Below are 72,089 nucleotides of genomic sequence, written 5' to 3' on the forward strand. Positions count from 1 at the left end.
AATGCACCAACAATCGTATAAGTTGCTGCAACATGGCGAGAGGTATTGCATGATCTCAATGTGGCTGAGACCCTTGCAGAGGTTGAGCATCGCATGGAGGGGTTGACCCATGGCATAACTGAGACCAAGGTAGACGAATTGCCTATGAGACTGCAACGACATATTATTGGTGTGCCTGATCGTATCAGTTAGCTATTGTGCAAAATGGCTCGCGTAGTAGCTTGCTACCATGAGCACTATGATTAGTATACTAGGATGATTATAGCCATATTTTGACTACATGTATATTTTAGGCTGTGTGGCCACATGCGTCTCGGGCACAAATTTTGTAAAACCAAAACTTTGATATATATATATATATATATATATATATATATATATTCAATGTTTATTATGGTTCTATTATTTCTTTCAATGCATGTGATGTGTATTGAATTAATTTACAGGTGTTGCAAATGTCTATCTAAAACATGATTAGTCAATGCATCTGTTAATGTATTGAGATTTCTAGAAATATGTTGATACTGGATGAATGTAGGTTTTAACCCTGTACAGAAATTACCTGCATACAAATTCTGAAACACAGAAAATAAACAATGTGAGAGCATAACACATAAAACACATATACACAGAGATTTCCCCTGGATACCAAAACTAGGACTACCAGCTTCTTCATTATGTTCCTTTCAATGTTACAATACATATTTATACATGCCGAAGCATCCAATGCCATGGACCAAAAACCATTGCATCCAAAACCATGGACCAAAAACCATTGCATCCAAAACCATGGATCGAAAACCATAGCATCCAAAACCATGTGCGAAAAACATGCACAAAACCATAGGTAGGTCCACCCAACCTAATATAGGGTCCAAAAACAAAATTTTCCGGGGCGCTACCCCAGACCCCATAGAGTGGGGTTACCTACACCCCTCAAACCCCTTGTGACCCCCCCGCTACACAATCAGCGCAACGAAGGGGGGGCTCTGCCCCCCCTCTAACCCCCCGATTAACTACGTGGGCTAGTCGTGGAAAGAATATAACACAACCCAACATTATCTCACTTGTTATTTTCTTTCCACAGGGGGCCACAAGGGAGCATAGTCATTTATCTAGCCCTGCAACACCCATTGTTTCTCTATACCAAGAGAACTTCTCAGAGCTCACAGATTTTGTCAATGCATATGCAATATTCTTCAAAGTGTCCACCTTTACTAGCAACACCTTCTTGTCTTCTATCATATCCCTCACAAAGTGATACTGAACATCAATGTGCTTTGTCTTTGAATGATATGCAGGGTTTTTTGCTAAGAAAATTACACTTTGGCTGTCACAGTCTATCGTTATAGCTCCCTGTACTAACCCCATACTTGAACACAATCTCTACAACCAAACTACTTCCTTGCTTGCATGAGTTGCTGCCATGTATTCTGCCTCTGTAGTTGATAGTGCCACTACAGATTGTTTCTTACTCTTCCAACTGACTGCACCTCCAAATAGGTTGAACACGTATACACTTGTAGATATTCTCTGATCCATATCCCTAGCCCAGTCTGCATCAAAAAAGCCACAAATATCCAACACTCTGTCCAATATTGGTCTTCCTTGGTAGCACAAAGCATAATCACTAGTGCCACGCAAATACCTGAAAACGCATTGTTGTCCAGTGCTCCTTCCCTGGTTTTGACATAAACATGCTCAATACTCCCACTACATGTGTAATGTGTGGTCTAGTACAGACCATCGCATACATCAGGTTACTGACTGCACTTGCATAGGGAACACGGGACATGTCCTATTCCTTTTCTTGTGTCTTGTGACACTGTTCAGCAGATAATTCTACACCTACAAGAATAGGAACCTTCACCAGTTTACTATCCTGCATATTAAACCTCTGCAATATTGTCTCGACATTGTTGGACACCTAATCCTAAATGGGTTAGTGTGGAAGCTGAATAGACTAAGTAGTCCAAGAGACCTTGGGATGTGAAACCCAACAGTCACAACAATGTACTATAAATGTATATCAGTTGTTAATAAAAATTGTACTGCATGTTTTATCTTTCATATTCTCTCTTGCTGTCCATGTGTGTTTAACATGGTATCAGAGAAGGCGATTGCTGGCCTTGCTCCAATTTAAGCCACTAATTTTTGTGCTCATTTTCTGTGAGTTTGTTTTGTCCTCTCTATCTACTGCGCAGTCTTCCTGCATAAATTCAGAGAGCGTTGAGAGAGGAATGGTTTCAGCACTGGAATATTGTCTGAAGAAGTTTCGGTGGAATATTGTCATGCTGCGTTGAACAGTTGATTTGTGCGTTGCTCCTGCTTTGTAAGAAATGCAGGTATTCTAAATTTGTACGCTGCTCAGGGATTCTAGTCACCGGTTTGGGATTCGTATCTAATGCCTCCACGCAGGAACGAGGAATGAGGTTGTTCTTAAATAATTTCTTGAACGCTGCTATCAAAGTCTGAAGTATGTTGAACGCTGCTATACTTTGCTAATATATTGCTCTACCAGGTTTACTCATTAAATGTGTTTGAGAATGCCTTCCTATCACTTTATTCATCATTGAACTTTGTTAATTGAGGTTCATCTGCAGCTACAATAAATAAATTGTTGTCTTCAGAGACGATGCTTTGGTTTCTATAATGGGAATTCAATTGACATTCAAGAGAATATACACTCGTGAATGATTTCTCTAGCCTGGGTCGATAGATTTGAAATCAGATGGTTGTCTGTATCCACCATTTGAGGTGATGCTTGGAGAACAAAATCGAAACGCATGAAAAGGCAGATACTGCTAGTAAAAAAAGGACATAAAAAAACGCAGATGCTGCGATTGATGAGAACAACAAACCCGCTGGAGTTATCTGTGATGGAGATGTTTGTCACCGTGCTGATTGAAGTTTACACATTAAAGTGATCTGTTTGAGTTGTTCATCATTATAAATTGCTGGTTGTTATATACTGTGGTTGGAACACCAACCTTTAGGCATTATTAAACTGTTGTAAAACACTACTTGAAAAATCAGAAGTACAGAAAATACCTACAGCCGTATGTATGGGACATGTTTGACAAATTCTTGTTTACTGTAGACATCTAGACCAAGACTGGAGTGGAGACAAGAATTTCTGGACAGCGCTATATCAGACGACCGGGCATGTGAGGGCTTCATAATGCGGTTCCTGACAAGGGCATCTTCTGGAGCAGCTCGAGGCGACTCTTCCTCTTCCACATGGACAGGTATGCCAGCAATCAAAATCTACTATATAGAGGATGGTGGAGAGAGCCGGCGATAATGAAACCATGCTTTTTAGGCTTTAAATTTGAATGACGAGATCCAACATATTATTTCGAAGTTTAAAGAAACGATGAAGGCCCCCACATCTCAATCTGCACCTGAATATACAATGCTACGCTGGTATATAACGCTCTCCGCTGTCCCAGCTGACATCTCATTGAAAACGCTGGCCTGACATCTCATGCAGTTCTAATATGTAACGCTGGTTTTGATTCAGAATGAAATCTCAGAATTCCTATTCTGGCTTGGGCATTTTATCTTCCCAAGGAAACCTAACGCTCCTGCACACTTGAGATCTGCCAATTTTCTGACATTAATGATTGCCACCGCTCTTCTCCATTGAACTGTTTGCAGCTTGTCCCAACTCAATTACCATATCAACGCCATTCTGCCAAAAATTCTGCGCTTGGCATCCACTCAGCGATAATCAACCTTTTCATTAATCTGCTCAATGACTTGGAATCCGCTCGACTGCAATCAATTGTTTCATTAATGTGACTACAGATTATGTTCATTATTTAATTTCAAAGGCGTTGCCCGCATGTTCGTTTTTGGTTATCACTGAGGATTGCAGATTCATCCTCGTTTTGTACTGAAGATGACAACACTGTCAATTTTCATACCATGTTATCGCAGTGGTCACCCAAGATTGGGCCCAGGTCAAGCTAACGATGGTCTTCGAAGGGGTTTTCCAATAGGTTTAAGTGGAGTGAGAGCCATGTGCAAAAGAGAGCGGGACATCACCACTATTAAAGAGCTTGCAGATGGGAGTCGAATGTTTTCTTTTGGAGCATCTCATTCATCAGGAAACAGGAGGAGAGCAACTGATTTTTCCTCATCACATGTGGAACACATGGCATTAAGTAACAGTTCCTTCCCAAGGAGAATGCCCTCTAATTTCAATAGACAGTCCCCAATTCCAATTTCTGCAGTTAAAAAGGAAGGAGGGTGTATTCGGAACAGAAAGCAGGAGAACAATGCTGAAAAGGTGCAAAATAATTTTGATTTAGAGAATGTTACTGGAGAAACTGATAATGTAAACCACAGTAAAAGAGATCATCGCCTTTCTCTGAGATCATCATCTACATATGCGAGGAGATCTCCAATGCCATCTCTTAATGATGGATCCAATCCAGATATGAATAAATCATCTAACTCATCTGTTGAAGGTGACATTTTTGCTCTCTTTAGGCGAATACAGGCTGAGTCTACTGTTTCAAAAGAAAATCCGGGAAATGATAAGAAAAATAGTAACATTTCTTCAAAATCTAAGAAATCCGCAGATTCTGTTTTAAGAGTGTTATGTCAATACCCTGACAAACCTAAGGAGGAAATTGAAGAAGAGCCTAACCAAAACATATTATTATTGGGAGGATATGAAAAAATGACTACAATTACTAAAGTATTAGAGTTCATGAAAACTCTTATACAATCTACTGTTGATGACACATTACAAATAAGCAAAGGCTCTCTCTCTGAAATTCAGACATGTCTACAAAATGCACAGGAAAAGATCGAATTTTTGCAGCTTGAATCTCAGCTACAACAAGGAGAATTAAAACAGAGGAGTCATTCTGAACATGTTTCTGTTCAGAACACTGAGACTGCAACCCATCAGAAGCAAGTCAATAATGTTACAGTTGATTCAGATTTAGTACCCAATAATGTAGCAGCTGTACATGCAGATGCAGAAACTCAATTTGCACTCCCCAAGCCCATCATCAGACCTTGGGAACAGCTTGTCCACAACAAGCACAGAACTGGTCTTGGATATGACAAGGACTTGTCCTTTCATATTCCAGACTACTCAAAGCCCATTCACTTTCAGAGTGCTGGATTAATTCATGACAGTTCACTTGCTCCTCATGACAGTTCAACTTCAGCTGTTCCAGATTTTGCCCCTCTTCCATAGCAGCAGCAACAACAACAACAACAAATTGTAAAATGCCAACACTGTGAACGAGTTGGCCATTTGAAAGATCATTGTTTTGATCTTCATCCATGTACGCACTGTCATAAAACCAACCATTCTTCACACAGATGCTTCAGAAACAAACGTCCTACAATAACAAAGATTCATCTTGGATGGATCGCTTCTTGGCAATGGGCATCAACAGCCAAGAAGATATTCCAAACACATGTCAGAACTTGTTCCAGAGTATTGAACAGTCTTGCAGTTGAGTTTTCTCCATCATCTCACCTTGTATCTGACAGGGGGGGAAATGATGGTCATCTACAAGCTTCAAAGCCACATCAAGTGAGCCTAAGCCACAACCTGCCGCACCAGTTTCAGAGTTGTAGCCAGAGACAAAGATGCCTGTGAACATGCCTTCAGTTAGCAATCTGGGACACTTCCTCTAGCAGAAGACTTCAGCTTCTTGCCAGTTTTGGAAGAATTCCAGGAACACAATTGGGGACACTTCCTCTAGCAGAAGACTCCGGATTCTTGCCAGTTTTGGAAGAGTTCCAGAATTTCATTAAGCATTCCAGAGTTTTTGGTCATCCTTAAACCATCACAGGTTGAGACCTCCCTTTTATGGTTGAAGGTTTCCCTCTTTAAAACAATAGGATCACTTCCTCTAGCAGAAAACTTCAGTTTCTTGCCAGTTTTGGAAGACTTCTGGGAACTGCACTAAGCGTTCCAGTGTTGGTGGTCATCCTTAAACCACTGCCCTTTATACCAACATTTCATAGAGCACATTCAGCCTAGTGCTGCCATGCATATTTGCACATTTTGTATTTCAGCTCTCTTCTTGGACTCATACATAACCCTTAGGATTAAGGGGGGGAATGTTGGACACCTAATCCTAAATGGGTTAGTGTGGAAGATGAATAGACTAAGTAGTCCAAGAGACCTTGGGATGTGAAACCCAATGGTCACAACAATGTACTATAAATGTATATCAGTTGTTAATAAAAATTGTACTGCATGTTTTATCTTTCATATTCTCTCTTGCTGTCCGTGTGTGTTTAACAGACATACTTCCTCTAGTTTAACCAGAGCTTCCTCTTTGTCCGATCTCTTTTAATTTCCATGCCTAAAATATAGTTTGTAGCACCAAGATCTTTCATGTCAAATTTGGAGGACAAATGGGTTTTCAAATCCTAAATATTTCTTTGTCATTTCCAACCAGCAACATATCATCCACATACAAGACCAGATAAATAACACAGTCACTAACTAATTTAAAATACACATAGTGATCTGCTTTGCTTCTGGTGAAGCCAAGTCCTCGTAGAAATGTGTCAAATTTATGATACGACATCCTTGGTGACTGTTTTAACCCATACAAAGACTTCTTTAACTTGCATACCAGTTCTTTCTTACCCTTCACCGCAAATCCTTCAGGTTGCTTCATGTATATTTCCTCTTCCAGATCCTCGTGAAGAAATGTTATCTTCACATCCATCTATTCTACCTCAAAATCAAAGGCAATAGCAACAGATAAAAGTAATCTAATAGAAGTTACCTTGGAAAAAGGAGAAAAAATATCACCAAAATCAATTCCCGACACCTAGGAATAACCTTTTGCTACCAACCGAGCTTTGTATTTATCCACCTTTCCTTTTGCATTTGTCTTCTTCTTGAACACCCATTTTATGCCAATGGGTTTCCTTCCAGCTGACAACTCCACCAGATTCCATGCCTCATTTTTGTGCAAAGATGCCATTTCATCAACCATGGCCTCTTTCCAGAGTTTTCCATCCTCTGAATCTACTACTTCTTTCACAGTTCTGGGATCATCATTAGTAATAGATAAAGCAAAGTTTGAACAAAAAGTAGATGGACTATACCTTTATGGCTGTCTTCTTTCTCGAACTGATCTTCTCACACCCAGGGTTTGTGGCTCTTCATCTTCTGATTCCTCCTTTGCTGTAAAATCTGAATCTCCCTCCTTAAGCTCAAACTTTATCTTCTCAGGTTCCTTTGGTTGGAATTCATGTTTAATAACATATTTTACTTCTCTGAACACCACATCTCGGTTGTACACAACCTTCCTTGTTACTAGGTTCCAAAGCTTATAACCCTTTAAACCATCCTTATACCCAATAAAGATGCACTTTTCAGATTTACTATCCAACTTGGTTCGTTTCTCCTTTGGAACATGTACATATGCATCACATCCAAATATGCTCAGATGTGAAAGAGAGGGTTTCTTACCAGTCCATACCTCTTGTGGAGTCTTATCCTCCAACGCTGATGAAGGTGATCTGTTGACCAAGTAACATGCTGTCTCCACCGCCTCTGCCCAGAATTCCTGTCCTAACCCGACACCACTGAGCATGCTTCTTGCCCTTTCCATCAACATCTTGTTCATTCTTTCTGCAAATCCATTTTTTTCAGGTGTTTACGGAGTAATCTTCTGTCGTGCTATACCACACTTCTTACAAAATTCTTCAAATTTCTTACTGCAAAACTCTCCATCGTTATCTGTCCTCAACACCTTTATCTTCTTCTCTGTCTAGTTTTCCACCAGAGCCTTAAATTCTCTAAACTTGTTAAAGACTTCAGATTTATTCTTAAGGAAATATATCCATGTATTCCTTGAGAAGTCATCTATAAATGATACATAATACACAGACTTACCCAGTGATGGAACCTTCACAGGTCCAAACACATCACCGTGCACAAGTTCTAATATCTGTTTTTCCCTCTTACCACCAGAGGTGAAACTCACCTGATTCTGCTTCCCATATACACAATTTTCACAAAAGTCAAAATCCAGAGAGCTATTACTCATACCTTCTACCATACCTTTACCATGAAGTATTCGAAGGCCCTTCTCTGTTATATGTCCAAGCCTTTGATGCCACAACATGGTCTTTGCTCCAAAGACCACTAGGTTTTCTGCTCCACTTTCAGGAACCACAAAGCTGTTGCACCCATCAACAACAGTGCTACCTTGCAGCTTGTATAGAGTTCCAATCTGAAATCCTTGCGTCAATACCAGTGCTCCCCGAACCATCTTGCAGGTATCCTTCTCGAACACTGTTTTTACACCTGCATCATCTAGCTTGCTTACAGAAATCAGATTTCTGGCAAATGCAGGAATATGCAGAACACTCGGAAGTGTTCTAACCCTTCCACCTTGCAACTTCAACTTTAATTTTCCATGACAAACAATTCTAGCCTTCCTATCATCCCCTAAGAAGAAATCACCACCATTGTATTTCTCATACTCGCAGAACCACTCTCTATGGGGAGTGAAGTGAAAGGATGCACCTGAGTCAATCAACCATGCCTCATGATATAAATGTGTACTTGAAGAAGCCAAGTACACATCCCCACCTTCATCTGAGGTGGTTTTCGCCTCTATAGAAGGAGCATCATTAGATCCCTTTCATTTATCAGGAGCTTTAGATTTACAGTCCCTTTTGTAGTGCCCTTCCTTTCCACATCTCCAGCACACCACCTTTATAGGTTTTCTTGGAGATTTAGATCTCCCACTCGATGACTTATTTTTGTTTCTGTTCTGGGACCATCCTTGTACAGACAAGGAATCACCATTCTGGCTCTCCATATTTTTCCGTTTCATCTCCTTTGTCAGCAAGGATGTGACTATTTCATCAAATTGTAAGGCAGTTGCATTGCTACCTATTGCAATAACCAGACTATCCCATGAATCTGGTAGAGAACACAACAAACTGATGCACTTATCTTCATCTAAAATTTTAATATCAATAGATAATAACTAACTTACCACAGTATTAAATGAATTCAGATGCTTTGTCACCGAGTCTCCATCTTTCATCCTCAGGTTATACAACTTTTTTCTTAGGAACAGTTTATTCACCAGAGACTTAGATTGGTACAAAGTCCCTAACTTGTCCCATAAAGTCTTTGCCGTAGCTTCCCCTGATACATTTAGCAATACTGAATTTGAGACACACAATCGTATTGTGCTCTTAGCCTTCCGATCCAACTTCTTCCATTCTTCATCGGACACTCCCGTTGGTTTAGTACCTGGATCTACCGTGACCCGCTGATCTTTACCCACCAACAGATCCTCCATCTTAAGTTTCCATAACTCAAAACTATGACCGTTAAATTTCTCAATCTCTATCTTTCCACCGCTCGCCATATTTTTTCACCACCAGAATCGATCCCACAGATCTCCCACTGAACAGGGTCCACCACAGGCCCGAGCGAAACCCCTTAGAAACAAAAGCATACCATTGAAGCCAAAATAGCTCTGATACCAAATGTAGGTTTTAACCCTTTATAGAAATTACTTGCATACGAATTCTAAAACATAGAAAATAAACAATGCGAGAGCATAACACATAAAACACATATACACATAGATTTTCCGCTGGATCCCAAAACTAGGACTACTAGCTTGATTTTTCATTATGTTCCTTTCAATGTTACTATACAAATTTATACATGCTGAAGCATCCAATACCATGGACCGAAAACCTTTGTGTCCAAAACCATGGACCGAAAACCATCGCGTCCAAAACCATGTGCGAAAAACATGCACAAAACCATAGGTAGGTCTGCCCAACCTAATATAGGGTCCAATTTTTTTTTTTTCCGGGGCACTGCACCCGGACCCCGTAGAGTGGGGTTACCTGCACCCCTCAAACCCCCAGTGACCCCCCCGCTACACAATCAGCGCAACGAAGGGGGGGCTTCGACCCCCCTCTAACCCCCTAGTTAACTACGTGGGCTAGTCATGGAAAGAATATAACACAACCCAACAATGAAATCAAAATATATTTCTAGAAGGAAAACCCTCATGAACATGCGAAATATAGTTGGACTTCTAACCGAATAGATATTAGTCAATTGTAGTGATACAATCTGCGAGTCGAGTTTGATAACTATTGTTTGGTAATTTAATTGATGTTAAATTACTTCATAAATTATCGACCAGGGCTTGTAAACTGATGAAGTGTATGTGTGCCATTTGTGCTAGGATTCTTTATTATGTGAGTAATTTTCAAATTGAATTAGGATGTTTTCATGCACATGTTTTATCACTCAAAGTAAAAATATTATCACTCTTGCAGGAAAAGAAAGTATCACACTGACATAAATGAAACTAATTTGAATAATGAAAATAAAATCTAAATCTTCTTCACACTTGACAGAAATGAAGCTAATCTTTAAGTGCATAAATAAATATCAAACCAACAAAATCAAAATCTTCTTCACACTAACATAAATAAAACCTTGAATAAATTACAAATTACAAATCAAATCAATCTATCAAAAATTTACATGTGCATAATAAATCCTTTTGATTATTTTCTTCGCCATTCACACAATGAGATTAGATTTATGAAAGGAACTCTATACAACAAATTGTATTCTAAAATCTATAGCAAATTCTATCTTGACTGTCACAAATGCTTCTCTAGAAATCAAGATTATAATCAATGTGATAACTTAATCCTATGAAACATAAAACTTAAATAAGAATGAAACCTTAAATCTCCCAGGGGGCCCTCTCGTAATTGTAGGTATGCAGAGATCATCAAAGATTAACCACGCATTTAGAACTTACAACATAGTGGAATAATGAGCTCGCTTTAATAATTGTAAAGATTATTTTAAACAATAACTAGTTTGTCATCGTCGTGTTGAGAGGCAGGTTTTATAACCTCCTTCATTAAATTGTTTGGAGATTTCTAAGCCTATCCTACTTGACAGAAGCTCTAAAAATAACATAAGATAACATGAAATAGCGATTCTTCATGATTTTCTATCGAAGAAGCAAATCATGAGGAAAAATATCAGCTTCATCCTTATCATCGATCTCCTCGCTGTTGGGTTGTGTTATATTCTTTCCACGTAGTTAACAAGGGGTTTGAAGGGCACCCGTAACCCCACTTTATGGGGTCCAGGGCAGCACCCCGGAAAATTTTGGTTTTGGACCCTATGTTAGGTTGGGCAGACCCACCTATGGTTTTGTGCATGATTTTCGCACATGTTTTTTGGACGCGATGGTTTTCGGTCCATGTTATTGGACGCGATGGTTTTCGGTCCATGGTATTGGACGTGATGGTTTTCGGTCCATGGTATTGGATGCTTCGGAATGTATAAATATGTATTGTAACATTGAAAGGAACATAATGAAAAATCAAGCTGGTAGTCCGGTTTTGGGATCTAGGGGAAAATCTCTGTGTATATGTGTTTTATGTGTTATGATCTCACATTGTTTATTTTCTGTGTTTTGGAATTCGTATGCAGGTAATTTCTATACAGGGTTAAAACCTACATTTGGTATCAGAGCTATTTTGGCTTCAAGGGGATGCCTTTATTGCTGAGGGATTTTGCTCGGGCCTGTGGTAGACCTTGTTCAGTGGGAGATCTGCGAGATCAATTTTGGTGGTGAAAGAAGATGGCGAGTAGTGGAAAGATAGAGATTGAGAAATTTAATGGTCAGAGTTTTGAGTTGTGGAAACTCAAGATGGAGGATCTATTGGTGGATAAAAATCAGTGGATCGCGGTAGATCTGGGTACTAAACCAACAGGAGTGTCCGATGAAGAATGGAAGAAGTTGGATCGGAAGGCAAAGAGCACAATACGATTATGTGTCTCAGATTCAGTATTGCTGAATGTATCAGGGGAAGCTAGAATGAAGGCTTTGTGGGACAAGTTAGGGACTTTGTACCAATATAAGTCTCTGGTGAATAAACTGTTCCTGCGGAAAAAGCTGTATAACCTAAGGATGAAAGATGGAGACTCAGTGATAGAGCATCTGAATGCATTTAATATTGTGGTAAGTCAGTTAGCATCTGTTGATATTAAAATTTCAGATGAAGATAAGTGCATCAGTTTGTTGTGTTCTCTACCAGATTCGTGGGATAGTCTAGTTATTACAATAGGTAGCAACGCAACTGCCTTGCATTTTGATGAAATAGTCTCATCCTTGCTGACGGAGGAGATGAGACATAAAAATATGGAGAGCCAAAATCGTGATGCCTTGTTTGTGCGAGGGCGGACCCAGAACAGAAACAAAAATAAATCATCGAGTGGGAGATCTAAATCTAAAGGGAGATCTAAATCTCTAGGAAAACCTGTAAAGGTGGTGTGCTGGAAATGTGGAAAGGAAGGGCACTACAAAAGGAAATGTAAATCTAAAGCTCTTGACAAAGGAAAGGGATCTGATGAGGCTCCTTCTGCAGAGGTGAAAACCACCTCAGATGAAGGTGGGGATGTGTACTTGGCGTTTTCAAGTACACATGTAGATCACGAGGCATGGTTGATTGACTCAGGTGCATCCTTTCACTTCACTCCCCATAGAGAGTGGTTCTGTGAGCATGAGAAATATGATGGTGGTGATGTCTTCTTGGGGGATGACAAGAAGGCTAGAATCATTGGTCGCAGAAAACTAAAGTTGAAATTGCAAGGTGGAAGGGTTAGAATGCTTCCAGGTGTTCTACATATTCCTACATTAGCCAGAAATCTGATTTCTGTTAGCAAGCTGGATGATGCAGGTGTAAAAACAATGTTCGAGAAGGATACCTGCAAGATGGTTCAGGAAGCACTGGTATTGATGTGGGGAGTTCGGATTGGAACTCTGTACAAGCTGCAAGGTAGCACTGTTATTGATGGGTGTAATCGTTCTCTAGTTCCTGAAAGTGGAGTAGAAAATCTAGTGGTATCTGGAGAGAAGACCATGCTGTGGCATCAAAGGCTTGGACATATTAGAGAGAAGGACCTTCTAATACTTCATGGTAAAGGTATGGTAGAAGGTATGAGTAATATCTCTCTGGATTTTGATTTTTGCGAAAATTGTGTATATGGGAAACATAATCGGGTGAGTTTCCCCTCTGGTAGTAAGAGGGCGAAATATATATTAGAGCTTGTGCACAGTGATGTGTTTGGACCTGTGATGGTTCCATCACTGGGTAAGTCTATGTACTATGTATCATTTATAGATGACTTCTCAAGGAATACATGGATATATTTCCTTAAGAATAAATCTGAAGTCTTTGATAGGTTTAAAGAATTTAAGGATCTCATGGAAAATCAAACAGAGAAGAAGATAACAGTGTTGAGGACAGATAATGGTGGAGAATTTTGCAGCAAGGAATTTGAATAATTCTGTAAGAAGTGTGGTATATTACGACAGAAAACTATTCCATATACACCTCAGCAAAATGGAGTTGCAGAAAGAATGAATAAGATGTTGATGGAAAGGGTAAGAAGCATGCTCAGTGGTGCCGGGTTAGGACAAAAATTCTGGGCAGAGGCAGTGGATACTACATGTTACCTGGTCAACGGGTCACCTTCATCAGCATTGGAGGATAAGACTCCACAAGAGGTATGGACTGGTAAGAAACCCTCTCTTTCACATTTGAGGGTATTTGGATGTGATGCATATGTACATGTTCCAAGGAGAAATGAACCAAGTTGGATAGTAAATCTGAAAAGTGCATCTTTATTGGGTATAAGGATGGTTTAAAGGGTTATAAGCTTTGGAATCTAGTCACACGGAAGGTTGTGTACAGATGAGATGTGGTGTTCAGAGAGGTGAAAGATGTTATTAAACATGAAGTCCAACGAAAGGAACCTAAGAAGATAGAGTTTGAGCTAAAGGAGGAAGAATCAGACTCTACAGCAGAGGAGGAATCAGAAGATGAAGAGCCACAAACTCTGGTTGTGAGAAGATCATTTTGAGAAAGAAGGCAGCTTGAAAGGTATAGTCCATCTACTTTCTGTTCAAATTTTGCTTTATCTATTACTGATGATGATCCCAGGACTGTGAAGGAAGCAATAGATTCATCGGATGGAAAACTCTGGAAAGAGGCCATGGTTGATGAAATGGCATCTTTGCACAAAAATGAGGCTTGGGATCTGGTGGAGTTGTCGGCTGGAAGGAAACCCATTGGCAGCAAATGGGTGTTCAAAAAGAAGACAAATGTAGAAGGAAAAGTGGAGAAATACAAAGCTCGGTTGGTAGCAAAAGTTTATTCCTAGGTGTCGGGAATTGATTTTGGTGATATTTTTTCTTCTGTTGCCAAGGTAACTTCCATTAGATTACTTTTATCTGTTGCCGTTGTTTTTGATTTTGAGGTAGGACAGATGGATGTGAAGACATCATTTCTTCACGGGGATCTAGAAGAGGAAATCTACATGAACCAATCTGAAGGCTTTGCAGCAAAAGGTAAGAAAGAACTGGTATGCAAGTTAAAGAAGTCTCTGTATGGGTTAAAATAGTCACCAAGGATGTGGTATCAGAAATTTGATACGTTTATACGGGGACTTGGCTTCACTAGAAGAAAGTAGATCACTGTGTGTATTTTAAATTAATTGGTGACCGTGTTATTTATTTGGTCTTGTATGTGGATGATATGTTGTTGGTTGGAAATGACAAAGAAATTATCCAGGATTTGAAGACCCATTTGTCCTCCAAATTCGACATGAAAGATCTTGGTGCTGCAAACTGTATTTTGGGCATGGAAATTAAAAGAGATCGGGCAAAGAGGAATCTCTGGTTAAACCAGAGGAAGTATGTCGAGACAATACTGCAGAGGTTTAATATGCAAGATAGTAAACCGGTGAAGGTTCTTATTCTTGTAGGTGTGAGGTTATCTGCTGAACAATGTCCCAAGACACAAGAAGAGGAAGAGGATATGTCCTATGTTCCATATGCAAGTGCAGTTGGTAGCCTGATGTATGCAATGGTCTATACTAGACTAGACATTGCACATGCAGTGGGAGTATTCAGTAGGTTTATGTCAAAACCAGGAAAGGAGCATTGGACAACAGTGAAGCGGGTTTTCAGGTATTTGCGTGGCACTAGTGATTATGGTTTGTGCTACCAAGGAAGACCGGGATTGGACAGAGTGTTGCATATTTGTGGCTTTGTTGATGCAAATTGGGGTGGAGATCTGGATCAGAGAAGATCTACAAGTGGGTATGTGTTTAACCTATTTGGAGGTGCAGTCAGTTGGATGAGTAAGAAACAATCTGTAGTGGCACTATCAACTACAGAGGTAGAATACATGGCAGCCACTCATGCAAGCAAGGAAGCAGTTTGGTTGCAGAGATTGTGTTCAAGTATGGGGTTAGTACAGGGAGCTATAAGGATAGACTGTGACAGCCAAAGTGCAATTTTCTTGGCAAAGAACCCTGCATATCATTCAAAGACAAAGCACATTGATGTTCAATATCACTTTGTGAGGGATATGATTGAATACAAAAAGGTGTTGCTGGTAAAGGTGGACACTTTGAAGAATATTGCAGATGCATTGACAAAATCTGTGAGCTTTGAGAAGTTCTCTTGGTGTAGAGAGACAATGGGCATTTCAGGGCTGGAAAAATGACTAAGCTCTCTTGTGGCCCCCTGTGGAAAGAAAACAACAAGTGGGAGAATGTTGGGTTGTGTTATATTCTTTCCACGTAGTTAACAGGGGGTTTGAAGGGCACCCGTAACCCCACTTTATGGGGTCCGGGGTAGCGCCCCGGAAAATTTTGGTTTTGGACCCTATGTTAGGTTGGGTGGACCCACGTATGGTTTTGTGCATGATTTTCACACATGTTTTTTGGACGCGATGGTTTTTAGTCCATGGTATTGGATGTGATGGTTTTCGGTCCATGGTATTGGATGCTTCAACATGTATAAATATGAATTGTAACATTGAAAGGAACATAATGAAAAATCAAGCTGGTAGTCCCGGTTTTGGGATCCAGGGGAAAATCTCTATGTATATGTGTTTTATGTGTTATGATCTCACATTGTTTATTTTCTGTTTTTTATAATTCAAATGTAGGTAATTTCTGTATAGGGTTAAAACCTACACTCGCTTGCCTGATTCGTCTTTGGCTCCTTATCCGCTGGGTTGACTTCCACATTGACTTGCTCATATGACATCCCTATCATCTTGATGGATCATGGGGATATATGGATATCATTATGATAGTTGTGAGCTACATGTACGTACTTTTCTTCCCTTAACTGATGTTGCAGAACCTACAGATTCTTCAAGTAAGCTGCAAAATCGATCATTAACTGCAAAATTGATGCAATTCAGTAGCTTATGCAAATATTAAATCAAATAATAAGGAAACAATGAAACTATTGATAAAAGATGATTAAATACTTGTTTTTTCCAATAACCTTGCAAGCTGACACTTAATTGGAGTTATTATGGTAAAAAAGGAAGAGAATGGAGTGAAAGGAGTTTAAGGAAGGTGTAAAAAAGGAACAATTTTGGTCTTCAACATTCCCCCACACAGAAGATATTGTATGTCCTCATGCACAAAAAATCAAAATTTTGTGACCCATTCTGTCACCGAGCTACCTCCAAGGCTTGAGAAAGAACATCTAAATTAGTATTCTTTGTTTTTTTGGTTCTGGTTGCCATCCTTGGTTTCTTCATTAAAATCCTGCACTGCAAACTCCTGATTTTACTCTTGAGAAGTTTATTTTTAACCTTTAACTTCTTGTTTTTCTTGTACCAGTGGAAAAGATGTAGGATAATATTATCATTTTGAGTCCTTTGAATATCATTTTTCACCTTCATTGCTTCACGTTCTTGCTTCAGATACTTGTTTAACACTTCTAGTTCATAAATTTCCTAGTTAAGAGCATTTTCAATTCTAGATTCTTCTAGAGGGTTGAAATGAACTTCTTCATTTATAATTTCTTCTTGATTTGAGGATAAATCAACAACTTATCCTTGGGCTTTTTGTTCAAGAGATTCCATATAATCATAGATTTCCTCTTGAACAGAGTCGATTTCTGGGATCTTTCTTGCTGGACTTGCAATTGGTGATGGTATTCTCTTTGCTTCTTCTTCTTCTAAATCAACAAAACTTGGAGACTATTTAATGGCTGATTTCATAAGTCGTGCACTTCTTCTTGATGGTTTTTCAGCAGTGAGAGCACGCTTTTTCTTGCTAATTTTGTCTTTCTCTATTCCTTCTTTTGATGGGCCTTCATTTGTACTGACGGGTTTCTTCTTTCTAAGACTCTTTCAAACATTTGAAAGAGGGGTTTCAGCATCAAAACCTTTTTGTGTATGCTCATCTTGTGGTAATAATTGCGCAGGTAAATCTTCATTTTGAAGCTTAAGGTTTGAGGGAAATTTCCATTGGATTCTTTTTATTTCGGAATTGGGTTCACCTCGCTCAGATTCTTTAAAATGATTTCGAACCAGAAAATCCTCCCAATTATCCCCTTTACTCCTCAAATGGGATTCAATTAAATTTTTTACTAACCCATGAAGATACGAAGCGCTGTCAATAGACTATATTTTCGCTTGGATGTTAACGACCATTTTTCTTAAACTATAGAGTAGGAAATATGGAAAATTGATTTTGTTTCCATCAATAAAATGCGTCATCAACAGAGCATGATAAAATAACATATTTCCAAACCTACCCTCACAAGTTATAAACTTTTGAATGATTAACAAATTTCTCCATTTAATTTTTAAAGTTGTTACTGGAATTCCTTTATTAAAAATGGAGATGTCCATACTTGGGTTTTTAAGGAGGATTTCCCAGTCTTTTTATTTTATTTTATTTTTTGGTTTTTAAACCAACTTTCCCCAATTCTTTATAATCCTGTAGCTTCTTCCACAAACGACTATATCAATACTAACCTAATATCTCCAATTTATGATTATATCCCATCATAGGCTGGAGAAAATGATTTAGGACCTCCTTCTCATGCCCATCGAACTTCTGAAAGTACTGTAACCATCGTGCCTGCTGCAATTGTTGTTTCATCTATGGATAGGCTTCAAGAAACTTGGTTTCATTCGGCTTAGAACGCACAATAACTCCCATGCTGAAGAAGTTTTAGTCCTCAATTTCCCTTTTTGAAAAAACTATGGAGTTAGTAAGGACGAGATTTGGGTAGCAATTGAGATATTTTCGACAAGGAAGGATGGAACAGAGTCAAAGGAAGTGGGATATAATGTGAAGGAAATGGGATAGTGTACAGGAGAAATGGGATGATATACATAGAAAGTGGAGTAAATTCGAACGATGGAAAGGTTTAATAACTCATTTAAAGCTTGTAACAAAATATGATCATTAGAAATTGTAGATTGGATCATAAGAACCAATGTCATTTCCTCACAAGGATAATGATTATGTGAAATTGTGGTGGCAACGGTCATTTACAAATTATCATCTATTTATTTCATAACTCAATGTTTTTCCTTTATTATTTAACTAATATTTACATACATTTCATTTTTCCTTACTAATTTACTATTTTTGTAGGTTTCTCAGGTTGCTTTAGGCTGTGATTTTCATTCAGGCTACTTTGGCCATGATCTTCATTTAGTTGGCTGTAATCTATCAAGTCAGTTGCAAAATTTCATGAGAGTTGCAGATTATTGACAATTCTGTAGCTGTATTATTTTTGCAAAAGAGGAATAAAATAAATAGGACAAGAATATGGAAATTAAAAGAAAATCTAGGCTGCCAAGAATTCTTGGTTTTCAACTTAGATTTTCTATATAAATATGCCAACAATGTTGGTTTTCATGTTTATAAAATTATTATTATTATTTATTATTTTTTTTTTTCTTGAAAACGAAATTAGAAGGCTAAGTTGGAGAGGAAGAAGAATATTCCCTGACCAATTTCAAATCAAGATTATCTTGCAAATTTCTTATGAACTCTTCCTTTGTCAATGGTTTATGATATATTCATAATCTATGACCATTTACAAGGAAAGTTACTTTTTCTTCATCAATGGTTTTAATTCTGACTGATCCATTATCAAAGACAATTTCAATCTGATAAGGATCATAAGGACCAAGCCAATGAGTTTGAAATTTTCCATGAAAATCTTTAAATTTAGAATAAAAAAGTAACGCCTAATCACACGGCTGGAATTTCCTATCTTTGATAAAATTATCTTGCCATCTGGATCTTTGCTATTGAAATATGCTGGTTTTGTGAATAACATCTTGTTGTATCTCATCAAGTTCATTCAATTGCTCCATTCTTTATTTTTGGGCTTTTGATAGATCAAGACCAATTTTACTGTTGTTTTGAAGGTCTTTACTTGGAACTCAATAGGAAACAAGAATTTCTTCCTATAAACAAGTTCATAAGGAGTATGCCCTATTGTGTTTCTCCGTGTGGTATGATATGCCCATAAATCTTCTGGAAGATTTTCTGCCCAATCCCTTCTATGCAGATGTACAGTTTTGGTAAGAATTGCTTCAAGTACTTTATTAGTATCTTCAACTTGTCCATTTGCTTGTGGATGATATGGAGTGTATTTCCGATGTTTGATTTTTTATTCCTCCATTATCTTTTGCACCAACTTGGATGTAAAGTGAGTACCTTGATCTGTCACAGTTTGCCTTAAGACACGAAAACGAGTGAAACTATCCTAAAAAAGAAATGAAACTACAACATTTTTAGCAGCAAAAGGAAGTGCTTTAGCTTCTACCCTTTTGTGACATAATATGTACAAACAAGAATGTACCTTTTTTCCCTTGATGGTGGATTGATTGTACCAACAAAATCCAGAGCCTATTTTTCAAAAGGTTCAATAAGTGCCTGAGGTTGTAGAGGCGTTTCATCTGAAGGAACAAGCTTTCCCATTCTCTGACAACTATCACATCTCTTAGCATATTGTTTGGCATCTTTAAAAAGAGAAGGCCAATAATATCCTAAGATAATGATTTTATAGGCAGTCCTTTTATCAGCAAAGTTTCCTCCACATGGTTCATCGTGACAAGCCTTTAATATTTCTGGTACTTCATCTTCTCTGAAACATCTTTGAATGATTAAATCAGGACCTGTTTTGTACAATTCTCCATTTATCCATGAATAAGATGCACTAGTTTGAATAACTTTCCTTTTCTCCCGAGGAGACAAATATGAAGGTAACTTTCCTGTGGCCAAATAGTTAGAAATATCTGCAAACCAAGGAGATTTAATAGATACTGCAAAAAGATATTCATCAAGAAAATTATTTTTTATAGGAACGTCCTTATTATCATTTTGGATTCTAGATAGAAGATCAACAACTGTATTTTCCTTCCCAGGCCTATCCAAATTAGTAATATTGAATTCTTGTAATAACAATAGATGTCTTGTAACTTTGCCATTAGTAATTGATTTATTCATTAAATATCTAATTGCATAGTGATATGTGTGAACAAAAGTTTCATAGCTAGTGATATAAAGTCAAAACTTATTAATGGCATGTACACCAGCTAAAAACTCCTTTTCTGTTACAGTACAATTGAACTTTGCAGGAGCCAAATTTTTACTTGTGTAATTAATGAGATAAGGAGTCAAATATTTCTGTCCCAATGCAAATCCTAAGGCTGTATCTGAAGCATCAATTGAAATATTAAAAGGAAGACTCCAATTTGGTCCTCTTAAGATGGGTGCTTCAGAAATCTTTTCTTTCAATGTTTCAAAAGCTTTTTGGCAATCAGAATTCCAAATGAATTCACAGTATTTTGTAAGTAATTTGAAAAGTGGAGAGGCTATCTTTGTGAAGTTTTTTATGAATCTTCTGTAATAACCAGTAAAACCAAGAAAAATTCTAACATCTCTTTGACAAGCAGGAACTGATAATTTAGAAATAACTTCTACTTTAGATGCATCCACTTTAATTCCATCTCCTGAAATGTGGTGGACTAAAATAATTCCCTCGGTGAACATCATATAACATTTTTCATGGCTTAATGGGAGATTTATTTCTTTGCATCTAATTAGAACTTTTTCTAAATTTTCAAGAGATTCCTCAAAAGAATTACCATAGACAGTAAAATCATCCATGTAAACTTCCACAAAATCATGAATTAGATCAGAAAAATGCCTAAAACTTCCCTTTGGAATGTTGCCGGTGCATTACATAATCCAAAAAGAAGTACCCGGTAAGCATAAGTTCCCCATGGATAGGTAAGAGTTGTTTTGTCTTGATCTTTCAGAGCTACTTGGATTTTTTTATATCCACTAAAACCATCCAAGAATGAAAAATACTTTTTCCCTACCAATATATCAAGGACTTGATCTATAAAAGGAAACAGAAAATGATCTTTTAAGGTAGCTTTATTCAATTCCCTATAATCGATGCATACTTGCCATTTTCCATTTTTATTTGGAACAATCACTAAGGGTGAGACCCACTAACTATTTGATATTGGGTAAATGAAATTCACATTCAATAGTTTTTGTAACTCCTATTTAACAATTTCCCTTAGATTTGGATTCATCCTCCTTTGGGGTTGTCGAACTGGTATGGCAGTTTCTTCAATATAGATATGATGCATACAAGTATTAGGATCAATTCCTTTCATATCAGTGTATTCCCATGCATAAGCAAATGAATGTTCTTAAAAAACCTTTATCAATTCTTTATTTTGGGATTCTTACAAATTATCATTAATATTCAAAGTTTTTCGTGGAAAGATTTCTATTAAAGAATTACAATTTTTTTTCCATAGAATGTAAAACCATTTGATGAGATGATAAATATTCAACATTACATTGTTCTTGAAATATTTTCTCTTTTTTACAATATGAGGAAGAATCATTATTATTCATCATATTTAAAATTTGATCTTCTTCATCTATTTGTGAAGTAGCAAATATTGGTTGAATATCAAGGTCTTCATTATCATCATCTATCCAAACTTCACTTTCTAATTCTATTGTTGCTTTTATAGGAGGATATAGTGTGAATTTTTTAGTAGAGATTCCACCATAAATAAACATATCACCAGATCTACAACTTATAAAAGCATCAACTGTAGCTAACCATGGTCTACCTATAGTCGATTGGTGTCCTCCTAAATTATTCTTGGGAGTTGAAATCATAAAATCAACAGGATATTCCCAAGAATCTAAGGAGATAGATACATCTTCTAATACACCATAAGGTTTGATAACATATCTATTTGCTAACTGTATTAATGTTAGTGTGTATTGAAGATTAGAAAGTTTTAATTGATCCATAGTTTGTTTACTCATGATATTGATAGCTGCTCCTACATCGATCAATGTGTTTGGAAGATCGACACCATTAATGTGTGTTTTTATAATGGGACTACCTGGATCTAGATATTTTTGAACTTTTGGGTTTCCCATCATAATATCTGAAATTTTTCCAACTAATTGAATTTTTTTAACTTCTTTTTTTTTCTTCCTGTTTTTTTAATGCTTAACTCCCTGATTGTCTTTGCAAATATTCGTATTTCCCTTATAGCTTGTAACAAAGGAATTTTGATGCAAACATTCTTCAGTTCATCTAACATATCATATTCAGGAAACACAAATTTTTTTTCTATCCCTTTTTCAATTTGTAGCTTTTTAGGAAAAGGTGGATTTTGAACAGAAACAAAAGGTTGTTCTGCAATGGGAGTTGAATTTATTGAAGTATCATGTATAGGGGTGATTTCTTTCTGAGGAATTTCTTCTTGATTAAGAGATGTTTCTTTCTCAAGGGGTTCATCCTCTCCAGATTCTTGAATAACAACAAATGGTAACTTCTTTTCCAAAACTCTACCAGATCTAAGTTGGAAATTATTTAGATCTAATGGAGTTATCATGGAAGCTTGGAAATTCTGACCTTCTATATTGTAAACAAGTTGTGAACTTTTATTATTCGGATTTGGAAGTGGCTGAGTAGGTAGTTGATTGGTTTTTTGGTGGTATGATGTGGATGGTTGGTGGGCTCCAATATTGCAACAATGATGCTGCAACTCCTAGGACTCCCTTCTTTACTTTTATCAACTCGGTAGTTCGTAACAAACTTGGAAGCGACGGTGCTATTTGCACAAGTACTAGCTCTTGTCGCAGGCTGTCATTTGATCAGCTGGCACAAGTCTGCTAGGAGCTTAAACCAAATTCTATGAGCTCTTAGAAGAGGCTTTTAACTGTGATGGACGAAATCTAACTCAAAGGAGGCTAGTCTACTTGCAGAAAGAAGCTGAAAGCTGAAAAGAAACGCAAACCCTAGTTTTACCCATTAACCCTACCTTTGCAAGAAAAAGAGAGGAAACTACTGAAATGGATGCCATGGACTGCCGTCAATATGAAATGCATGTACTTAAGCTATTTCTGAAGGAAAATGTGGAAGAAACATCTTTTTGTATTTTTGAGTAATTTTGTAGGATTATTACGCATGTGCTTTAACTATGTTTAACTGTGCAGGGGTTTATTGGCGAAAGGAAATGGAGTGGGCATTGCAGGAGGTTGGGAAGGTGAAAATAGGGCCTAAGGGGTCCCTAGCACCATTCCAGAAAGTTTCACAGTGATCAGATCTCGAGAAACTACTCACGTGATCTTCTATAGGAAGTCTACAGGGGTTCTACAGGATGTTCTACAGGAACAGGCCGAAAGTGATTTTTGAAGGTTTGGAGGAGGAAAAATGGTGGGAAAAAGGAAATGAAGGTTGGATGAGGGCGTTAGAGGGTCTAGGACTCTGTTAATGAAGATCAAACATGAAGGTGATGGCTGGATTGGTTCAAAGGATAAGAAAGCGATTTTGCACAAAAACGTAGAAATTAGGGTTAGTTGGAAAAGTGTGGCAAATGGAGGGAAGAAATCTTAAGTGAGGGGTTGGAACAGGTTGTATGATGGAGGAAAGGTAGGTAGGGATGTGTTATAGGTGTTCTTCACATTACTTTCCAAAAACTGATCCAAACAAAGACAAAAAAAAACAGAGATCTATCTACGTTGACCTAATCTACTCTTAAAAACTAGAAATATGATGAACATCAGTGTATAAACATAAAATAATGCAAGAGAGCTATGGAAACTAAGAAAGAACAGATCTGAACATGAAGACACAACTAATATCAACTTTTCCAATTCAAAATCTAACACTAGCAATTGCGTGGAAAGGCAAAAACAATGTTTTTGTGGCAACAAGTATGCCTTGGTCTCAGCTCATGGTCCCAAGGAGGGAGAGATGAGATCTAGGATTGCTTGATGGCCTTTTCTCAGATATTTTCTGTTACCTAACTGTCAAATCAACATGAAGCATGAAAAGCTATCTTAACTATAAAAAACAACCTAAGTAGCAAAGCAAGATCTTAACCTAAATAACAGAATTTATTCTATGAATGTAGCAAAGACACATAAAAGTATACAAAGGAGGTATTGGCACTTGTGTTGGGCCCAACCCCAAGAGCTACAACATCCTAAGAAAAATCAAAGTTGGTGCAATGCTGGATTCATCTTTATTGATAAAAAAATAATAGTTACATCCCAAAAACTGTCTACAATAAAAAGCTCGAAAATATGTTGATACAGGGCTAACCTACTGACTAAAATCTAATTAACATCTGACTAAAATCTGACTAACATCTGCCTAAAAACTTACTAAAAACTGACTAACTGAACTGAGCCCCTAAGCCTTATTTATAAAAATTGAGGACCCCAATAGCCTTCCTAAACTTTAGGAACTTGGCTGCCAAAACTTGCAGTTAACAACAGTCCTACTTGACTTGCTTGGCTGCCCCTTGTGCTCCAAGTTTTTGATGGAGAATTTGAGGTAAGGGCTCATAAATGGAGGAGACACCTTCCTACAAATCCTCTCCCTTGTTCTTCCATGAATTTGGCTGCCAAGTGCTCATTAAACCTTTGATTTTGTCTCAAAATTGACCAAAAATCTGCATAAATCACACATTAGACTTTTTGGCATAATGACTAACCCAATTCACTCTATTAGTATAAATATAATAAAAAACATGCAATAAACTAATGAGAATGGTGGATTAAGTCGAATTAGGAGGTTAAATGAGCCCATATAATTACCCATTTCTGGGGCTCATCATCACCCCCTACTGAAGGTGTTGCTCATCCTCTGAGCAACTGATCTATCTCTTCATTCTTGATGGCTCTGGTGGCCTCCCTATCATCCCAAGCTTCTGAAGTGGCATGCTCATGTGTGCCATAAAATTTTTCCTTCTTTCCCATTTCCTTCCACTGCTCCTCCTATTCTGCTTGTTTGAATTCTTGTGCTTTTCTTGGCCTTAAAATACATGGAGGTGTGCCTTTTTCCTTTTCCTTTTCATTTTGTAGGTGTGCTTAATGCAGCAAGCACAGTTGCTGCCTCCCTTGCCAATATCTCAGGTGATTTCTCCTCTTGCTATTCTTTTTCCTTGCTTCCTATAGAAATCCCTGTGTCAACTGTTTCTATGTGTGTTGCTGAGATCCCAGGGTGTGTCTTTTCCTTTTGTTTTTGTGTGCCTGCTTTGGCTGTGGCAGCCTTCATTTAGGCTTTTTCGGCCTTCTCTGTCCTACTCTGCATCCTCTTTTCCCTTGGTGTTTTTGCTGTTGTTTATTCCTCTGTTTTAGGCTCATCAATCTGGCCCATTTCCCCTTTTATTTCTATTCTTTCTGTGCTTGAATGTCCTGTGTTCCTTCAGCATTGGTTTTCTCACCTTCTTTAGTGTGTTCTCCCCTTATGAATCCTCCGGGCATGGTGAGAGTGCTCTATTTATGTTTTAATCAGAAAAGGAAATGCTCAGGCAACCAAATAGTCTATTTGAAACAGAGGATAGCCGAATTTGGTTTCCCCTGAACCCAAGAAGGAATTTCTCGTGTGTCCAATATCAATTAGCAACAATTCCCTTGTTTTAAGACTGTTGTCACCCAGAACTCGACTGTTTGCTTATGAAAGGAAGAATTTTGTTTTTACAGGCAGAGCACAAGGATCAGTTTCTCTTCTCAGCACACACAGAGATATGCAAATCCAATTTTTTTTTACACATGCACAGGCTGGCCTCCAGGGCTGCATATATCTTCCCTACAGGAGAATTTAAAACGAAAATGTGGAGGAGATTTTTGATGCAGGAAAACTGGGGAAACTCACTGCAATATGTAGGCAAATGTTTTACTTCCACTACACATGTAGACTTTTCCTATAATTTTCCAATCTGATGCCGTTCAATTCACCACCTTGCACAAACATATCATGCATAGAGGAGTTTTTTAGAGCCTACCTCGTTTTGAGCTTGAAATTCGCAGAAAATCCTGGGTTTTCTTTCTGCATGGATGTTTTCTGCCTTTACTGTAGAAGTCTTCTTGTAGACAGTGTTCCTATAGAATGAAACTGCACTTCCTGTAGAGCCCGATAGGCGGGAGATTTAAATTCACAGGCAGAAATATGGCGGAGGATGATTGGTTAGCTGCTCTGGAAGTGGTAGATGTGCACTACAGTTGAGAACGTCGTGAAGGCACAATGAACAAAGAGTGGTGAATGCGTTAACTGAGTTGTCTTTTAACGTCTAGCGTGATTCGTGGTGAGGAGATGAGGTGGCCGGATGTACGTGGCCACATGCAGACTACAGTGCTATTATGAAACTTCATCTTTTTAACGTATTAATCACTTGACATCATGTGCACTAGAGTTCAGAACATCTGCCACTACCTGTTGTTTTAAATTTCTCGTGAGTTGATTAGACACGTGCGCTAGGTGATCTCCAGATGAGTGCAATCGAACCAGCTGAGGGTGTCGGGTTAACTGGCCAGCTTTCTGGCTTAATCCAACCATTTCATTCGTTCATGAAGTTCTTAAATTACATTCATGCAACAGAGGAACAGGTTTAGTCACGTACCTGGAAGTCGAATGCGTTTGCTGTGAGCTGTTGTGGCCTTTCCTTTTGCTGCATGCCTTTGTTTTTGTGGATGCATGCTGGTTTGGTTACTGATACGTGGCTATTTTTCTTGTGCAGGAATCCTCTGGCTAGATCTACGCTACAGGAGTCTACTTCCACCTTCAGATTTGCACCCTCATGCTGCTGATGCTAGATTTTTGCAAGATAACAACCTGTTTTTCCCATAGCTCCCAAACGATAGATCGGATTGACCTGAAATTTTTTGAGCATGTTTCTATCATCATTATGCACCTACCATGGAAACATTGTGGTCAATGGATGCACAGATTTCAAGAAAAACTGAAAATGGCTGAAGGTGACAGAGGTCAATTTCTCAGAAACCATGCACTAGAATTGGCTGAAATTGCTTGGGCAAGTTACTATCACCTATATGCATCTCTCCGTGAAACAGGTTTTGAAATGGATGCACGGATATGGAGAGAATGCAAAAATGGCCGAAGGTGATGGAAGCTGATTTCTTGGAAACCGTGCACTGGAATTGGCTGAAATGGCTTAGGCATGTTGCCATCATCCCTATACAACTCCCCATAAAACAATTTTTTAAATGGATGCACGGTTTTCAAGTTAGGGAGAAAACAAATTTCTGCTCTATGTATTTTTGTATCAGAGCATTCTGCAGTTTTTGAAAACATTATCTTGGGCTGTAATGCAGACTTGGGTCTCGGCTGATGAGGAATCTAGATGGAGGGTAACAGGTATGGTGAGTGAAAAACTGTTGCTTGATTTGTCATTAAGGAGTTTTTGCTGGCAGTATGAAGAAAACAGGATTTTTGTGTGTGACTATGCAGGAACATAAAAAAAATGAGTGCAATGGAGGTGTACGAAGATGGAAAAAGGTGACATATGGTGATGGATGGAAGCAGGGGTGTTTACAGGCCTCATGGATAGGTTCTCAACCTTCAGGTCCTTTTCTAAGATCGATTTTTGCTTGTTTGCAGGTTCTACAAGAACTTCTTGTAGAAGACACAAAACTTCCTGTAGAAGGTGAAATCTTAGTCCGAATGAGACCAAATCTTGGAAAAGGGTAGTGGTCATGGAGGAATGGATTTTGAGGGATGCTTGCAGCCTGGTGTTGACCTCTGTCTTTGTTTTTTGCGATCCTCCTAACCTACAATGTCCTTCCTGCAACCTGCAATTATTTAACAGAAATTAGGTTTATTTTTCTTTTTCTCTTTTCTTCTTTCTTTTTCTTTTTTTTTTGAAAACAACTAGGGCGTCTCATGGAGGTTTTCACCCTAATTTCCTGCCCTAGGCGCCTCCAAGGGAGGTTTTCACCTAGGGATCTTATTCTCTTTTTCTTTTCTCTTCTTTCCAACCCATTGACCGCCTCATGGAGGTTTTCAATCAATGAGCCAATCTGAGGTGCCTCCGAGGAGGTTTTCACGTTAGATTTTTATTTTCCCCTTATTTTCATTTTTTTCTTTTTTCTTACCCTACCCTACTTGAAAAACAAAATCATTTTCAATTATAAGAATACTTCCAATGGAGCCATGTGCACATCGAGATGATAGATAAAATGATGTGGAGACTTGAAATTCATTCTTTGACAGGTATCCAGATTTCATAGACCAAATGATTTGACTTTGAAAGGATCAAGCATAGCTGAGGAAGAGAGTACTGCTGCAACTTAGTGACCGTCTGGAACCATATCTTAATATAGCTCTAATATCCTTGGTCCTTTTATTGCTCTGGATCATTCTTCATGTCACCTTCTACCATGACCTTCTCATCTTCCTCTTTTCGCTTATTTTTCTCTTGAATACACGGAGGATTTGATGGTAACCATGAGGGAGCTCTCTCGATCTCTGATTCTGATGTCTTCTCTTCATCAAGTGCAGCCCATGGTTCTTTGATCTCCTCTTTTGAATCTTTTTTTGCTGGATGTGGTCCTTCAATGCTGTCAATATAATCTCTTTTTTGCAATACTCTTTCTGAGCTATGGTGAATATCATTGAGCTCAAGAGGAGTTGTTTCGAAATGTTGTGCCTCAACATCATAATTGGGTTGAGCTACTCCAATGTGTAAGTTTGGAAATGGTGGTACGGATAGTTGAGTGGGGGTGTATATTTGAGATAGATGTGGATGGAGTTGTGGTTGGGCAGGTGGTTTCCCACTATATACTTGTTGAGCCTGCTTGTCATTTGGGTTCGGGCTTGGTTGAGCAGGCATTTGGGGTTGCCTTGGTGGAGCAGGAGGCGATGGTTTCGGTTGAGCAGGTGGTGGAGGTAAAGGAGCAGGAGGCGATGGTTGCGGTTGAGAAGGTGGTGGAGGCAAAGGAGCAGGAGGGGAGTTTTACTGGGGCCTCCACCCGTGATGAGGTGTATTCTACTGAGGCTGTGGCTGAGCATAGGGGTGAAATGGATGAGCGCTGGTTGGGCATAATATGGAGATGTGAAGGACCAAGAAGGAGGTGTGGATCAGGAAGAATGAGCAGGGGGACCCCAAGAAGGCATGGAAGTGGCTTGATAGGGGTTGTAATAGGTTTGAGATGTCCCTTGCATTCCCTGCTGGTAAGGTATGGGTCCATGTGGCCTCCTTTGGTTCATGAAATAGAGTGCTTCAGTGGCTCCTTTGGCCCTCTAATATGCAGCTTTGAGTCTGGGTAAGGAAGGGCACTGATCCGTAGGATGGTCTCTTTCACAGACAAAACACACTTCTATAGAGTGCAATGGACATTCGTTCCTAGGATGATTTTTAGTGCACCTGGGACAAAAGATGGCCAAAGCCCTCTCGGCTTCCTCTTTCTTCCTTTGGATCCACAAGGTATCTATTTGCATGGAAATATTCTGTCTGATCTTGCTCTTGACATCTTCCCACATGTTTCCAATTTCACCTTCAATGGATGAGTTGGAAGAAAAGGTACTGCTCCCAACATTTTTGTTTCTAGCCATTTGTTCCAGATGAATGTTTTATTCTTCTTCTCCCCTAAAGGTTCTTCAAATATGTCTTGCTCTCCACCTAGGGGTTCTTCTTAATCACAACCATCGAAGAAGAGAAGGTTGGATGTGTGAAGCAGTGGGGGTGTTGTGTAAACATTTTTCTGACTTATCTCTACTACTATAAGGCATGAAAGGAAATCTTTTTGGTTGATTTTTGTTTTTTTCTTCTTGTACCTGAAAAACTGAAATAGATTGAACTGCAACTAACTAAAATCTATCTTGCTGAAATGAAAATGCAGAATTGAAATGAAAGCAAGAAAATTCTAATCTATTTTGCTGAAATGAAATTACAGGAATGAAATGCTAAGCTACGCTTGCAGAATGGAAATTGCAAAATTGAAATGCTAATCTACGCTTACAGAATTGAAATTGCGGAATTGAAATGCTAATCTATGAAAGCAGGAAATATCTAATCTACGCTTGCTGAAATGAAATGAAAGCAGGAAATGTCTAATCTACTTTTGCAGAAATGAAATTGTAGAATGAAAATGAAATAAACTACTTAGCAGAAGGTTGTAGTAGAAAATAGAAGAATAGCAGCAATCACAAAGTACTCTGACGCTTCCCTGGAAACGGCGCCAAAAAGATGGTGGGCTCTAGTATTGCAGCAATGATGCTGCAACTCCTGGGACTCCCTTCTTTACTTTTATCAGCCCGGTAGTTCATAACAAACTTGGAAGCGACGATGCTATATGCAAAAGTACTAGCTCTTGCTGCAGGCTGTCACTTGATTAGCTGGCACAAGTTCGCTAGGAGCTTAAGCCAAATTCTATGAGCTATTAGAAGAATCTTTTAACTGTGATGGATGAAAGCTAACTCAAAGGAGGCTAGTCTACTTGCAAAAGAAGCTGAAAGTTGAAAAGAAACGCAAACCCTAGCAAACCCTAGTTTTACCCATTAACCCTACCTTTGCAAGAAAAAGAGAGGAAACTACTGAAATGGATGCCATGGACTACTGTCAATATGAAATGCATGTACTTAAGCTATTTCTAAAGGAAAATGTGGAAGAAACATCTTTTTGTATTTTTGAGTAATTTTACAGGATTATTACGCATGTGCTTTAACTATGTTTAACTGCGCAGGGGTTTATTGGCAAAAGGAAATGGAGTGGGCATTGAAGGAGGTTGGGAAGGTGAAAATAGGGCCTAAGGGGTACCTAGAAACCTTCTAGAGAGTTTCACAGTGATCAGATATCGAGAAACTGCTCACATGATCTTCTATAGGAAGTCTACAGGGGTTCTACAGGATGTTCTACAGGAATAGGTCGAAAGTGATTTTTGAAGGTTTGGAGGAGGAAAAATGGTGGGAAAAAGGAAATTAAGGTTGGATGAGGGTGTTAGAGGGTCTAGGAATTTGTTAATGAAGATCAAACATGAAGGTGATGTCTGGATTGGTTCAAAGGATAAGAAAGCGATTTTGCACAAAAACATAGAAATTAGGGTTAGTTGGGAAAGTGTGGCAAATGGAGGGAAGAAATCTTTAGTGAGGGGTTGGAACAGGTTGTATGATGGAGGAAGGGTAGGTAGGGATGTGTTATTGGTGTTCTGCACATTACTTTCCAAAAACTGATCCAAACAAAGACAAAAAAACAGAGATCTATCTACGTTGACCTAATCTACTCGTAAAAACTAGAAATATGATGAACAACAGTGTATAAATAGAAAATAATGCAAGAGAGCTATGGAAACTAAGCAAGAACTGATCTGAACATGAAGACACAACTGATATCAACTTTTCCAATTCAAAATCTAACACTAGCAATTGCGTGGAAAGGCAAAAATAGTGTTTTTGTGGCAGCAAGTATGCCTTGGTCTCAGCTCATGGTCCCAATGGGGGAGAGATGAGATCTGGGACTGCTTGATGGCCTTTTCTCAGATATTTTCTGTTACCTAACTGTCAAATAAATCTGAAGCATGAAAAGCTATCTTAACCATAAAAAACAACCTAAGTAGCAAAGCAAGATCTTAACCTAAATAACATAATTTATTCTATGAATGCAACAAAGACACATAAAAGTATATAAAGGAGGTATTGGAACTTGGGTTGGGCCCAACCCCAAGAGCTACAACATCCTAAGATAGATCAAAGCTGGTGCAACGCTGGATTCATCTTTATTGATAAAATAAATAATAGTTACATCCCAAAAACTGTCTACAAGAAAAAGCTCGAAAATATGTTGATACAGGGCTAACCTACTGACTAAAATCTAACTAACATCTGACTAAAATCTGACTAACATCTACCTAAAAACTAACTAAAAATTGACTAACTGAGCTGAGGCCCTAAGCCTTATTCATACAAATTGAGGACCCCAACAACCTTCCTAAACTTTAGGAACTCGGCTGCCAAAACTTGCAGTTAACAACAGTCCTACTTGACTTGCTTGGCTGCCCCTTGTGCTCCAAGTTTCTGATGGAGAATTCGAGGTAAGGGCTCATATATGGAGGGAACACCTCCCTACAAATCCTCTCCCTTGTTCTTCCATGAATTTGGCTGCCAAGTGCTCATTAAACCTTTGATTTTGTCTCAAAATTGACCAAAAATCTACATAAATCAGACATTAGACTTTTTGGCATAACGACTAACCCAATTCACTCTATTAGCATAAATATAATAAAAAACATGCAATAAACTAATGAGAATGGTGGAATAAGTCAAATTAGGAGGTTGAATGAGCCCATATAATTACCCATTTCTGGGGCTCATCATCACCCCCTACTGAAGGTGTTGCTCATCCTCTGAGCAACTAATCTATCTCTTCATTCTTGATGGCTCTGGTGGCCTCCTTATCATCCCAAGCTTCTGAAGTGGCATGCTCATGTGTGCCATAAAATTCTGCCTTCTTGCCCATGTCCTTACACTGCTCCTCCTATTTTGCTTGTTTGAATTCTTGTGCTTTTCTTGGCCTTAAAATACATGGAGTTGTGCCTTTTTCCTTTTCCTTTTTGTTTTGTAGGTGTGCTTAATGCAACAAGCACAGCTGCTACCTCCCTTGCCAATATCTCAGGTGATTTCTCCTATTGCTATTCTTTTTCCTTGCTTCCTGTAGAAATCCCTGTGTCAACTTTTTCTATGTGTGTTTCTGAGATCTCAGGGTGTGTCTTTTCCTTTTGTTTTTGTGTGCCTGCTTTGGCTATGGCAGCCTTCATTTGGGCTTTTTCGGCCTTCTCTGTCCTACTCTGCATCCTCTTTTCCCTTGGTGTTTTTGCTGTTGTTTCTTCCTCTGTTTTAGGCTCAGCAATCTGGCCCATTTCCCCTTTTCTTTCTGTTCTTTCTGTGCTTGAATGTCCTGTGTTCCTTCACCATTGGTTTTCTCACCTTCTTTAGTGTGTTCTCCCCTTATGAATCCTCCTGGCATTGTGAGAGTGCTCTTTTTATGTTTTAATCAGAAAAGGAAATGCTCAGGCAACCAAACAGTCTATCTGAAACAGAGGATCGCTGAATTTGGTTTCCCTTGAACCCAAGAAGGAATTTCTCGTGTGTCCAATATCAACTAGCAACAATTCCCTTGTTTTAAGACTACTGTCACTCAAAACTCGACTGTTTGCTTATGAAAGGAAGAATTTTGTTTTTACAAGCAGAGCACAAGGATCAGGTTCTCTTCTCAGCACACAGACAGATATGCAAATCCAATTTTTTTTTACACATGCACAGGCTAGCCTCCACGGTTGCATATATCTTCCCAACAGGAGAATTTAAAAAGAAAACGCGGAGCAGATTTTTGATGCAGGAAAACTGGGGAAACTCAATGCAATATGTAGGCAAATGTTTTACTTCCACTACACATGCAAACTTTTCCTCTAATTTTCCAATATGATGTCGTTCAATTCACCACCTTTCACAAACATACCATGCATATAGGATTTTTTTAGAGCCTACATCGTTTTGAGCTTGAAATTCGCTGAAAATCCTAGGTTTTCTTTCTGTAGGGATGTTTTCTGCCTTTCCTGTAGAAGTCTTCCTGTAGACAGTGTTCTTGTAGAATGAAACTGCGCTTCCTGTAGAGCCCGATAGGCGGGAGATTTAAATTCACAGGCAAAAATCTGGCGGAGGATGACTGGTTAGCTTTTCTGGAAGTGGTAGATGCGTACTCCAGTTGAGAATGTCATGAAGGCACCGTGAACAAAGAGTGGTAAATGCTGTTATCACTCAGGTTGTCCTTAAGCTCGAGAAAAGGATATGGCCGAGGTAACCACAGACCAACTTTGGACTGCAGGTTCTAGCCCACCTGCAATCAGAGAGGGCTCTCTCTTTCAGATTTTAGCTTTGTTGAAAAGGATCTTAGGCTAGTTATTGAGTTCAGGGGTTTTTGTTCTGATTTTGGTGGGATAATTGATGTTCTCAGGTAGAGAGGCAGAGCATAGTCTGAAAGTTTCAAACCATTGGGCGTGGAGTCGAAAAGGAGGACTACTGGTGCGTTTTCTTGGTCCCAAGAGAGAAAATGGAGCAAGGTAGCTGCAAATGAAACAATGTTTCAGGTTTAAAGGATGGGATGAATGCTAAGTAATGAGGGGCATTTAAGAATCCCTCAGTCAGCTTAATAGGGGTAGATAACAGAGCTCTACCTAGGGGCAGTAAAGAATCCCTAGATAATCGGCACACATAGGTGAATCGAGGTAAATATGAGCCAAAAGGAATTCATATTCATTACCAATTCATTCAGAGGAAAACATAAAGAAACAACAGAAATTGAGCATAGAGTGTATTTAAACAAATTCTAAGCTAATCTTTCTTTCTGCTATTTAGATAATGGTAAACAGTAAACAGAGGTAAGAAGCACTTATTGAATCATGTTGCAGCACAAGAATTCCATCTTCAGTCTCCAGAAAAACATTAATAACACATCAAATAGTCTCTTCTCAGAACTTTCGACAATCTTTGATTACAGAACCAATTTTAGGTATACAGTGCGAGTCTCTAGTTAAAAATACCAATTTACCAACCCTTGAAACAATGCTGAGGGCGGTATATATAGGGAAAAATCTCTACAATTTGTTCATTACATCTTGACCTAAACAGGTCCTAAAGAATAATTAGTCTGACCTAATCCTATCTGAAATAAATGCATGAAAATATCTTTGGCTGCGCTGAGGGCTGCCGTATCAAACTGAAGTGAATGTGCTTGTCCTCGGTGGCTTGGTGCAGTTGCCTCTGCAATAACTGTGCATGGGTCTCTGCTCCATTGTAGTTTGGTGGCCTTAAATGCTTCAACTGTGATTTGAGAGCTGGGATGGGCTTTCATCGCCTGTTTTGACTTTGTTGGCAGCCATTCAATGTTAACCTGCTTTGGAACTGAAGGTTTCCATTAAACAATTTAACTGGTACACTTTGCTGCTTCTCTTTCCTCTGGTACTCTCTGACAAATGAATTGGGTTGCTTTTCTCCTTTGCTGTGGGTCTAATCACAAGTTAATGGTCGCTGTTCGGCCTCTGTTTCCACTAGAACTGTCTTCTGCTCCTTTCTGCATGCTTACGAAGAAAAATGGGTCATTCGGTGCCTTTCAGGCTTGTTGGGGGCTGCACGATAAAAAGATTCCCCATTTTGGCCTAATTTCAAAAACTGCCTCAAAAACTGATTCTGGGGCTCCAGAGTGCGATTTTCGCCCTTTGCGCCAAAATTGCTGATGATCTCAGCATGACGGACCTCAAACGGCGGATGACATGGCGGGATGATGTCAGCATGTACGGAGGTGACGTGGCAGGTCTGATGATGTGGCAGGACATGTGGCAGGGTGACTCGGCGGTACGGTGGCAGGAGGCCACGCAGGCGGACGACGCGGCAGGTGACGTGTGGCTTACATCACAAGGGGGGGCGGTAAATGGTTTCGGGCGCACCGCCTTTAGGCATGGGTGGTTTTGTCAGAGGGGGCTCCGCCACGCCCAGGAAGGTGACGCGTGGCGGGAGTACGGCGGCAATACCGCCCATCTCCCGGACGCTAACCTTCGGGCGGCTTGGGAGATGGGAACACCCGCCCACCGTTGATCTGCGGGGCGGGTGATCGGACGGTTGGCGGGAGGGACGAGGCGGCGGGGAGTTAACGTACAGGGCGCGCGGAATATCTGGATTTTAATACGGCGCGGGGGGGGGGTAAGAACTATGGTTTATGTGGGTTTTTGGGGTTAAAACGAGTGCGGGTTAATGTATTTACACTCGGGACTTAGGGATAGGGGCGCAATATGGGTTTTTTGAGGGTTTGTGAGCAGGGGTTTAAGGATTTGTGCACAAAACTTTAGGTTAGGGGTTGGAAAGAGGGTTTTGAGGGTTAGGATTAGGAAACAACGGTTATTAGCCTGACCAGGTGTCAGACTAATTCCTGCTATGACACGGATGGGCTAAAAACAGCCCAGATGGACTGCCTTTTCCCTGACTTAGAAGAAATATGGCTATAATGCCAGGGAGGGGATATTTATATAGGAGAGTATTATATACATAGTTTTAGTAGGGGAAGGGGAAAACTGATAGGGAGTTATGTACTAGAGTTAGTAGTTAATATGGAGATGATAAGAAAGCGCTAAGGTAAGGGTCCTTAGGCTAATTTTCGGGAAAAGAACTTGTAAATGAGAAATAAAGAATGCTTGAGTGAAGCAGATCTTCACCAAGATAAATGACATGGAGAATGATGAAACTAAGAGGAATCAAGCAGATCTTCACCTCTTTGGGGAAGTTAGTAAATGACTTGGGAAATGAGAAGAAGGGGAATTTAGTTATGTCTAGCTCGAGCTCCTCCAGATGAAAAACTGCCTGATAACTGTGATCTGAAAAGATATAAGACTTTAAAACACAAGATTGATCATGAATCATCATTCTGCAACCTCACAGCTACCTACCCGACCTACCTTCCTAACATTTTTTCTTCTTTTTGGGTGGGTGCACTTAGACTTGCAGAACCTGATTTACAATTTTTCTTTTGAATGCTTTCCTATCTAAATCTACACTTATTTCTGCCAAGGGCCCAGATTAAGCAGTTGGGTCCCTGTGATTCTCTACCTATCTACAAATCTTCCAAGATTAAACTGTTTGGACAGATACATTCTCTATATTCTAAACAGGAAATTGAAACCTAGGGAGACCAAGATTAGAATATTTGAATCTCCCTCTAAATACTCTTCAAAACTGGAACAACTCATCAAAATTGAAATACAGTAGTGCCATTTGGACTAGCACAGTTTCTTGCATCTTGTGGAAATATGGAACACTGCAGCCTGCAAAGTATGACATATTTGGCATGTAAAAATGTCAATCATGAAAGATGAAACCCTGTTGCAACAGGAGGCTAACAGTGGCTCCACTTGGGGATGGCTTTTCCTTGTGAAAAGCCAAGAACAACAGGTCAGACTGCCTTGATTTTTCTATTTGTTGCTGTAGACTGGAAAACACTTCTTTGTTCTGGCTGCTAAAAATGTGAAACTTTGAAATCTGAAACATTCTCTCCTCAACTGAGTTACTGTGAACTGTATAGCATCGCCTGCTTTCTTCTGCGTGCTTGATAACTATGAACAATGCTGCTGTAACATGCCTTTGACTACAAATATTTCTTTTCTACCATGAATTTCTTGTAATGTGACAGTTTTCCTCTTGCTGTTTTGTTTGAAATTGGTGTAGAGACAGAGCCTTTAAAACTGGAATACTCGCATTGGCTGTGTCTTCATAAAATTTACTACTGTTCCTTAAGCAAACGGCCTGCTTACACAAAATGAAAACAGAATGCTAATATATACAAATATCACTATACAAAGATATATACAAGGCTGCATTATGTCTCTTAAAAAGGGTCATGGTAATGTTTCAACATACGGCCATTAACAGGGCCTTCTTCACCAGTGCTGTCCTCTATAGACCTGAGAAAGTATGTGTTATTTCCCTAAACAACAGAGACAACAAATGGCCCTTTCCATAAAAAATCAAACTTAGCATGTTTGCCCTTGTCTTCTCTTCGTGAGTCCCACCTTAGAACTTTGTCACCAATACTGAAATCCTCAGCTTTAACTCTCTTATCAAACATCTTTTTAAGCTTTTCTTTCAAAATTTGAGCTCTGTCGTAAACTTGTTCTCTCGTTTGCTGAAGATGAATTGTCTGATTGATTCTTCTTTGAATGTCATTTGGTTCAGCCTGAATCTCCTGTAACAGCTTGATAGTAGGAATGCCCAAGGATGAAGGAAATCTGGCCTCCATGCCGTATACCAGCTCATAAGGGCTCATCCCAATTGATCTTTTGCTTGAAAGTCTGTCTGCCCATAGGGCATTTATCAGTTTTTTGTGCCAGTTCTTCTTGTTTTCTTCTAGCATCTTCTTTATGATGTTGATGAGACTTTTGTTTGAAGATTCTGCCAGGCCATTACCTTGAGGGTAATAGGCTGTAGAGTGGCCCAGGGTGATATGAAACTTATGGCAGAAACTGATCATCTTTTTGGACTTAAAGGCAGCAGCATTATCAGTGATGATTTTCTCAGGGCAGCAAAATCTAGAAAGGATATTGCACTCAAGGAATTGGATAATGATAGTGTCATTGGCTTGTCTACATGGAATGGCTTCAACCCACTTAGTGAAATAGTCGGTGGCTGTTAGGATCCATTTGTGTTGGCCTGAGGAAGAGGGATGGATTTCTCTAATGAAGTCAAGACCCCATTTTTGAAAAGGTTTTTCGGTTGAGATGGGTTTCAGAGGCAGGGGTAACAACTTTCTCTTGCCCTCAAAAATTTGGCATTTGTGACATGACATGATGTTGGGCCTTAGTTTTGGTCTTATTTTTGCTCAAATAAACTTACTTATCCATCTATTTTCCATCCATTTTCCCTTCATTTATCCCATTTTGATGTATATTTGATATCCATTCAGGTATTTAATTTTAATTTTTCAATTTCTAAAGTTTTTATGAAAATTTGGTTTTTAGTGCAAAATTGGCAGAGTCAGAAATTCCCGTAATAGCTCTATGGTTGATATGGTTGTAGGACACTTGGGCACGAATGGAATGCATGGATTGACAGCTTGGGAACTAGGACTAAGCCAGCAATGCTTAGTTCGAACAGAACAAGCTTTATTAGGCCCATTTGGTGCTAGTCAACCATGACTAGTAATTTAGGAATCCCATAGAAATAGGGCAGTTTTGAGATTTCATAGGAATGGTCATCTTTCTTGGGATGGGAGTAATGAATTCGACTTAGATAGGTGGATGAGAGTAGATGGGTTTGTTTGAGTGAATATAGATCAGTTTTTTCATGAGACTTCTTATTTAAAGCCAAAACTTTGATGGCTTATGTATTGATTTTGTGATATACTTTTATGCTGTGACATCTTTGGATTGAGGAGTTAATTTGAAGACTTGTGTTATTATTATTTTGTTGTTCAATACTATGGATGTGTGACTGAATTTAAGCTTTTGATATCACCTCTCAAGTGTGCAAGGCAAGGGTGGAGGGCCCCCATTCCAAGCTAAGTACACTTCCTTGTTAACTAGTTTCATTTCCTTGTAATCTGGTTGATTGTAGCACTAGTTTTTCAAAGCTTTATTTCAGTTTGCTTTATGGTTTATGCATAGTGATTGATTTCATTAGTTAATAGCTTATTCATCACTTTATTGAGTTGGAAAAACAGGTGTTCAACTTGAGCATCCCTTCTGCTAAAATGATGAATCAAAACTAGTTTTTTTTTATTGCATGCAAGTAGTTTTTCATTGAGATTTGGATATTGAGATGAATGAATTATGATGGAATATCTTATGTGTCTCTTAAGTTAAGAGCTTCTTTCATTAATAATTTATCCATCTTAATCTTTTGGTTTCAATCTCTGATTCATTAAGTGATAAATGAGGTGAAGGTGGACTTCTTGAGGTCAAGAACCCTTTCAATGTTTTTCTCTTTTTAAGCTGATTGAATTAGAGTTATAGAATGTATTACTTTTAGCTTTTGAATAACTTATCTTTCAAGGTTTGATTACATCTGATCTTCACATATAGTGAACTTGCCTCAAAGCATAAACAACCCGGATTGATAAGAAATAATTGTGTTAATTTAGGTCCACAAATTAGCTCAACATTTTGGCGCCGTTGCCGGGGAGGCAAATATCGGCATAGTCAATAGAAAGATAAATTTCAAAACCACAAAAACATTAGTTACATTCCATTTTAGTTATGTTTCTTTATGCCTAGATATAGAGATCCTCAAGGTAGATTTATCAAAAACCCCCCACAAGTAGAAATAGGATCATCACACACCCCAGTTACTGGTAATCCAATAATTGAGGAGTTGGTAGAAAAACAAAGAACTGGACAAAGATTAACCTTGATTGAAATGCAAACTTTGTTAGCTTGGGAAGCAAAACAAAAAAAATTCTCCACTTCCGGAAAACAAAAATAAATTATTAAAGGAAAACAACTTGTCTTTCCATCCATAAATCCTCCTATCTTCCAACAACTTGAAATTCCACTTGAAATTGAAACAAATCAATCAATGGCAGAAGAGGGACATGGATCCATTATTCTCACTCCTGAACAACAAAGGGTTGAATATGAAAGACAACAAAGAGAATGGAGAAGAAAAAGAGAAGAAGAGGCAAAACAAGAAAATGATAGGAAGCTAGAAAACGACCGGAAAAGACAAGAAGATGGAATTGATCAAGAAACTACTTTTGGTTTTCCAATAGTAGACACAAGTGCAATATTAGGAGAAGAAGTAAAAATGAAAAATATTCCACCTTCTATATTGCCAAACTTTTATGGAATGTCTACAGAAGATCCTGATGCATTTATGTTTGAATTTGATATTCTATGTAGAACATATGGATATACTGATGACGTGCATAAACTTCGTCTTTTCCCTGCAACATTAAAAGCAGCAGCTTTGAAATGGTTTATGGGTTTAGGAGAACAAACAATAGCCTCTTGGGATGATATGCGATCTGTCTTCCTTAAGAAATACCAAGCTTATTGTAGATCTAGAGATTCAAAGGAAGATGTTTTTAGAATGACACAACAAGAAGATGAAAGTTTAGAAGAATATTTGGAAAGATTTGTATATAATCTACAGAAATCTAAACAACACTCTCTAAATCAAGAAACCGTTCGCACGATCTTTCTCAAAGGTGTAAGGGATGAATACCTTGACATTTTGAATGTGATGGGTAAAGGAGACATTTCAAACCTACCATTCGATGAAATTGTTGAGTTATGTCAAAAATATTCTAGAGGAAGATCAAAAACCGGAAGAAGGGAAGTAAGTTCAAAAGTAGCAAAGTCAGCTGCAGGAGGGATAACAAGAGCTGAAATAGGAAGATTATTGGAAAATTTCAAAACAGATCTCTTGAGTACATTAGGGACACAAGTAGATGTGCTAAAGGCAAACAAGAAGAAAGAAGAACAAGAACAAGCTCTAGCAATCTTTTGTTCCAAATGTAAAAATAAACATCCTTTGAGAGAATGTCCTTTGGATAGTATTCAGGTTTGTGGTCTTTGTACAGAAAATCATTCCACAGAGAATTGTGTAAAATTGAAAGAATTACAAATGAACTCAATGGAAGAAGTGCCAGGGATAGAATGTTTCTATTATGTAGCACCACGAAGACCATGGCAACCTAGGATGCCTCAACCAAATCAGCAGCAATTCCCTCAACAAAATTATCCCTATCCACCCCATAATCCTTGGACCCCTCCAATGCCATGGAAAGCTTGGCCTCCACAACAATATTCACAACAACCTGCACAAGGTTGGAGAGGATATGGTTATGGAAACCAGCTACCTCAACAGTATCAACAACAATACCAGCAACAATACCAACAACCATTTGCATATCCACAATATCCACAATCCATACCCTTTCAACAACAACATTCTGCATATCCGCAATCCATCCCATTTCCACAGCAGAATCCACCATCGTTGTTGACCCAACCACAACAGTTACAGCTACCCACAAATCAACCCAGACCAACTCAACTACCAGCCCAACCAATGGCCAATCCAAATAATAAGGTGGACAAATCTGCATACATTGTAGAGGAAGCAACATGTTTTCCTACATATTCGATTCTTCCTCTTAATGATGTCCATCTAAGGTCTGGAAAAGTGCTTAAAAAGGATTCTCCTCCAATCATAGAAGAACCAACTGAACAAGGGGAATCACCTGAAACATCACAAACTGAGATACAAAATCAGAAAGGAACAAATATTACAACACAAACACCACCTTATCCTGAAAGGTTAGTGGAACAACAAAACAAAACAATTCTTCCTGAATTTGATATCTTAGACGAGTTAAAAAATGCTTATGTAAAAATTCCTTTGTTGAAGGCAATTAAAGAAATACCAATATATGCTAAAACAATAAAGGAATTGTGCATTCGGAAATCAGAGAAAAAGAAAAAGGATCCTACTACAATCCAAGTCATTGGTAAACTAGCAAGCCTCATGTCTACACAAACTATAGTAGAGAAATATATTGATCCTGGTATCCCAATGGTTACTATATCAATAAATAATTTCTCAGTACCAAATGCATTAATAGACTTGGGAGCAGCTATAAACGTAATGACAATGGATACAATGAAAACTTTGCATTTAAACAACATTAGATTAACTTCTACAATCTTGGAACTAGCAGATAGATCTAAAGTTGTTCCTGAAGGAATATTAGAAGATATCATAGTCTCTTTGGATTCATGGGAGTATCCTGTTGACTTCCTGATCTTGCAACCAAAGACAAACTTGGGAGGACATCCTCTAATCTTAGGCAGACCATGGTTAGCTACCGCTGATGCCTTCATAAGATGCAGATCTGGAAGCATGATTATTTCACATGGAGATGAAAGGAAACACATAACTCTTTATTCACCTGCACAATCAAATTCTTTAGAATCAGTACTTGAAACTCAAGAAAAACAGCAAACAAAATCAGTTTTAAATATAAATCAATTCTTCGATTTTAGAGAAGAAGAAGGGAATGAAGACTTAATGGATCTTTTCATTTCAGAACCAAGTATTTCAGAGCAGCTTAGGAAAGCTCAATATGAAGCTGCAAGTAACCTTTTGAATCAATGCTTTCAGGAAACTTGTACAATTCAAACTTTGCAGAAATCTTTTATAGACATCTTTCCTATAAACGCAATCTCCAAGCCAACAATCAAAATGATTGAGGTTCATCCTGGAAAACATCTAAACATTGGAAATGAATTGCAATCAACACAAGAGCAAGAGGTAATTGCATTATTACAGAAATATTCAAAAGCTTTTGCCTGGGATTATACTGATATGCAAGGAATCCATCCTAGCACATGTATCCACCACATCTATACAGATGATCAACTTAAACCTGTAAGACAACCTCAAAGACGAATGAATCCCATGATGAAGGAAATAGTGAAAGAAGAACTGCAAAAATTGTTAAAAGTTGGATTCATCTATCCTATTTCAGATAGTCAATGGGTTTCTCCACTGGTTATTGTACCAAAGAAAAATGGAAAGTGGAGGGTATGTGTGGGCTATCGGGAATTAAACAAAGCTACACTAAAAGATCATTTTCCTCTACCATTCATTGATCAAGTGTTAGACTCATTAGCTGGGAAGAAATTTTTCTCCTTCTTAGATGGGTTTAGCAGATACAACCAGATAAGAATAGCAACAGAAGACCAAGACAAGACAACAATTACTTGCCCATGGGGAACCTATGCATATAATGTTTTGCCATTTGGTCTATGCAATGCACCTACAACTTTCCAACGAGCAGTACTTGCAATATTTGCTGATCTAATTCATGAATGTGTAGAGGTCTATATGGATGACTTCACAGTTTACGGAAACACATACAACGATTGCTTAAATAACCTTGAGAAAGTTTTGAAACGATGCATTGAAACAAATTTGTCATTAAGCAATGAGAAATGCTATATGATGTTGACAGAAGGAATAGTTCTGGGCCACCACATTTCTGCTTCAGGAATAAAGGTGGATCCTGCAAAAATCAAAGTCCTAGTAAACTTAATGCCTCCTACAACACAGAAAGAGGTAAGAAGTTTCTTAGGATATGCAGGCTATTATAGACGAATCATTGAAAACTTTAGTAAAATAGCCCAACCTCTGTTCAAACTATTAGCAAAAGATATCGAATTTCAATGGACAAATGATTGTCAAAATGCATTTCAAATTCTGAAAGAGAAATTGTCAGTTGCCCCCATTCTTCATGGGCCCAACTGGTCTTTACCATTTCATATATCAACTGATGCATCCGATACTGCGATAGGTGCCTCTCTTGGACAGAAGGAGAACTTGTTCACTTATGCAATATACTTTATAAGCAAAAATCTAACACCTGCAGAAATGAACTACACAGTCACGGAAAAGGAAATGTTAGCCGTTATACATGCAGTAAATAAATTCCGGCACTATATAACAGGATATCAAGTTTTCATTCATACTGATCATTCAACAATCAAATACTTGATGAATAAACCCATCACCAATGGACGAATAACAAGATGGTTACTGTTGTTGCAAGAATTTAATATCACAATACAAGATCGGCCAGGCAAAGAAAATCAAGTGGCTGACTTTCTGTCCTGCATACACTCACCTCACGATCCAAATCCAGTTGCAGATAACTTTCCAGATGAACATCTGTTTGCCATCACAATCAAAACACCATGGTTTGCAGATATTGCAAACTATTTATCTTTTGGAAGGTTTCCAACTCAATTCACTAAAAAGCAAAAAATACAAAATTGTTAGAGCAAGCTCTAGATATACTTGGGTCAATGGTGATTTATTTTATACTGGTTCAGACTTGATAATTAGAAAATGTATACGGGAAGACGAAATATTAGACATTTTAAGAGCATGTCACGATGAACCATGTGGTGGCCATTTTGCAGATAAACGAACAACATATAAGGTGCTGCAACTGGGCTATTACTGGCCATCCATCTTCAGAGATTCTAAGAAATATGTCAAGCAATGTGACAGCTGCTAGAGAATAGGACGACCAATAACATCGGATGAAATGCCGCTGAAGCCACAGGTTCTCATAGAACCATTTGAGCAGTGGGCACTTGACTTTGTTGGACCTATCAATCCACCATCAAATGGGAAGAGGTACATCTTAGTATGTACAGACTATGTAACCAAATGGGCAGAAGCAAAAGCAGTAAACAGAGCAACAGAAGATACAGTGGTCACCTTTCTTTTTGAAGAAATCTTTGTCAGATATGGAGTACCTAGACAAATTGTAACAGATCAGGGCACACAGTTTACATCAAAGCTGGTACGAGATCTAACGGAGAAATACAAGATCAAACACAGGAAATCTACACCATATCATCCACAAGCAAATGGGCAAGTCGAATCAACAAATAAAGTCCTAGAAAATATTATGACAAAAACAGTACAGATGAACAGAAAAGACTGGTCTGAAAAATTAAAATATGCACTATGGGCCTACAGGATCACATGGAAAACTACAACTGGTTTCAGTCCATACCAGTTAGTATATGGGGAGGAGGCCCTACTGCCTATAGAGTTTCAGATACATACATACAGACTAGCAGCTGAACTAGGACTCGACTTGACAGAAGCACAACAACAGCAGATCATGGAACTGAATCAGTTAGATGAGCATCGTCAGCAAGCTATGGAACATACTACATTGATGCAACAACAAAGAATGAAGTGGCACGACTGATATATCAAAACAAAGACATTTCACAAGGGAGACTGGGCATTGCTTTTCGACTCCAAATTCAAAGACTTCAAAGCGAAGTTCACAACACACTGGTTAGGCCCATATGAAATTGACGAAATCTTTGATAATGGAGCAGTTAGGATCAAGACAATCGACCAGGATTCCACCTCATTTATAGTGAATGGACATAGGCTCAAAGTTTACAATAGGCCTATCAATAAAGAAGCATTTATGAAACAACTGATCGAAGACACAGAATTGGAACTCATGGCACAGGATCAGCCATCTTCTAGTCTAGTAATTGAAAAAAAAAAAAAAAAACATAAAAAATATATATTAAAAAAAAAAAAAACATAAAACAAAAAAAACAAATAAATTGTTTGCAAGTGAAAACCAGGCAACTGGCACTTTGCAAGCACGAATTCATAGGGGAAAACCAGGGCAACTTGGACTCTATGAATTCCTTCTACTTGTTCTATTGTTCTTAGATACATTTAATGCAGACACACCCCACAAACCAATGACTTGAGGACAAGTCATATCTTCAACAAGGGGGAGACTTGCATTCGCTCTTTAAGTGGACAACTGAAGTTGCAAACATCAGCTCTTTAGCTGGAACAAGCTGGAATGTTGAAGTATAGACAGGACTTGTATTGTCAACAGAGGGACCTGACATAACAAATCATTGCCAAGGGACCTAAAAAACCTGCCAATGTCAACACAACATGTGCATATTTTGTAAGCAGTGAAAGGGACCTGAAACAACGAATCATTACAGAGGGACCTGATTATCAATTCAAGAACTAGAACATGAAGAACAAGGAGCAGCAATAAAGTTTACATTTTGATCCATCTACAACATCTGATCAATTGATTTCATCTCACTTGTACAACCATCATCCAGGGGAGTATATGTATAGTCATTTTGTGCTTTAAAAATTCAAATTTTTCTTAGAAATTTTTAGTTTTTGTTAAATTGAAATTAGTACCTGAGGATATTCATTATCATTCATATCCTATAACCCTTATACATCATAACCCTATTCCTTTTCATTTCCATACTTTTATACCTTATAACCCTATTCCCTTTCATTTCCATACATATTCCCTATTACTCCTAAAAGTATTTTCTTTACGAGCTTAGAAAGACCAAACTGGGACAACCTTCAACCTGCACATACAACTCAAAGCATTAGTGATGGTGATAATTTTAAATATGACCCAAATGGTCATTTTAAAATTATAAAGTTATGTTATACAAATCAAATATGCGCTATATGGAGATCAAAATTTATGTCATACAACATATACCATAGTTCAAAACAAAATGTGTGAATGTGCTCAAATTATTTATATTACCCAACGCACATATGATAAGTGTTGCACAACATAACATATGGTATATGATGCAGTTATAAGTGACAGTTCATAACACAATGGTATGATATAAATGGTGGATAGCCGCATATAAAACAACAATTGAAACGTTACGGCGGGGAGGTTGAAATATCATTGCATGCGAATCATTGCAAAACAAGCAATGGTTATATATCATTGCAAGCGCATGACGGTGGGCATAATGGTAAAACAACCGTAATAAATAAAACGTTAACCCCAAACAACCACCGGCCAGCACACAGGTACGAGCTTAACACGGTGGCACGACAACTCATGGTCATTGGACAGTATACTGTGCAGGGGGTCATGCGTATGAAAACAATGATTCGGCCATCCTCATGACACAGTCGGGCGACTGGTCAAACAGGACGGCCATGTAAACCACGCATTGTAAACACCAATAGACACAAAGCGCAGTACAGCCCTGAAACAGTCATGAGCTGACTGAGCTTTGCGCTGTTTAAACCATAATCTTCATTGCCAAATAGCTCAGAGCAATGGTGTTTGAGGCCGCAGCATAGTAAAAAGAAGAGTGAATTGAGTTGGGGCGGATTTAAAGAAAGAAATCATCCCGGGTTTCACGTTCAAAGATAGCAAATTTTCGGGGATTCAATCAGGTAAGGCGTTAGTTGTTTAAAGCTCGACATACAGTGAATCAAGGTTATGAACTATCTGTTATTAATGGTAACGATTGCTCTGCCTTGCCACCAGTCAATTGCATAGTTGAACAAGGATTTGGAGCGCCAGATATTCCTCAAAGCGCTCGTTGATCAAAGGTAAGCCGAAACTATAGCCTCAAATCCGTTGATTCATTGCGTGAATCTTGGTATGAACCCTTAGTGGATCACGCTTCACTTAAATGCGAATGCAGTGCATGGTTAACACGTTAGGATTTGGCATTATTATGAGGAATTGTTATGATGTGCCGTGTTAACAATGAAATCTATGAACAGAGGAGGCACGAAACTTAAATATTATATTGAATGGCGGTGAGTGGGAATCAAAATGTGACTATTATATACTGCGCACTGCGCTTGTCTATTGCCATACATTGTTTTGATTGCGCACCGGTTCAAACATCAAAACAAACCGTTCACTGTTATGAAACGACATGCGTCCATAACCCTTGCTGCGCACTGTTGTTTTGTTTGCACCGAAAACAGGGGATTACTGTGCCTAAGGATTGAATGCATAATGCATGTGAAATTTTGATTTGCCAGAAGAAGATTTGATTGCTGAGCCAAATGCGCCGTGTTTTCTTATTATCATTTGTGTTTGTAAGGCCGAGTGTATGTGTATAGCCCTCAATCTGCCATGCTAAGGCTAAGTTCCTTCTTGCCCATATTTTTGTTACAACCGAGCGTATTTTTGGCAATTGTTTTGGTAATTAAGGCCGTATGCATAATTTCCAAATTTTGTGATCAATCAAAAGCATTTTTTTCAAATCTTTTTGGATAGGCCGAGAGCATCTTGAATGTTTTTTTTGATGAGGCCGAGAGCCATATGCATGCGCACTACACAGTTTTCCTGGTTGAATATACACAGTAAACAATGGTTTGAATTTTGGTAACAAAATAAGGCTAGGAGCATGTATGGATATTGTGTATATATGTATTTTTGTTTAAAAAAAAAAAAAACACAGAGAGCAGCATATTAACAAGGGTATACAGGTGTATTAAACAGGGAACTAAGACAGTGCTGTTATAAAGAACAGAGTCAAGTAGAGATCAAAATTTGGTTGATTGAGAGGAGGAAGGTAAGCTTCTTCGCTTTCAAAATTTCATTTTTAAATCAAACAAATAATTATATCTTTTTTGTGTCAAAATGAAATTAGTAACTGCAGAAGAATTCATTCATTGGTTTACAGAAGCAATGTCAGTCAGAGTAGAGCCAAAATTTCAGATAGAGAGCTGGGGGAAGGAAACTATAGAAAAACTTTACCAGGCAGGGATGATAAGTTTCCTACAAAAATTTGATGGCCACTCTGAACAAATAACCAGGGATTTTATAAACAATTTCAGTCAAGACCAGACATGGGTGGGAGATGTCATTATTCCTGTAACCCAGGAATATCTTTCCCAAGCTTTAGATCTACCCATGATAGGTGAGAAGTATTACAAAGGCCTGCACTTCAAGGACAAAACTTGGAATTTCTTTCTTGAGAAGAACCGGAAAGGGACATTTGATAGAACAAAAGGGATACCCAGGGAATGGTTTAATGAACCAGGGGGTGAGTTGGTTTTGGTTATCCAAAAGTTTTTGACCTGTGATAGAAGATATAGCGTGGCCCACTTGTATCATGTCAGACTTCTGCAACATATAAAAGGGGAGGATAGGATTAACTTGCCTTATTTCCTATATAGGAGCTTTTTGAGAATGATTAAAATAGTCAAACATGAACACAGGCCTAAAGCAGGACAGATTTACCACCAAGGATTAATCAAAATCCTAGTTGAGTATCAGGTGAGATCACAGGGCATAGTGTGGCGAGAATTCATGTTTAAAAATCAATTCATTGAACAGGTTAATGAGGTACAGGATAAAATAGAGCAGGAAAACAGAGGATTGATGAACTCACCCTTGTATCCTAGAACAAGAGCCAAACAACAGAATAGCATGGCCATGCAAGAAAATGAAACATCTGTTATGTCTATTCCTAGAAGATTTAGGAATAAAAGTCCCATTGATTTAGACAAGGAAGTAGAAACATATTCCCCAAGACAACAAGTAGAAAATGATATTGCACAAGAGGTATTTGAGAAGGATTCTTCATATGATGATGCAGCAGCAGCATCACTAATGAAAACAACACAAGATTTTGAGAGAGAAATCAATTTGGGAAGAATCAGGGATTTAACTGACCAATTGGAAATTAGCAAAATCTTGGAGAAACAATTAAAAGAAGAAAACAAGGCAAATAAGAAAGATAATGCTAAATTGGTTAAGGCAAATGAAAAATTAAATGAAGAATTGGGGAGGCTGAAAAGGAAAAATGATCTACTTTCTAAGCAAGCATTTAAATGGCTAAAGGAAAAGAACATGTGGCAGGCAAAGTATGAAAAACAAAAGGTCAAGGCAGCTTTGTTTAGGGAGAGACATGATACAGGTCTGGATTGTTTGGCCAGGGCAGCACAACAGGAAGCATCTACAGGTACATCATATACTACAGAAAGACGAAGGTCAAAGAGGAGCAAGCAAGCATGGGGACATGCTTGATGATAAGCAAGGGAGAGATGTTGGGCCTTATTTTTGGTCTTATTTTTGCTCAAAGAAACTTACTTATCCATCTATTTTCCATCCATTTTCCCTTCATTTATCCCATTTTTATGTATATTTGATATCCATTCAGGTATTTAATTTTAATTTTTCAATTTCTAAAGTTTTTATGAAAATTTGGTTTTTAGTGCAAAATTGGCAGATTCAGAAATTCCCGTAATAGCTCTATGGTTGATATGGTTGCAGGACACTTGGGCACGAATGGATGCATGGATGGAAAGCTTGGGAACTAGGACTAAGCCAACAATGCTCAGTTCGAACAGAACAAGCTTTATTAGGCCCATTTGGTGCTAGTCAACCATGACTAGTCATTCAGGAATCCCATAGAAATAGGGCAGTTTTGAGATTTCATAGGAATGGTCATCTTTCTTGGGATGGGAGTAATGAATTCGAATTAGATAGGTGGATGAGAGTATATGGTTTTGTTTGAGTGAATATAGATCAGTTTTTTCATGAGACTTCTTATTTAAAGCCAAAACTTTGATGGCTTATGTATTGATTTTGTGATATACTTTTATGCTGTGACATCTTTGGATTGAGGAGTTAATTTGAAGACTTGTGTTATTATTATTTTTCTGTTCAATACTATGGATGTGTGACTGAATTTAAGCTTCTGATATCACCTCTCAAGTGTGCAAGGCAAGGGTGGAGGGCCCCCATTCCAAGCTAAGTACACTTCCTTGTTAACTAGTTTCATTTCCTTGTAATCTGGTTGATTGTAGCACTAGTTTTTCAAAGCTTTATTTCAGTTTGCTTTATGGTTTATGCATAGTGATTGATTTCATTAGTTAATAGCTTATTCATCACTTTATTGAGTTGGAAAAACAGGTGTTCAAGTTGAGCATCCCTTCTGCTAAAATGATGAATCAAAACTAGTTTCTTTTGATTGCATGCAAGTAGTTTTTCATTGAGATTTAGATATTGAGATGAATGAATTATGATGGAATATCTTATGTGTCTCTTAAGTTAAGAGCTTCTTTCATTAATAATTTATCCATCTTAAGATTTTGGTTTCAATCTCTGATTCATTAAGTGATAAATGAGGTGAAGGTGGACTTCTTGAGGTCAAGAACCCTTTCAATGTTTTTCTCTTTTTAAGCTGATTGAATTAGAGTTATAGAATGTATTACTTTTAGCTTTTGAATAACTTATCTTTCAAGGTTTGATTACATCTGATCTTCACATATAGTGAACTTGCCTCAAAGCATAAACAACCCGGATTGATAAGAAATAATTGTGTTAATTTAGGTCCACAAATTAGCTCAACACATGGCAAACTTCTTCATATTTGCAAAAAGAGTGGGCCAATAGAAACCAGCCCTTAAAATTTTATCAGCAGTGGACTTCCAATATAGATGTCCTCCACAGTCACCTACATGGAATTCTTTCATGACATTGTTAGTTCTATTCATGGTTAAACAATTAAGCAATATACCTTCATGATTTCTCCAAAATAATGCACCATCTATAACACAAAACTTTAGAGCCTTCATTTTCAAGAATCTTTTCTTGGTCCTGGACAATCCTAGGGGAGCACACAGGTTGAACAATACAATTCATATATCAGCGTACCAGGGGCATTGCAGAAATATTTCACTGATCTGTGGAGTCGCCAGCTCCTGTTCATTGTCCAGCTGATTAATGTCTAAGGCTTGAAAGTTTGTTTCAGACATCAGTTTAGCTAAACCTTGTCCCTTTATCAGCTTGGTTGGTTTTATTTCTATGTCATACTCAAGGATGCTTGCAATCCACTTGCCTCTTTTGCCTTCTAATCCTTCTTGTGTCAATATGTCTTTTACAGTAGCGTGTGGAACATAGGAAATCACGTGTGAATACATTGTGTACACTCTAAAATCCTTGATGGCCTTAACAAATGCGTAGGCCTGCTTTTTCATTATTGGATATTTCAAAGGGGCGTCTCTTAAGGCTCGGCTGAAAAAGGCGATTGGCTTTTCAGCTCCCTGTTCATTCTTTTGCAAAAGGACATCGGTTATTGTGTGATCAGATGCAAACGAAAATATGATAAAATCTCTGTCAAACTGTGGGCTAGTGAGGACAGGGGTTTGGGTTAATGCAATTTTGATACTTTCAAATGCTTGCTTGGTTTCCAGGGACCATCTTACCTTGGCATCCTTCTTTAACATGTTGCTTAACAGTCGTATTAGTTCAACTAGATTTGGAATAAATCTTCTTAGGAAGTTGATTTTCCCAAGGAATGCTTATAGCTCTTTAATGTTTCTTGGAAATGGAATTTGGAGGATGGCTTGGATTCTTTCAGAATCAATTCTAATCCCATCTTTTGATATAATGTGGCCAAGTAACTTGCCTTCTTCTAGGCCAAATAGGGACTTCTTGGGATTCAAGGAAATGCCATATTTCCTACATGTCATGAAAATTTTCCTAAGATGCTTGAGGTGTTCTTCATCAGATTTGGAAAATGGGGTTAAGTCATCCAGGTAGACAACTAGGAAATCATGTATTTCCTTGGCAAAAGCAATATCCATTGCTCTTTGAAATGTGGCACCAACGTTTTTAAGTCCGAATGGCATCTTCACATACTTAAATGTTCCCCACGGTGTGGTAAAGGCAGTTTTGTCTTGGTCGTCCGGGTGAACAAGTATTTGGTTGAAACCTGAAAAGCCATCTAGCAAAGAGATTCTAGATGATCCCACTACTCTTTGTAGGATGTGATCCATTTTGGGCAAAGGATAGTGGTCTTTTAAGGAGACTTGGTTTAAATTTCTGAGATCTACACAAAGTCTGATTTCACCTGTCTTTTTTCTTGTAGGAACAAGATTGGACACCCACTCAGAAAATCTGATGGGTGCTATTATGCCTGCTTCAAACATCCTCTTTACTTCCTTCTCAATCGGGGGAAGAAGCATAGGGTTAATTCTTCTAAGTTTCTGCTTGAAGGGTTTCTGGTTTGGTTTTAAGGGAATTGTGTGTTGGATCACCGAGGTGTCATAGGATTTCAAATCCTCATAACTCCAAGCGAATACATCTTGGAACTCTTTGAATAAATCAATGTACTTGGGCTTTTGATCAAGAGGCAAATTTTTGGACAGTTTGATCATTTTTGGATTTTCTGCTGTCCCAATGTTGTGTTCTTCTATATCAGTGTTTATTGGCTGCAATTTTGGCTTTCTGGGCACATCATTGGCGTCAAACATGTCTTCTAGTGGGGTCAGGCCAGCAGGCAGAAAATTATCTTTTAGCTCAATGATTTCTGCCTCTGTTTTGTCTATTTCTTCCAAGTGCATCTGTTTCAGCTGTTCAATGTTTTCTTTGTCAAAAACCATCGGGTTTAGGATTTGTTTGGCTGTTGTAGCAGTTACAGCCTGCTGATTTTCAGTTGCTTGCTGTTCTGAATCTGTCATAGCATCCATATCTATGTTAATATTTGAAAATTCATGCTCGAGGGTGAGAAAATTATTAATTTGGGCATCATTTTCGAACACTTGCCAATCTTTAATGTTATTTGGGACAGCGGGCCTATGTTTTATTTCCGCTGTGAAGTGGTGGTTTGGGTCAAAGGGAAGCTTACATGTACTTGCAAAAGTGGCTAGGCTGTGAGCGTGAATGTTGTGATTTCTTGAGATCTTGTCAAGCTTGAATTCAGTGAATGCATTGAGTATATTAGTGGCAGCAGTCCTATAGGCTCTCATTCTATTGTCATTTGTAACAAAATTACCTTTCATCTATTGTATGATTAAATCAGAGTCACCTAGGATAGACACTTTTTTAGCTCCTAGAGCTTTGAGGAGTTTAAGGCCTAACAGGAGAGCCTCATACTCTGCCATGTTGTTGGTGCATTTGAAATTTAGTCTGTAGGCATGGCCTTGTGCATGGTTGTTATATGTGTTGTGAATCCAAACACCTGCCCCTGCCCCTAACTTGTTGACAGAGCCGTCAAACTCTAAGTACCATGTGGTTTCTTGCTTATGGTTAGTGCTAAGAGTTTCAGCCATTCTTGCAGCCGGCAGATTTGAGGTTTCTGTTTGAGGAGGTTCTTCTTGTATGCTGGTTGCATTATCTGTTGTGACAGTCTCATGGGTGCGTATAATCAATTCTTGATTAATGTGCGTTTGTTGTTCTAGAGCCAAAGGCTCATCCTCAGTTGGAGAATTTGTGTCATCATTAAACAAAATAAAGGAATCCATGTCAGAATGTATTGAGTAAATGGGAAATTTTTTAGGCTTGCTCTCACTACTCACCACATATTTCATCAGCGTTTCTCTGTACAGTCTCTTTGGTTGCCCAAAGACAGAAATGGTGGCATAGGAGAGGTCGAGTTGAAGGGATCCTTGCAGCTTTGCTCCCCATGATCTTGATAGGAGCATACCATACTTTGGTGGGATGTCAGCCACCACCACATCCACGAGGATGGTCTTGTTGGGATATTGGACTAAGGAGACACACAAGTCTTTGATGAGGCCTAAACATTTCACTTGACTTGAGTCAAATGAGTATAAATCTTTGTAAGGTCTTGTGATATCGAGGTTCAGTTTATCCATGACTGCCTTGGGCATAAGGTTGTGTGAGGCTCCTGAGTCAAACATAGTGTTGTGCAAAACTTTGTCATGTATATGCAAACTGACATAAAAGGGTGGAATAGGTCCATGTGTTGATTTTCCATTGACTTCTGGACCGAATATCAGTTCAGGAGAATCATCCAAAACATTTACATCGTCTTTGTTTTCTGGAATCTGAAGCGACCTTTGAATTTGTTGCCTATATACATCGTGTTTGGCAAGTTCTGAAAGAGGAACAGGTATTTTCAATTTACCTATTTCTGCCTCTAAATTAAATGGTTTTTCCAATGGAGTCTTGGTGTTGATAATGGCAGTTTTTTCTTTTTCATTTGAATTATCAGCGATTCGCTCTTGTTTATCAGCGTTGTGGGGATTGACTACTTGCGGTTTTACAGTTTCAGGAGGGCTTTTTGGAACGCTGTTCGAATTTTATTTTGAGGAAGGAGGTGATAGAGGCTGCTCAACAGAAGGCTGTGTGTCTGTTATGTCTTCTACAGTCACTTGTTGCGGGTTTGGGACAGTTGTATCAGCTGGTTCTGTCATGACAGCTTTGTTTTTAATCTTGTTGGGCTGTTTGCCTTCCTTTGTTTTACCAGGCTCGGAGATGTCAATGGTCCTAGTTCTCAGCTTATATTGTTTGTGTACTTCATACACAGTAGTATCATATCCTTGTTTAAAGTCAAAAGACTCACCAGACTTAGTCTGAAACTGATTGTAATCAAGTTCATTTTGGTCTTCTTGGCTCAGGAAAGTTTGGTGCTCACCCTTTAGATCCATCAAATTCATGTGAGTGTCTTCTGTGGGTTGACTAGAAGTGGATCCTTCAACATAGTTATCTTGAAAAGGAGGTCTTATGTCATGGTCTTGGCTAGACCTACCAGCATTTGTGTTCTGCGTTTTCCTAAAATTTGGATTCCTTATGGTATTGGACTGTTGTCCTTCCCATGATGCTTTTCTCTCAACGTTTTCTACTCTTTCTCCCAATCTTTGCAGGCCATTGATAATAGCATCAAGCTTCTGGTCAAAGGTTGAGGGTTCTTATTTAAAGGTGGTTCTTATCTCCATCCTAGCTCTGTTCCTTTTGGCAATTAAGTTGGCGTCAACGCTGACAGCAACATTTTGCATGTCCGCAAGGGTTTGAGGAGCTCTTTCTTTTAACTGGTATGCCATATCCGGGTCAAAACCATCCGGAAATTTGTACAAGGCAAGGTCAGGGGGAGGCCTCAGATTCTGTGGTATTGCATTGTAAACATTATTGAATCTTGCACAATACTCCAAAACAATTTCTTGAGGACCTCTTTTAATTGTATCGTATTTAGCTAGTATGCGCAAAGGGTCTTTCTTTTTCTCCCATCTGTTGGTAAAAGATTGGTACAGCTCATCTGGGGTAGTTATGGAATTTGCAGCAAGTGATCTGAACCAAGTTCTTACATCACCTGTTAGACTTTGAACAAAAATTCTCATTCTCATGCTATCATCATCTATTTCATAGTTTTCAAAATAGTCTTGCATCTTTTTGGTATGCTGAATGGCTGTGAAAGGACCAGTGGAATCAAAATACGTGATTTTCGATTGGTAATCTTGAGGTAAAGCCCCAGCATTAGCAGGTAATTGTAGGGGTGCATATCTATTAGCCATATTGGCAGGGATAAGTGGAACAATGGGGACAAATGGAACAACTGGGACGGCAGGGATAACTGGGGTAACAGGAACAACAATAGTGGTAGTTGTAGTAGTTGCAGTGAATGGAGGTGTCGAAGGAGTGCTATGCGATGTGGATAATGAACCAGGGGAAGCAGGAGTTGATAGGAATAAAACTTTGACAGGAGTTGGGACACAGCTTGGGTAAGTTGTTTCAGGAGTTTTATTAGCAAAATCTTCTTGTCTTTCTTGCTTCCTAAGGATCTTCGGGATTAGGTTCGGATTTTCAAAAACAGCTGGGGGATTAGGGTCTGGATTTGACCTTATATATCGTGGATTTTTCTTGGGAGCCAGCTTCCGAATTTGTTTTTGGTATTTTTTTGGGAATGTTTTTAGAAATAGCAAAGAACTAATCAAAATTTGGGACAACTATTTGTAACTTAAAACTAGCATGAAGATTGACTGAAGCAGCATTTATTTACTCCTGTTAATGCAAAGCAAAGAGCAGTTTCAAAGGCTTCCTAGCTAACATTCAGGCTTCATCTGTAGTTTTAAGAGATAAACAGCAATTGGAAAGATTGATTTATGGTCTCAGCGGAGCTTTCTTACCTTCTTTGTGAAACTATTTGTGGAAAGTCCCCAGTGGAGTCGCCATTATGTTATCACTCAGGTTGTCCTTAAGCTCCAGAAAAGGATACGGCCGAGGTAACCACAGACCAACTTTGGACTGCAGGTTCTAGCCCACCTGCAATCAGAGAGGGCTCTCTCTTTCAGATTTTAGCTTTGTTGAAAAGGATCTTAGGCTAGTTATTGAGTTCAGGGGTTGTTGTTCCGATTTTGGTGGGATAATTGATGTTCTCAAGTAGAGAGGGAGAGCATAGTCTGAAAGTTTCAAACCATTGGGCATGGAGTCGAAAAGGAGGACTGCTGGTGCGTTTTCTTGGTCCCAAGAGAGAAAATGGAGCAAGGTAGCTGCAAATGAAACAATGTTTCAGGTTTGAAGGATGGTATGAATGCTAAGTAATGAGGGGCATTTAAGAATCCCTTAGTCAACTTAACAAGGGTAGATAACAGAGCTCTACCTAGGGGCAGTAAAGAATCCCTAGATAATCGGCACACACAGGTGAATCGGGGTAAATATGAGCCAGAAGGAATTCATATTCATTACCAATTCATTCAGAGGAAAACATAAAGAAACAACAGAAATTGAGCATAGAGTGTATTTAAACAAATTCTAAGCTAATCTTTCTTTCTGCTATTTAGATAATGGTAAACAGTAAACAGAGGTAAGAAGCACTTATTGAATCAGGTTGCAGCACAAGAATTCCATCTTCAGTCTCCAGAAAAACATTAATAACACATCAAACAGTCTCTTCTCAGAACTTTCGGCAATCTTTGATTACAGAACCAATTTCAGGTATACAGTGCGAGTCTCTAGTGAAAAATACCAATTTACCAACCCTTGAAACAATGCTGAGGGCGGTATATATAGGGAAAACTCTCTACAATTTGTTCATTACATCTTGACCTAAACAGGTCCTAAAGAATAATTAGTCTGACCTAATCCTATCTGAAATAAATGCATGAAAATATCTTTGGCTGCGCTGAGGTTTGCCGTATCAAATTGAAGTGAATGTGCTTGTCCTCGGTGGCTTGGTGCAGTTTCCTCTACAATAACTGTGCATGGGTCTCTACTCCATTGTAGTTTGGTGGCCTTAAATGATTCAACTGTGATTTGAGAGCTGGGATGGGCTTTCACCGCCTGTTTTGACTTTGTTGGCGGCCATTCAATGTTAACCTGCTTTGGGAACTGAAGGTTTCCATTAAACAATTTAACTGGTACACTTTGCTGCTTCTCTTTCCTCTGATACTTTCTGACAAATGAATTGGGTTGCTTTTCTCCTTTGTCGTGGGTCTAATCACAAGTTAATGGTCGTTGTTCGGCCTCTGTTTCCTCTAGAACTGTCTTCTGCTCCTTTCTGCATGCTTCGTGAAGAAAAATGGGTCATTCAGCGCCTTTCGGGCTTACTGGGGGTTGCGCGATAAAAAGATTCCCCATTTTGGCCTAATTTATCCAGCGATGCACAAATCGCGCATCAAAAACTGCCTCAGAAACTGATTCCGGGGCTCCAGAGTGCGATTTTCGCCCTTTGCGCCAAAATTGCTGATGATGTCAGCATGACGGACCTCGTACGACGGATGACGTGGCGGGATGACGTCAACATGATGACGTCAGCATGTACGGAGGTGACATGGCAGGGTGACTCGACGGTACGGTGGCAGGAGACCACGCAGGCGGACGATGCGGCAGGTGACGTGTGGCTTACGTCACAAGGGGGGGCGGTAAATGGTTTCGGGCACACCGCCTTTAGGCATGGGTGGTTTTGTCAGAGGGGGCTCCACCACGCCCGGGAAGGTGACGCGTGGCGGGAGTACGGCGGCAATACCGCCCATCTCCCGGACGCTAACCTTTGGGCGGCTTGGGAGATGGGAACACCCACCCACCATTGATCTGCGGGGCGGGTGATTGGATGGTTGGTGGGAGGGATGAGGCGGCGGGGAGTTAACGTACAGGGCGCGCGGAATATCCGGATTTTAATACGGCGCGGCGGGGGGGTAAAAACTATGGTTTATGTGGGTTTTTGGGGTTAAAATGAGTGTGGGTTAATGTATTTACACTCGGGACTTAGGGATAGGGGCGCAATATGGGTTTTTTGAGGGTTTGTGAGCGGGGGTTTAGGGATTTGTGCACACAACTTTAGGTTAGGGGTTGGAAAGAGGGTTTTGAGGGTTAGGATTAGGAAACAATGGTTATTAGCCTGACCAGGTGTCTGACTAATTCCTACTATGACACAGATGGGCTAAAAACAAGTCCAGATGGACTGCCTTTTCCCTGACTTAGAAGAAATATGGCTATAATGCCAGGGAGGGGATATTTACATAGGGGAGTATTATATACATAGTTTTAGTAGGGGAAGGGGAAAACTGATAGGGAGTTATGTACTAGAGTTAGTAGTTAATATGGAGATGATAAGAAAGCGCTAAGGTAAGGGTCCTTAGGCTAATTTTGGGGAAAAGAACTTGTAAATGAGAAATAAAGAATGCTTGAGTGAAGCAGATCTTCACCAAGACAAATGACATGGAGAATGATGAAACTAAGAGGAATCAAGCAGATCTTGACCTCTTTGGGGAAGTTAGTAAATGACTTGGGAAATGAGAAGAAGGGGAAGTTAGTTATGTCTAGCTCGAGCTCCTCCAGATGAAAAACTGCCTGATAACTGTGATCTGAAAAGATATAAGACTTTAAAACACAAGATTGATCATGAATCATCATTCTGCAACCTCACAGCTACCTACCCTGCCTACCTTCCTAACATTTTTTCTTCTTTTTGGGTGGGTGCGCTTAGACTTGCAGACCCTGATTTACAATTTTTCTTTTGAATGCTTTCCTATCTAAATCTACACTTATTTTTGCCAAGGGCCCAGATTAAGCAGTTGGGTCCCTGTGATTCTCTACCTATCTACAAATCTTCCAAGATTAAACTCTTTGGACAGATACATTCTCTATATTCTAAACAGGAAATTGAAACCTAGGGAGACCAAGATTAGATTGTTTGAATCTCCCTTCAAATACTCTTCAAAACTGGAACAACTCATCAAAATTGAAATACAGCAGTGCCATTTGGACTAGCACAGTTCATGGCATCTTGTGGAAATATGGAACACTGCAGCCTGCAAAGTATGACATATTTGGCATGTAAAAATGTCAATCATGAAAGATGAAACCCTGTTGCAACTGGAGGCTAAAAAATGCGTTAACTGAGCTGTCTTTTAACTGCTGGCATGATTCGTGGTGAGGAGATGAGGTGGCCGGATGTACGTGGCAACATGCAGACTTCAGTGCTGTTATGAAACTTCATGTTTTCTACATGTTAATCACTTGACGTCATGTGCGCTAGAGTTCAGAACATCTGCCACTACTTGTTGTTTTAAATTTCTCGTGAGTTGACTAGACACATGCGCTAGGTGATCTCCAGATGAGTGCAATCGAACCAGCTGAGGGTGTCGGGTTAACTGGCCATCTTTTTGGCTTAATCCAACCATTTCATTCGTTCATGAAGTTCTTAAATTACATTCATGCAATAGAGGAACATGTTTAGTCACGTACCTGGAAGTCAAATGCGTTTGCTGTGAGATGTTGTGGCCTTTCCTTCTGCTGCATGCCTTTGTTTTTGTGGATGCATGCTGGTTTGGTTACTGATACGTGGCTATTTTTCTTGTGTAGGTATCCTCTGGCTAGATCTATGCTGTAGGAGTCTGCTTCCACCTTCAGATTTTCACCCTCATGCTGCTGATGCTAGATTTTTGCAGGACAACAACTTGTTTTGCCCATAGCTCCCAAACGATAGATCGGATTGACATGACATTTTTTTAGCATGTTTCTATCATCATTATGCACCTCCCATAGCAAAATTGTGGTCAATGGATGCACAAATTTCGAGAAAAATAGAAAATGGCTGAAGGTGACACAGGTCAATTTCTTGGAAACCGTGCACTAGAATTGGCTGAAACTGCTTGGGCAGGTTACTATCACCTATATGCATCTCCCCATGAAACAGGTTTTAAAATGGATGCATGGATATGGAGAAAATGCAAAAATTGCTGAAGGTGATGGAGGCTGATTTCTTGGAAACCGTGCACTAGAATTAGCTAAAATTGCTTGGGCATGTTGCCATCATCCCTATACAACTCCCCATAAAACAATTTTTTAAATGGATTCATGGTTTTCAAGTTAGGGAAAAATCAAATTTCCGCTCTATGTATTTTTGTATCAAAGCATTCTGTAGTTTTTGAAAACATGATCTTGGCTGTAATGCAGACTTGCGTCTCGGCCGATGAGGAATCTAGATGGAGGGTAATAGGTATGGTGAGTGAAAAATTGTTGCTTGATTTGTCATTAAGGAGTTTTTGCTGGCAGTATGAAGAAAACATGATTTCTGTGTGTGACTGTGCAGGAACATAAAAAAATGAGTGCAATGGAGGTGTACGGAGATGGTAAAAGGTGACGTATGGTGATGGATGGAAGCAGGGGTGTTTACAGGCCTCATGGATAGGTTCTCAACCTTCAGGTCCTCTTCTAAGATCGATTTTGGCTTGTTTGCAGGTTCTACAAGAACTTCCTGTAGAAGACACAAAAATTCTTGTAGAAGGTGAAATCTCAGTCCGAATGAGACCAAATCTTGGGAAAGGGTAGTGGTCATGGAGGAATGGATTCTGAGGGATGCTTGCAGCCTGGTGCTGACCTCTATCTTTGTTTTGTGCGATCCTCCTAACCTACAATGTCCTTCCTGCAACCTGCAATTATTTAACAGAAATTAGGTTTATTTTTCCTTTTCTCTTTTCTTCTTTCTTTTTCTCTTTTTTTTTTGAAAACAACTAGGGCGCCTCATGGAGGTTTTCACCCTAATTGCTTGCCCTGGGTGCCTCCAAGGGAGGTTTTCTCCTAGAGATCTTATTCTCTTTTTCTTTTCTCTTCTTTCCAACCCATTGACCGCCTCATGGAGGTTTTCAATCAATGAACCAACCTGAGGTGCCTCCGAGGAGGTTTTCACCTTAGATTTTTATTTTCCCCTTATTTTCATTTTTTCATTTTTTATTTTTTTCTTTTTTCCTACCCTACCCTACTTGAAAAACAAAATCATTTTCAATGATAAGAATACTTCCATTGGAGCCATGTGCACATCGAGATGATAGACAAAATGATGTGGAGACTTGAAATGCATGCTTTGACAGGTATCCAGATTTCAGAGACCAAATGATTTGACTTTGAAGGGATCAAGCATAGTTGATGAAGAGAGTACTGCTGCAACTTAGTGACTGTCTGGAACCATATCTCAATATAGCTCTGATATCCTTGGTCCTTTTGCTACTCTGGATCATTCTTCATGTCACCTTCTACCATGACCTTCTCATCTTCCTCTTTTCACTGATTTTTCTCTTGAATACACAGAGGATTTGATGGTAACCATGAGGGAGCTCTCTCGATCTCTTATTTTGATGTCTTCTCTTCATCAAGTGCAACCCATGGTTCTTTGATCATCTCTTTTGAATCTTCTTTTGCTGGATGTGGTCCTTCAATGTTGTCAATATAATATCTTTTTTGCAATACTCTTTCTGAGCTATGGTGAATATCATTGAGCTCAAGAGGAGTTGTTTGGAAATGTTGTGCCTCAACATCGTAATTGGGTTGAGCTACTCCAATGTGCGGGTTTGGAAATGGTGGTACTGGTGAGCTCCAGTATTGTAGCAATAATGCTACAACTCCTGGGGCTTCCTGTCTCTCATTTTATCAACCCGGTAGTTCGTACAAACTTGGAAGCGACGGTGCTATATGCACAAGTACTAGCTCTTGTCGCAGCTGTCACTTGGTCAGCTGGCACAAGTCCGCTAGGGCTCAAGCCAACTTCTATAGGCTCTCAGAACAAGCTTGCTAATTGATGGATGAAAGCTAATCTCAAAGGAAAGCTACTTTACTTGACAAAAATGAACTGAAAGCAAATCAAAGCATGTAAACCTAGGAAACCCTAATTTAACTAGTCTAACCTCTACAATGCAAGAAAGGTGAATGAAACTTCTACCAATGCTGCTGTTACCTCTAATAAGTGCAAATGCATGGATCTAAACTATTTGCATCATGGAGGATATGTTTTTGTATTTTTCCTTTAAGTGTGTGGAATGATTGTGATCTTGTGCTAACTAGGGTTTGGTTGTGCAGATGGGATGGAGAAGGAAGGAAAGCGTGGGATAGGTTGGGGAGGCTAAGAGAGGTCCCTAGGGATCCTTAGCATCCATCCACAGAGGTTCCTCGCATTCAGATGCTCAGCAACCGAGAGAGTGGCCTCCTACAGGATGGCTGTGGAGGATCCTACAGGATACTCTGTTTTCTACAGGATGTCTACAAATGGCTACAGGATGACCTACCGTGAGTGTTTGGAGTGATGGAGGAGTAATGGAATGGTAGGGGAAGATGTGTAAGGTAAGAATGAGGCTGGTGATGGCTGTAGAAGTGGAGGAATAGGATAGGGAATGAATGTGAGGAGTAGGTTGGAAGATAGAGGGCTAGGTCAATGAAAGGGCTAGGGAATGGAAGTACGCGAGGAGTGAAAGACTTTGGGAGATAACAGAGCGGAGCAGGGGTCGAAGATGTGGTTGCATGCGTGATCAAGATGGAGAATGAAGTAATGGAACGAGAGAGAGCAGTGTAAATGGAACAAATGCTTATGACTGTCACTTAACCAAAAATGCATCAACCTAAACTACTTGTGCTTGTAAATTCGATGAGCAGCAATCTAAACGTGAAAGAGAACGTGCATGAAGCTGTGGTAAGGAAGTGTGGTGCAGGTGTGAATCATGTAGAAGCAGCTAACTTAACGTGACTGTGTTGGCAGCAATCATGGAATAAAGAAATGCGTATTTTTGGTGGCTAGTCATGGACTGCACTCCAATCCCAGATGAGACGGCAGTGAGCCTTAACAACCTTTTTGTTGGAGCTCCAATGGACTATATCTATCCTCTGCTACACTAAACAACTGTAAACAAACTCACCATAAGCAAATCCTATCTAACTCATGAGAAAGATCAACTTAACAACCTGTAATTCGAATTGCATGTGCAAATGAAAACTCAAAGTGCTGAAAACGAAATGGAAACAACACTACAGCAGAGGGGACCTATGGCTCTCAGGTTGGGCCCTAACCTGAGAGCTATAGTCTCCTTAAGAAACTCAGAACTAGATCACAAACTGCCTTCTTTATTCATAACTGATATCATGCCAAATTGGCTTACAAAAAGGAACGAAAACTGAACTGTGCTCCCAAAATTACAATAGCAATACAAGAGTTTCAACAACCTATCTAAGGCTAAAGCCTTCATACTTATACAAAAACGATGATCCAACAAGTGTCCTACATTTTAGGAGCTCGGCTGTCCAACTAGAGTTTAACTGCTGATCCTGTAGGATGGTCATAATTGCTGTTCCTGTAGAGCAGTTTATAACTGCTGTTCCTGTAGAACAGCTGGCCGTTTTTTAAGCTCAGAGGGGAGATGGATTAGAGCTCGGAGTTCTTGATGGGAATCACGAGGGATGTCCCTAGAACCGTGGACATCCTCTCCCAAAACCCGCAGTGCCACCTCGTTGTCTCCTTAACTCCTTTTTCGTTGTCCTTTGCTCCCTTTTAATGCCAAAACCTGGAATCAAAATGCATTAGTAACGTAGAGAGAGTGCCTACCCTTCTTCCTACAAACAACATGAATAAACTAAGAAATGCATGCATAAGCAATAAAAAATTGAATGGTTTGAGCAAGTAGAATAGGCCAAAATGAGCCCAAATTGTACCAAAATTGGGGCTCATCATCACCCCCCAGCTGAACCATTTGCTCATCCTTGAGCAGTTTTGCCCTGGCTCCTTGTCCTTGGCCGAGAGCTGGGGCCCAGAACCTGCTCCTTCTTCTCTATTTTTGGGCCCTCTGTTTTCTCTGCCTCAGGTGGAGACGAGGGTGGTGCTTCTTCCCCCTTTTTCATTTCCTTGAGCCGGGCTTCAGAAGGCGACTGGCCTATTTTCCGCGTCCAGGAAGTGACTTTTGGGCTTCCCTTCTCAGGGGTGGCCTGTGTTTTAGAGGGAGTTCTTGTACTGGGTGAAGTAGGGATGTCTCCTGAAGTGGGTTGGCTGCTGGGTGGAGGCAGCGACTTGTCTGTTTTCATTCTCTGACTCCTCCTTGTTTCGGAAGGTAGAGGGATCTCCCTCTCTCTCTTTTCTTTGGGTTTTGCCGGTGTGTTGAGGGCAGCCAGTGCTGCTGCCGCCTCCGTTTCGAGGATGCTAGACTTCTCTTTCTTGTGCTTTGCTCTCTCAGAGCTCCTTGTAGAGGGGCCCTCCTCCTTTGGTTTCGGGCCTCCTGCAGAAGACCCTTCTTTGACCGGTTTTGGGCTCCCTGCAGGAGCATCTTCCTTAGCTCTTGGGCTTCCCGTAGGAGCCTTTTCTTTTAGCACGTCTGGGCTTCCTGCAGGAGCTCTTTCCTTTAGCAGTTTTGGGCTTCCTGTAGAAGCCTTTTCTTGAATTTTTGGGCTTCCTGTAGAAGCCTTTGTCTTTGTTTCCAGACTTCCTGTAGAAGTCTGTTCCTTAGTGATTTTCGGGCTTCCTGTAGAAGACCCTTTCTTTATGCTCTGTGGGTCTTTTGTAGAAGATCCCTTCTCTGTTTTTGAGCCTCTTGTAGAAGCCTTCGTCTGCTTTCCTGTAGGCGTTGTTCTTGGGCTTCCTGTAGAAGCCTGCGTTTGTTTCCCTGTAGATGCAGCTGTCACCACCTTTTCTTGCTTGGCTGCGTGGATTTTGCTTTTGGCTTTGCCTGCAGGAGCTGACGAGGTGCTTGGGCTGGCAGGGACCACCTCAGTCTTGACTGCCCTGCTTTTCAACCTCTGTTCTCTTGCTGACAGGATGGGGGTGTCTTCTTTTGCTCTGTCATCCTTTCCCTCCTCCTTTTCCTTTCGTTCTTCCTTCTGTGTCGGAGTCGGGACCTTTTTGCTTTTCCCTTTCTTACTCTTGGCTACGGGCTCTTCTTCTTCACCGCTAGAGGACTCCGTTTCTTCAAGCAACATTTTTATGTCCCCTTCCCGTGTTAAGTTCCTAAATGATTCCCATGCGAGGGGGACTTTATATGAGTGAAGAGCATCCTCCACAAGCAATTTTATCAGCCCATGATGGGCTATCTGATCAGGGATTCCGTCCTTGAGCTTTGTAGAGCACTCCATCAAGGACTGCAGTAAAAAGTAAGGAATGCTCAGCCTCTGTGCTGCAGGGAGGTCAATCTGGTGTCTTAGTTCATTGAGCAGCCTGAAGTGATACGCATATATGATGCTGTAACGACCCTCACAGGTGATATATTTCATAATTTGCAAACTGACTTCGTTCCACGGTGGCAACAGGCTTGTCCTTTTCACCCCATTTTTGTCCTCTGTGAATGATTCTTCAGGCGGGAAGAACTCCTTCTTTGCTTGCTGGCTCTGCTTCCGTTCTTCTTTATCCCACGGGAGACCCATAGGAAGCTCAGTGATTCTACTGATGGACTGCGGGGTTATCTTGAGGCTTAGGCCTCTGAAATTGACTGTGGCCAGCACCTTGGATTTTGGCCTCAGGGCCTGCAAGAATTCCTCGGCTACTTCATCATCGTAGCCCTGTAGCTTATCACAAAAAGGCATCCATTGTGCTCTAGTGAAGAGCTCAACCACTGCCGAGTTTCTCCTTAATGTATTTGAATCAGAGGGCTCTTGCCTGATAAACCCACTAGGCATGACGAACACAGTGGTTTTGACCAAAGGCGGTAAATACAAAAGGAATTCGGTCTTATAGACAGAGCATGCAATGAATTCACAAAACCACAGTCTAATTATACTGCTATCCTGTAGAAGCGATAGTATGGGCACGGCAATCCAATGTTTTTTTATGACCAGGCTGTGAATAATGACCTTGCCACCTTTGAAAACCAATTGCGGAGGGAGTTTCAGGGTTACCTCTTTTCCGCCACCTTTTTTTTTACGTGAAGACTTCACCTTCCTGTAGAGACTGCTTTCCTGTAGATACTGCTTCCTGTAGGACTGCGTTCCTGTAGAAACTGTTCCTGTAGGAGCAGTGCGCAGACTTCGGGGGGAGCTATAGTTGAACAGCGGTTGAGAGGTGCCTTACCAGCGTTCAGGTAGCCGAGAGCTTGGCGTATCAACATGCAGAGGTAATCAGAGGAGCTACTCGAGTCTTGAAGTGAGGTTGATGGATATACACGCTTAATCGAGCCGATTAGATTTTGAATCGGCGCAGCTCGTGGCGCGGGGGGTGAGCTGTCCCCGCGGACCGTTGGGTGACGTCACCCATCATCCGCCTGCACATTCGCTTGCTGCTGCATTCATTCCCACAGATCTGTCGCCGCCCTTTTCGGTTAAACTCGTTTCACGGTTGACGGGACTGATCTTCACGTGCGTGCTGCGTGTGTCCTTTGTTGTGGCTGCCACCTCATCATCCTACTATCCCTTCACTAGTCGATGTGGCCAGTCAACTGGCCTTACGGCCGCTCAACCATTCACCTTTATGCCATGCAAGACAAATCAAAGTAATATCCATGCGATTTGATGGAGAGAAGGATTAGAACACTTACCTGCGCGCGTCTGCATATGATTTTCAGGTTTTTGGACGACGGATCTACCTGCTGCATGTGGCTTACACAGTCCGGAGGCTCGTGGTCACGGGATGCTGGCGCTATGGTGGACGTTCTGGTTGCATGCGCCCGCGTTTTGCTTGCAGATGGATGGCCGATGAATGGCATCCACTCCTGCAGGTTTGACTGCTACAGGATTCCCGCGGGAGCCTTGCAACAGTCTCACCTCCTTGGGTGCATGCTGCATGCTGGCGGTGCTGGCTTCTCGATCACGATCCCAGCGCTTCTGATGCATAACGTGGATGTGGTATGGCTCTCAGTGCTTGGTTTTTCTTTGACAGATGTTTTTTCACGAGAACTCATTGCTTTGTTGTGCTGCTGCAGGGATCTTGGTTGCATGGCGACGAGGATGGTGGAGCAAGATAATAGCAATGTTCAGGGGTACCATCAGTGGCATGCATGCATTCAATCCACTCCTCAGTCGCTAGATCTTCATTTGAAACACATTTCGGCCGTCGCAACCTTCTACAGGAAGTTTCCTGTAGAACACAGAGCTTCCTGTAGAAATTTTGCACTTTCCTGTAGAAGATCCGCGTCTTCCTGTAGGAAGACTGTCTGTTCCTGTAGAAAACTGTATCTTCCTGTAGAAGATCCAAATCATGATCAAAATTGCACATACCTTGAAAAACATTGTTATTCTTGGAGGAGGTGTTGATGACATCCTTTGATAGCATGATGAAGGCCCCTGGCTTGGAGTGGAGAGGCTTCTTCTCCTCCATAGAACATCTGCATGCAAAACTTTTATTGTGCTTATTGATTTTTCGTTTTTTTTCTCTTTTTTTTTTTTTTTTTTTGAAAAGATAGCAGGGGCGCCCCAAAGAGGTTTTCACCCTTGCTACCTGCCCTGAGCGCCTCAAAGAGGTTTTCACTCAAGGATCTTTTTTTAAACTTTCTTCTTTTTTTTTTTTTTTGAAAGACAATAGGAGCGCCTCAATGAGGTTTTCACCCCTACTGCCTGCCTTGGGCGCCTCAGAGAGGTTTTCACCCAAGGATCTTTATTTTTTCTCTCTTTTTTCGTTTTTTTTTTTCTTCTTTTTTTTCTTCAGGGTATGCCCAAAGTGGAGGCATAACCCTTCTCTATGACCAAAACAGATTTTTCCATAGTGTTGATAAACTCTTGCCTTGAGGGAGGCTTCCTGTAGATCTTCAATCGGTGCCCATTGACAAGCATGGGAATGGCTTCCTCATCAATGGTTCGAATGAGGACAGATCCATTGTCATGGCACTGCTCCACTACATATGGTCCTAGCCATCTGGTTCTCAACTTCCCCTTGAAATCTTTGAATCTGGAGTCATACAACAAAGCCCAATCTCCCGGCTGAAATTGCTTGTCATGGAGATGTTGGTCATGCCACACCTTCCTCTGAAGTTGAACCACTTCTGAGTGAAGGAGGGCCTGCATGCGGTGCTCATCCAGCCCATTCAGCTGCAACAACCTTTCTTGCTGTGCATGGCTGAGATCTAAGTCCAGCTGAGCTGCCATCCTCAAAGTGTTATACTCAAACTCAATGGACAGCAAAGCCTTCTTCCCATAGACCAGCTCATAAGGTGTGAAGCCGGTGGTGGTCTTCCAAGTGGTGTTGTAAGCCCAAGTGGCTTCAACCAGGCGATCTGCCCAGTCCTTTCTGCTGCTGCTCACCACTTTGGTCAAGATCCCCTCTAATGCTCTATTGGTGACCTCCACCTGTCCATTTGCTTGAGGATGATAGGGAGTGGAGGTTCTATGCTTGATCTTGTGATGAGCTAGAAGATCTTCAATCAAGTTGGATGTGAACTGGCTCCCCTGATCGGTCACCAGCTCTCTCGGGTAGCCAAACTTGTAGAAGATGTTCTCTCTCAAGAACTCGACCACCTTCTCTTCTGTTGCTGCTTTGATTGCTTTAGTCTCTGCCCACTTTGTCAAGTAGTCAGTACACACAATGATGTAGGATCTCTGCCTCGAAGAGGGATTGATTGGACCCACAAAGTCCATGCCCCACTTCTCAAATGGCTCAAGAGTCACTTGAGGTTGGAGAGGCATCTCATCCCTTTGGGTCGGTTTCCCCATTCTTTGGCATTGGTCACACTGGCTGACATATCTTCTGACATCTTGATGAAGTGTGGGCCAATAGTAGCCTGCCTGCAGAATCTTGAAGGCAGTTATCTTTGCTGCAAAATGTCCTCCACAAGGCCCATCGTGACAGGTGAGGAGGATGTCAAAGACTTCCTCTTCCCTTACACAATGCCTTAAGATCTGATCAGGGCCAAGCTTGAACAGGTTGCCCCCGATCCAAGTGAATGAGGCACTTTTTCTGATGATTTTGCTCTTCTCTTTTGAAGAGAGGTGCGGAGGGAACTGAGCTGAAACAAGGTAGTTTGCTATATCAGCAAACCATGGAGAGAGTACTGAGATAGCAAACAGATGCTCATCAGGCATCTGGTCATCCACCGTCCCATCTTCACTTGCAGACAAATCCAATCTAGATAAAAAGTCAGCAACAACATTCTCTCTACCTGGTTTATCAACAATGGTTAGATCAAACTGCTGCAATAAAAGTAACCATCTAATAATACGAGCATTCACATCTGGTTTATTAATCAAATATCTAATAGCAACATGGTCAGTATGTACAAAAGTCTGGTAACCAGTAATGTAATGACGGAACTTGTTCAATGCATGGACCACAGCTAAGAATTCCTTCTCGGTTACAGTGTAGTTCAGCTCGGCTTTGGACAAGTTTTTGCTAACGAAGTAAATGGCATATGGAAGTTTTCCCTCAACTTGTCCTAAGGCTGCACCTATGGCTTTGTTTGAGGCATCAGTGTGGATGTGGAAAGGTAGGGCCCAGTTTGGACCTCTCAGGATTGGTGCTGACACCAACTTGTCCTTTATCTCATTCAAACTCCTCTGACAATCGTCAGTCCACTTAAACTCCACATCTTTTGCCAACAGACCAAACAATGGTGAGGCTAACTTGCTGAAGTCCTTAATGAATCTCCGGTAGTATCCTGCTAATCCCAAGAAACTCCGGACATCCCTTACTTTTTGAGGAGGTGGAACCCTCTTGATGAGAGCAATTTTGTTGGGATCCACCTGCAATCCTTGGGAAGAAATAGTATGGCCTAGCACGGTCCCCTCAGTCATTAGGAATTCACATTTTTCAGGACTAAGGGACAAGTTCATCTCAGTGCACTTGGTTAGGACCTTTCCCAAGTTGGACAATGCTTCCTGGAAGTTGGCCCCATAAGGGGTAAAGTCATCCATGTATATTTCCACTGCATCATGGACCAACTCCGAGAAGATGCTCAAGACAGCTCTTTGAAAAGTAGCAGGAGCATTGCATAGCCCAAAGGGAAGGACTCGGTAGGCAAAGGTACCCCAAGGACAGGTGAAGGTGGTCTTATCTTGGTCTTCCGGGCTGATTTGGATTTGATTGTACCCACTAAACCCATCCAGGAAAGAGAAGAACTTCTTTCCTGCCAGTCCATCCAACACTTGATCTATGAAGGGTAGGGGGAAATGGTCTTTCTTGGTAGCTTTGTTCAGCTCACGGTAATCTACACAGATCCTCCACTTCCCATTCTTCTTAGGAACCAACACTAGAGGGGACACCCATTCACTATCTGAGATGGGGTAGATGAATCCGGCATCCAACAGTTTTTGCAGCTCTACCTTGACAATGTCCTTAAGGGCTGGATTCATTCTCCTCTGGGGTTGCCTAACTGGTTTACAATCCTCTTTGATGTATATATGATGGGTACAGACCAAGGGATGGACTTCTTTCATCTCCTTATAGCTCCAAGCAAAAGCATCTAGGTGGCTGGCCAATAGGCTACACAACTCCTTCTCCTGGGAAGGAGATAGGGAGGAGCTGATCTTTAATGCTCTCTCAGGGCCAAACTCCACACTTTTGACTCTGGGAGTGACAGGGCCGGTTGTACAAAGGTCCACTGAGGTGCTAGCTTGGGCATCCTCCACCAATTTTTCTAAAGGTAGTGCACTGGTAGGTGGATTCTGGATCAAGTTCTCGATCAAATCATCCTCGGTTGGGGGATTTCTTCTATTGGTTTCTATGGTACACAGAGGTGCTGAATACACCTCGTCTTCTTCTCCTTCTTCCAACCAGAGTGGTAAATCATGCTCTAAAGAAGGTTGGGCAGGAGGGTATAGGACTAGCTGCTTGGACATGGGACCATTCTTGATGGTCATGTTTCCTGCCCGACAACTTATGTAAGCATCTGCAGTAGCTAACCAAGGCCTTCCCAAGATGAGAGGATATCCAGTAAGCTTGGCCTTTGGTTGCAGAACTAGGAAGTCTGCAGGGTATTCCCAAGAATCAATAGAGACCAAGACATCCTCCACAATCCCTTCGGGAGTCACAGTGGAGCGGTCTGCTAATTGCAGTACTGTCGAGGTCTTCCTCAAGGAACCCTGAAGATTGAGTTTAAGCATGGTATCTCTGGTCATCACATTGATGGCTGCCCCTAGATCAATCAAGGTGTGGGGGATAATGGTGCCAT

The 72,089-nt window shown here is 39.9% G+C and overlaps 1 protein-coding gene across 1 annotated transcript; it reads left to right on the forward strand.

Annotated features, from left to right (window-relative positions):
- The first annotated feature begins 3,904 nt into the window (after positions 1-3,904).
- LOC149238519 (uncharacterized) lies at positions 3,905-56,541 on the forward strand. The gene is made up of 3 exons (XM_089369587.1): positions 3,905-4,708; positions 18,503-18,584; positions 56,339-56,541. The coding sequence occupies exons 1-3, from the start codon at positions 3,905-3,907 to the stop codon at positions 56,539-56,541; spliced, it is 1,089 nt and encodes a 362-aa protein (XP_089225713.1).
- The last annotated feature ends 15,548 nt before the right edge of the window (positions 56,542-72,089 follow it).

Source organism: Pinus tabuliformis, chromosome 8 (assembly GCF_031772625.1).
Source record: "Pinus tabuliformis cultivar Carrire ecotype Pingquan chromosome 8, CPIR1, whole genome shotgun sequence".
Lineage (NCBI taxonomy): Eukaryota > Viridiplantae > Streptophyta > Pinopsida > Pinales > Pinaceae > Pinus > Pinus tabuliformis.

Coding starts and splice junctions, on each gene's coding strand:
- LOC149238519 (XM_089369587.1), top strand. CDS start 3,905: ATGACAACACTGTCAATTTTCATACCATGTTATCGCAGTGGTCACCCA. Junction 4,709..18,502: donor AAATGACTACAATTACTAAA/GTATTAGAGTTC, acceptor CTATTTTTGTAG/GTTTCTCAGGTTGCTTTAGG. Junction 18,585..56,338: donor AGTTGGCTGTAATCTATCAA/GTCAGTTGCAAA, acceptor CCATATTGGCAG/GGATAAGTGGAACAATGGGG.